This window comes from Ranitomeya variabilis, chromosome 7 (assembly GCF_051348905.1).
Source record: "Ranitomeya variabilis isolate aRanVar5 chromosome 7, aRanVar5.hap1, whole genome shotgun sequence".
Classification (NCBI taxonomy): Eukaryota; Metazoa; Chordata; class Amphibia; order Anura; family Dendrobatidae; genus Ranitomeya; species Ranitomeya variabilis.
In genome coordinates, this window is record NC_135238.1 from 52,480,095 (window position 1) to 52,552,183 (window position 72,089).

The 72,089-nt window shown below is 43.8% G+C and overlaps 2 protein-coding genes across 4 annotated transcripts in view; both read left to right on the forward strand.

The window, feature by feature from the left end:
* The first annotated feature begins 5,632 nt into the window (after window positions 1-5,632).
* Window positions 5,633-31,597, forward strand: LOC143785942 (palmitoleoyl-protein carboxylesterase notum2-like). Of its 3 annotated transcripts, XM_077275086.1 has the most exons (12): window positions 5,633-5,735; window positions 11,465-11,820; window positions 11,894-11,946; window positions 12,095-12,190; window positions 13,975-14,035; window positions 15,618-15,676; window positions 17,420-17,519; window positions 25,145-25,333; window positions 25,793-25,893; window positions 27,366-27,513; window positions 28,337-28,384; window positions 29,340-31,597. In XM_077275086.1, the coding sequence occupies exons 2-12, from the start codon at window positions 11,513-11,515 to the stop codon at window positions 29,641-29,643; spliced, it is 1,467 nt and encodes a 488-aa protein (XP_077131201.1). In that variant the 5' UTR covers window positions 5,633-5,735; window positions 11,465-11,512; the 3' UTR covers window positions 29,644-31,597. The 3 variants fall into 3 exon arrangements, with proteins under 3 accessions (XP_077131201.1, XP_077131200.1, XP_077131202.1); XM_077275085.1 differs by lacking the exon at window positions 5,633-5,735 and having other exon boundaries at window positions 11,251-11,820; XM_077275087.1 differs by lacking the exons at window positions 5,633-5,735; window positions 29,340-31,597 and adding an exon at window positions 29,055-29,242 and having other exon boundaries at window positions 11,375-11,820.
* A 39,001-nt stretch (window positions 31,598-70,598) lies between these two features.
* ITPRIPL2 (ITPRIP like 2) overlaps window positions 70,599-72,089 on the forward strand; it is a 4,944-nt gene continuing 3,453 nt past the window's right edge. Inside the window, exon 1 of the mRNA XM_077275088.1 lies at window positions 70,599-72,089. This exon is cut by the window's right edge and continues 3,453 nt beyond it. Coding sequence (XP_077131203.1) covers window positions 70,952-72,089 — 1,138 coding nt within the window. The 5' untranslated portion in view covers window positions 70,599-70,951.

Below are 72,089 nucleotides of genomic sequence, written 5' to 3' on the forward strand. Positions count from 1 at the left end.
GGCAATAGACCAATACTATGGATTTATGATCCACGGGTCGTCCATACAAAGGACGAAATGAGCTTTCTTTTTCGTAGACCCTACCCTCTTCTTCACGAGATAAGTGCTGTGTTGCCTCACCGTGTCTCCGATCTATGGGTTTCACACCGTGGCGATACTACGTCTGGATTCTGGCGCTGTTTATGTTTTGTGACTTGACCTTTATCGTTATGCGGGGAGGGAACGGTATGATCTAATGATTTTGGCAAGTCACCCGAGCTCGGTGATTGAGGCTGGAGCTTTCACTTCATTTGTCACTTTTAAGAACTCCTAGTAAATACCAACAGCTGCATTCTGTCTGGATCTCGTAGGCCAAGGAAGAATTAATGGCTTTGAAGCAGTCACGCAGATGCTGGTGGTAAAATACAAGCGGCATTGACATTATTACAGGTTGATGAGTGTTCGTTTTCAACACGAAAGAAATATAAAACTGACTTGTATAAAAGAGCGCTCCGGCATTTTTTCGATTTTTCTGTCTGTTAACAATCATGAGTTTGTGTGTAACGAGTTTATTAACATACCAGTTGTCGTCTTTCGCCGTCTCCAATGCTGAGTGCTCCTTAAAAAAGGGGTTATCCAAGACTATTTTTTTTTTGTTCTATGGGCACAAAATGTAATATAAAGGTAGTTGCTAACTATCTGCTTGTTCTACCCGATGGTAGTCCACTCCTGCCGGTGATTCAGCTTGCCATTGTCATCAGAGCAGCTCTGACTGCCGATGTCATTCTGATTGACAGTTGGCTCCCCGCAGTTAGGCAGCGGGGAGCTGGCTATTAATCAACATGACGTCGGAATTCACACCCCGGCGTCAACAGTGTAGTGTAGAAGAAAACCGCTGCTTTGTCAACCTGATGTCAGCAGAAGCCACGGAATTGCTGGCATGGGCTGTCTGTGACCGTTCTGTGTCAGGCACAACAGGCAGGTAGGTTAGCAACTACCTCCACAGTAAAAAAAAAAAGATGAAAAAGTCCTGGATCACCCCATTTAAGTATTCAGTGGCCAAAGCAGAATATACAAAAGCATAACTTGAAGCTCTTGGGCTTTAATGCAAAATCTGGAACAGTGCCCCCACGTACCAGGTGCCATTACTAACACTGGTTAATTCCTACAGCACATATATTCAGTACTGGCTGTATGAATCCATAGGCATTTAGCTCCCCCTAGTGGTGGCCGTATGCAAGCAAATTTCAGTTCCAGTAAAGATGTTATGACTATACTACAGTTACGAGAGAACTTTGGACCTAAAATGGTGGGAACGTCTCTGTGTTTGTCTCTGTAATTAAATTTTACATTTATTAAGGTCTAATCAAGGTAATATATGCAAAAATATTAAAACTAAAGTACAGCATTATGTGGTTGCTGAGCAAGTGGCAACCCTGCGGGAATGGCATCAGCACAGGAGGTGAGTATAAGCTTTTATATTTTATCAGGGCCAAGTGTGGAGTATGATAAGAAGTCCACTTTGCTATCTTCTTATAGTCTTCTCATGCTTTGAGGGCCTCCACCAGTTTCATTTTCAGAGTGCTAGGCAGCTGTTTAGAAGAACCCATGGCTGCTGTTTTTTGGCACAAGGTGAGAGGAGGCTGGGTTTTTATAAAGCTGGAAAATTTGCATCACCTGGCCTTTCCTAACGAGGATAGGGAACAAGCCATAACCCTGACAGGCTAAGGTCTAAAACCTTGGTCAAAGTTATCTGAGCACACAAATCTCCAAGGGAGCCCAATATTTTGCGTCTGCACTTTTTCCTTTTTGTAATTTTTAAAATGTAAAAAATAACAATATATATATTTTTTGCCTAAAATACAAAGGAAATATGTCATCTGTAACATTAGGCCCTTTTATGAAATCATTTTATCTTCAACATACTTATCTGTTCACAATAACAGCAATTTTGACCACGGGTGCCCAAACTTTTCATGCCACTGTACAGCGGGAACGTTTCATAGAGTACATTTTCCAAAGCCCCCTTAAGCTTCTGTTGGCTTTCCTAAGCTTCATACATGTTGACCTATGTGTTTTAAATCCTGCCAAAAATGACATTCTTCCAATGTCTCTGTGATCAGATATGCAATTCCTGTGATAAAACATCAACCGGGCCGTTTGCTCATGTCGGACGGTTCTTTGTGCAGCTGTTCTCGAGCTAATACTCTTGACTTCAGTCACTGCCTTGAAGTCTTGATTTCCAAACTCACAGCTTTATCATTCAAATCAAATCTCACATTTATAAAACAAATGTATTATTGGAGTGATACATATATAAGCTAGCCAAAAATATGATGATTCACTGGAGAAGGTCTTCATGGTCGGAAGAATAGAAGGAACAAGGCGAAGAGGATGACCGGCAACCCAATGGCTTGATACTATCATGATAATGGCGGAGAAGACCAGCAACCGAAGGCTTGATACTACAGTGCCTTGCGAAAGTATTCGGCCCCCTGGAACTTTTCAACCTTTTCCCACATATCATGCTTCAAACATAAAGATACCAAATGTAAATTTTTGGTGAAGAATCAACAACAAGTGGAACACAATTGTGAAGTTGAAATTTATTGGCTATTTTACATTTTTGTGGAAATTCAAAAACTGAAAAGTGGGGTGTGCAATATTATTCGGCCCCTGTAACTTTAATACTTTGTTGCGTCACCTTTTGCTCTGATTACAGCTGCAAGTCGAACCTGAGACTATCACAGAGCAGGTGCATTTATATGGAGACTTGATTACACACAGGTGGATTATATTTATCATCATTAGGCATTTAAGACAACATTGGATCATTCAGAGATCCACAATGAACTTCTGAAGTGAATTTGCTGCACTGAAAGTAAAGGGGCCAAATAATATTGCACGTCCCACTTTTCAGTTTTTGAATTTCCTCAAAAATTTAAAATAACCAATAAATTTGTTCAACTTTACAATTGTGTTCCACTTGTTCTTGATTCATCACCATTTACATTTGGTATCTCTATGTTTGAAGCATGATATGTGGAAAAGGTTGAAAAGTTCCAGGGAGCCGAATAGTTTCGCAAGGCACTGTATCATGATAATGGTGGAGAAGGCCCTGGTGGACCTATCTAGGCTTGCGCAAGATCAATCTTCCTACAGAGCATTCATCTATCAGGTTGCCATGGCTCGAGATCAAGCTGAAGGCCATTAAATAATAGTATCCGTATTATGATTGCCTGTACATGTAGCTGTTAGGCTGCGGTATTTCCCGCACGAGCCAAGTGCCATCCTGTAATTGTCACAGTTTTACCATAAGAATAGGCGATGCCAAAGAGGGAAATTTGTCATTTCACTACACCAAATTAATAGCATCAAAGACTTGCAAAATTTGCTCAAAAATTGTACGACTTTTGTCTCTGTGTACCAGCATGACTACTTACATAGGATTTCTGGTTTCAGTAAGCCCCTCTCCCCTGGCTGTGGTCTATGCACCCTCCCCGGTCCAGTGCCGAGTCTCTGCCTCTGCTCTTGGGGGTTCGTCATGTCGACAGCACTGCAGTCAATCATTGCGCTCAGCAGTTCAACATGAGTTAACGGCATAAATGGCTTAGAGCTTCTGAGCTCATTTATTAGCTTTGGTGCTGTCAAAGATACATCAGCAATGGAGACAATGACAGACGCCAAGTAGCAGTGGTGAATATTTAACACTGGATCTACGGCGGGTGAGCGAAGAACATTTTTTTTCCTTTATATCAAACTTCACCTAGACATAAAGGTGTTCTGAAACTGGAAAACTCCCTTTCAGTAGATCTGCTCACCACAGCTATGCTCCATGGGATATAATAGTATGCGAATATCCAGCAGTTGCAAAATTTTTTGCTCAAAGATACTCCAGGCCTGGAAAGATTTTACAGTATGTATGTCTGGAATAGTTGCGCAAATTTGGCGACATTTTAGTGGAACATGTGACTTTTTGAGTCAAAGTAGTTGGAAAAAAAAGGTTAAAGACAGACATAAAAAGGATTTTTAATTTTGCTCAGATTTCATGAATTGCTTGGGCCATTCTAAAGAGTTTGGCACAAAAACAGCAGGAAATATCCCTAGACTAAATAAAAAAAGAAAAGACTTGAAAAAAAGCAGCAAATGACGAATCGGGGAGCTAAATGTATCAGCATCATTGTTAGCAGCAGTATGCTATAATGTACCGTTCTGGAGGGCAGATTGTCTCATAAAGCATCGCCTTGGCTTGTGGGCCCCTAATCTGTGGCTCGTGGCTATCTCCTAGCTCTGTGCATTAGTATCGGGTCTAACTAGACAAAAAAGGACCGTAATGCAATAACGTATAGGGCCCGTTGTCTCGCTTCTCAGTGGTTAAAAGAACTAGCAATGCACCAGTGCAGCCTGTCAATCTAAACAAAATTATCAACTGGAATGGTGAAAAATGGAAGCACAAATTAAATGAGACCATTGTAGAACTTTTCAATATTTAGTATTTATTATTTATTTAGTATTCGGATGCAGTGACACAGACGCACAGAGCAGGGGTTAACAATTACTTATTTTATCAAAACAAATATGACCTCCTCACAGGAAGCAACAGGAAATAAATGAACAAAGGATGAGGGGAAGAACAAGGGGAAATTTCACTCAAAATGGTAGTTTATATATCAATTTCACTTAGCGTGAATCCGCTGTCCGTTTCTGCTCCTGGTTCAGATGGTTGGTCGATTGCGGACTGAGGCCGGTCTTCAGGCTTGCCCGCCTAACAAGCTGTCCTCACTTCTGGCAACAGCGGGCGGTTACCGGTCTTACCCGCTGAGCCCCTAATCCGTTATATCGTAGCTCCACCAAGGGATGCGCATCACACTCCTCCACTTGGCCTGCGCCCGCCGAAACCCAGGAGCCCGCACTCTTCCTGGTCTCGATTGCTACCACACGGCCTATCTTTCCCCATAGTTCAGCGCCGGTCCACTCTGACTCCTCTCTCTGGCGGGAAGCCCCTTTCCTTTCCCACCTAAACCCTTTTATGTCAACCTGGCTCACTACGCCGCTTCCTCCCAAGTTCAAGGTTTGTTCCATCCCAAATCTCCTTCCCACCGGCAACGGCAGGCCCGGCCCCAGCAGTTCTGGACCCAGTGCCCTGTCAGCACCCACAGCCCGGTCTTCTCTCCTACACTGGAATAAGGTGTTATCCAAGCACGCGGCTGTTCAACAGATGCATGGATTCCCTGTATGTATCCGAACAGCCCTGAGACATGCAGCTGCAGGGACTCGAACATATATTTCGAGCACGCCGAAGACACTCGGTCAGCACCCGAGCATGCTCGGATAACACCTTATCACTACTCCAGACCCTAATCCCTTCCTTGCGCTGCACTATTGTATAGTAACCTGCCCGATAATACATCTGAAAGGTCGAAGAATGAGAATAACCTTGTCGGTATGTAAATATCACTTCCCGTTAAATGAAATAAAATGCTTTGGGTCTTTGTGGGGAACTGTTCTGCATTCCTTGTTCCCCAGCAATGACGGTGTTAAGCAGTTTAACCTTGGCCAGGCATGTCCCTTTGATGTCTATTGATGTCCTGCATTTCAGGGATGTGAGGGGACTAGGCTTGTAATCCCCTTTACAGATCAATGAGTCATCCAGCTGCCATCCAAAATACAGTATATGTGCACCACATAGGAGGATGAAGTGTTTTCTTCCCGAGAGGGGCTCGTGTCTGGTGGTCGGATCCTCTGTGCTCCCAGAGGTAAGCTAAGTGTATGGCTTTATTACCTCTGTAGGCTGTCCTTTCTTCATGCTGCCAGCGATGCCTCCTATTAATGTATTTTCTACAGTATATGATATGTTCACCCTTCTGTATGGAGATGATTTTATCACTAGCATGTTGCAAAGGTCAGAAAAATGTGCACTTTTCATCCTTTTTCTGCATGTATTTGGCTACTGGCTAGTTTGTGACTTATTTTACCATGTAGATATTTTACGTTGGTTAATGACATTTATTGGAAAATGTTCCTTCTTCTAGAATGCAGCATGGATTGGATGGAAACAGAAACCTATTTATATATAGACACATGCAAATATGTATCAGTCCTTCTTCAGGTCATGTCCATTCTTCGATATAGCAAAGCCGAAGGTGCTTTTTTTGTGATCTTACAAAGGACTGCACATGATTAGATTGCCTTAGGCTATTTTGCCATGATGTGTATTTGGTGAATTTTAGGTGTCTTTTAGGCTATGTTCACAGGTTGCATTTTTGATGCAAAACCTGCTCTCTTGGCTATAAGAAACTTGCTTCGAAAAAGCAGGTTTTGCTAAGTTTTTTTATTGTGTTTTTTGCTTCATTTTTGTCATGGTACATTTGTCTCTTGTACATGCTGATAAAGTTTAGCGCATAAAAAATAACCGATTCTACGTCATCAGGCTTTGACACCAAAAACTGATACCTGCATTTTTTCAGCAGTTTTTTCATTGCTTTCAATGGGTGAAAAATGCAGCATTTTCCAAATATCAAGGTATTGCACAAAATACTGAGGACAAAAAAACACAAGCTGTGTGCATGTGATTTCTGAAATCATCGATTTTGATGGTACTGTAAAACACAGCTGACAAATTACATAAAAAATGCTTAAAAAATGCTAAAAAAACAAAGTGTAAACATAGCTTTATTGGGGATATTAGGTTACTTTCGTGTTTAAAACACGTTTCAAAATGCATCTTAAAAAAACACAAAAAAAAATAAAGAAAAAAATCATTTTTATTTTTTACCTGCATTTTTATGGTGTTTTTGTTCCTCAGGTTTTTGACTTTTTGGTATCTGCTTTATTTTCGATGCTTTATGGTATTTGGCTCTGACAAAACTTTATTGATAGTCATGTGCGAATTACATACATTTTATTACCTGTGGATTTTCCGCATCTTAACAAAATTCTATGGGGAAAATTCGCACGTAAAAAACAGCGTACCCACAAGGAAAAATTTACATTTTGCAGACTTAAAACATGCACTGTGTAAAAAATGAAGCCCAGTAGGCAGGAGATTTCTATAAATCCCATCCACTTTCCTGGAACTGTCAGACGCTGCATTTTTTGTGCAGTGACAATACGGAGTGTCAAAAACTCATCGTGGGAACTTAAACCCTACAATAACTCAGTTATCATGAGGCATCATATCATAGCTATTCATGGGATTTTCCATGTTTCAATAATTTTTTATTTCCTGTACGATGAGATTTTGGTGCGTATTTTTGCTGCTTCAAAAAAATGCAGCATCAATGTTAATTTCTCTTGCGGGTACACTGAGTTTTCTGGGCAGAGTCTCCATATAGACTTGCATTTGATGTGGAAATTCCGCAGGTAAAAAACGAACATGCACTTTAAGTACGTTTCTACTTCGGAAACGCATCGAAAACATGTAATCCGCGCATGACTGTATCAATAAAGTTTTGTTAACGGCAAATACCAGGAAGTTTCAAAAACAAGGCAGATTTATTTAAAGAATGAAACACCAACAAGAGACAAAAACCATAATGTCAAATGTTAAAAAAAGTCAATAAAAAAACGTAAGTATCCTTAGTTACATAATAGGAGCAGAAATTCTGTAACATCAAAAACTCACCAAAAGCTCAGTGTGAAAACTAAACAATACTAACAATTTTCTACCATGGATTTTGTACAAGCAAAGCGAGTGAGATTTTAGGGAATTTCATTCCCATCAGCAGAAATAGACCTACATTGCAGAATTTAAATTCACAAAAATTACAATTTCTGCTGTGGATTTATTCCACAGATTTCACTATTTGCCATTTGTATTCTATTCAATAAAATACAATACTAAAAAATAAATTCTCCATGAGAAAGCCACTGTCAAACTCCTTTGGCAGCAGCTTTTTCAAAGAAAAAAAAAAAAGGACAGGCAGTACAACACTGGACATGCTGGATACTTCTCTCTCCTGACATAATTTGTCAAGAAGCCAGAAGACATGTTATACTGTTGGTCAATGCCGCCGATATTGACAGGTTCATTCGACATTAGTCTTATGTGTATGAGGGGCTTAACTCTGTATTTTGCTGCAAGTTTTCGTGCTTACATATGACCTCAGACCACATCACAGGTGAGTAGTGATGGGCGAACGTGCTGGGATAAGGTGTTATCTGAGCATGCTCAGGTGCTAACCGAGTGTCTTCAGTGTGCTTGAAGAATATGTTCGAGTCCCCGCGGCTGCATGTCGACAGCCACAACACATGCAAGGATTACCTCATAAACAGCCTCTAGACATGCATGTGGTGCCTCTGTCTAACAGCCGCAAGACATATGAGATTAGAGACATACAGAGGGACAGTAGAGGCGCCATGAGCCTCCACGGAAGTCCTGTTCGAGCTCCTGACAAGGCAGGACAGTATAACGTGTGCACAAGGCCTGAGGCACCGGAGCGTGTTTAGGATCAGTCTCACACATCCAGAATATGTTAGATAGTAAGAAGCCATATAAACTGATCCTTCTACTCAGGAGCCAAGTGGAGAGAGATCAAAGAATTCTGCTTGCCCGATATATTCGCACAGGGCTTTCGTAGATTGGCACAGTTTCACAGAGCCGATGGGAATCTGGGTGTTGGAACGAATACAGACCCGAAGATACAGAACCGAGGTATTCTCAAATATGGTAGAATGGAGATCTGCTAACAACCCCGGACTTCATAATTAAAAAAGCAGAGCAACTAGAGGCAGATAAAATGCCAGCGGTGATCCTTGGGTCACTCTAGTCCAAGGTCATCTGCACACTATTGTTTCTTGAAGGCCACATTCACACATTCAGTATTTGGTCAGTATTTTACCTCAGTATTTGTAGGCAAAACCAGGAGTTGAACAATCAGAGGAAAAGTATAATAAACATGTCACCACATTTTTCGCCCATTTCTGGATTTGGCTTACAAATACTGATGTAAAATACTGACCAAACACTGAACGTGTGAACTTAGCCTAAGGGAATCAGTGGCAAGTCTCTATCCGAGGGCATCATAAAGTAATGACAGACACCCTGATTATATTGCTGGGTGGCTTAAAGAGAAGCTATCATTTTTATTGCATTAATTAATCGTACACCTGAAAATGAGAAACCTTATTATATATTATTAGAGAAGTCTACTTTTTTTTCTCCTCTTTCACTGGCCATTCACGCTCAAATCATAGAGAAAAATGTATATTCAGTTAAGACAGGCTTTCACATTATTGAGATATGCAATGAAAGTTGGTGCTTGTAAGATTCTATGGAGGAAGGAGAAGTTACAGGCAGACAGACATTCTACTGCGGTCAGACTTGAAGATCGCTGTTCACCAGAGGTGAGAGTATAGGTAGGAAGCAACAAGGTGCGTTCGCAGCCCGGAGTCCACCATGCAGAGATATCTGCTGCAAAGTAATGGCGGATAAACTCTGAGCTCACACGTGGGTTAAGCTTCATCCCGTGTGAACTGGAAGTGATCTCTGTTGACTCACAGAGTCGCGCTGTACACAAAAACTATTGCCCTAACTAGGGTTGTGCTTGCAAGCAAGCCAACAGCTAACTGCCTGCCTAAGTGTACAGTCCCACAACACATGTATAAAGAGTGGTATAGTATCCACTGGCCTAAGCCATACACATTTGATACTAGCACATGGCCGTGTGGCCATGCGAACGTTTTATAGTTGCAGCTCTTCAGGACCTTCCTGGAGAACCAATAGGAGCTGCTACAGGGCCTGAGCGTGTGATCCCCGACCTCCAATGAGAGGTCCTCCCGTGGGCATGCTCAGTGTGTGCAAAGCAGGACTTAGTCCCAGAAAAGCCTGCTGCTGACCGGTGCTGGCTACAAAAGCAGAGCCTGGAAAGGCAGCAGTAACCCTTTGCACAGTATCAGGCTGAGCCAGATGCTGGGACCGACATCTCTGCTGAGCAGGCTCCACTGTGGCTGATGTAGAATGGGAGACCGCAGCAGACATGGTTTGAGATTCCCCCTGTGCAGCGGTGGGAACTCGACACCTAACAAGGAGTTCAGCCGTTTTGCTTTGAGAAATAGGCAAAATCTCATTGACAAGATGTAGAAAGCTGATAGAGACTTATCCAAGGCAATTTGCAGCTGTAATTGCTGAAGCTCTACTATGTACTGACTTTAGGGGGATGAATAGTTTGCACACTAAAGTTTTCAGTTATTTTCTCTTATTTCACATAGCTTAATAACGATGGCTTGTGTTTTCCACAAGCAAACAATTCAAATAAATGTTGCTCTGCAAAGTTCCAAGCTTGAAATATCTCCAGGCATAAGGCTTTACTCAGAATGCCATTTTCCAACTAGGTTTTCCATAGATAAAACATGTACCTAAGTCCTCAAGCGGATATTTGTGAGCCTTGTACATGTTCTGTCGGTATTTTTCATGGGTAGAACATGTATCCATTAAAGTCTATGGTGTTATTCATATGTCCTTTTTTTAGAAAAAAAAAAAAAAAACATGTCTGTGTTAGATCGGAGTCGTAAATCAATATTACCCACACAGATCAAAATCATGGATAGCACATGGATGACATCCTTGCATTGTCAGTGATTAACATTGCAATAAATAAGAGAAGGTTTCTAATTTATTTTTTCGTACTTGAAAAACATTGATGGTAAAAGCTGACACAATGTCCAAACACTGATGAAAATTAGATTGAAAACAAAAAAAAAACCCACACTGATGACACTCAATGGTTTTTAATGTATGCAAAAAATCAGTCTGACGTCTGAATTAGGCCTAATTTGGGCCAGTTCACATGTCCATGTTTTTTCAGACAGGGTGTATGCAAAAAAAACTAAAACCCAAACATGTCGTTTTTTTCTGCTTTTTTTAAATCACAGCCACAAATCAAACTTGCTCTTTTCAATCAATGAGTCCATAGGAAAAAAAAAAGACAGCACACACTTTGTAACTTTTTTTTTTTTTTTTTTTTTTAATGTTAATGGGTAGGAATTTTTTATTTATTTTTTTTTTAACATGAGAAAAACAGGCAAATAACGCAAAAAACATTTGAAAATGACAGTCCATTTTTCTCACAAGCACTAAAAAACCCCACCCTAAAGTAAACATCTGAATGAGGGCTAAGGGTTTCTCAGAGGACTCAAAATGCCCTCAGAATTGCAGTACTGTACATTTCTCACCCCATTTTCCAGGCTGATCACCAGTGACCTGCTCCAAACAGACATTGAGCTCTCCTACCACAACTCTCATATACAGGGCTCCAGGTGCAGCTCTTAATCACTGTGCTAGTCCTAATATCTGAGATGGACTATGGTTTGAGGAACCTTCACTAATCTTCTCCATTCAGACCCCAGGCCATATTCCAGCTTTTCAAAAAAACTGGTTTAGGGAATCTGGCATTTTCTCCGTTCACAAACATAAGACAGGGTTCTGGGTGGCCCAACTGTCTTTCCTGCAGTATTGTTTCCATCTCATGCTAAGCTTTTGTTTTAGGTCTGTAATTTGAAGTAACTGGACGGAGTGAGAACAAAGGCGCACAATATGCTGCTGATAGCAGTCATCCTGGTTATGTTTACTGTGGATGAGGTGATACCACAATCCAGACGTGGAAATAAAGGCAGTTCAAGAAATTCACTTCAGGGTAGAGAAGTTGTCCAACTGGGTTTTGAGGAGCAATCTATTTCTGTTCCTGGGATGTCTTCAGTGAATGTTTCCTTACTCGAACAGACTTTGATTCCAACAAGAAGCTCCATGTTGGCTTCATGGACTGAGCAGAAAGTCTCAGATGATATGAGGCTGTATCTACTGAAGAACACCCAGGTGACCTGCAATGATGGAACCACAGCAGGGTAAGCACATTGACAGACCATCAGACCAAGTAGATGTTCGAGATAACTTCTCTTCTGCCTTTTGCACTCACAGGTATTACATACGAGAAACCAAAACCAGCAAGCGATGGATAATATTTCTTGAAGGTACAGATTCTGTTTTACTGCCCAACCTATCACCTTCTTATTTTCTCTATTAATGGTTAAGCCAGAAAAATGGCTGGGGTCTTCTCTTCTAAGTAGCTGCAAGAAGTAATCATATGTTAGATATAAGATTTTCTTTTTTTCTTTCCAGGAGGGTGGTGTTGTTACAGCAAGGAGACTTGTGATGTTAGATACAGGAATACTAAGCGCCTAATGAGCTCCTCCAACTGGCCAAAAAGCAGAAGAGGTAACCTTGAAGTTTTTTTTATTTTTTATTCCTTCTTGAACATACCTTTTTATAATCTTTTTACAGGATTGGGGCAGTTTCACAAGTCCTAACATGCACGGATGGCAATATTTGGACTGGCCATGGATCTAGCTCAACTCAACAGCTGTTGACTTTGGGTCAGGAGACTCCTGGCCAGTCTGAATTTTGGCCATGAATTTCAGGAAAAATGGCTGATCGCTAGGACCCTCATGAGTACTAGATGTCTCAAGACCCTGTACATCTGCTGTGCGGAATTATTTAAATGGAGCCTGTGCGATGCCACTCTATCCAAGTGTATGGGACTGCTTGAGACAACTAGATACCACGATGCCTGTTTCTTTTGGACCCGTAGACCTTCAGTGCAGTGGCAGGGTACCTACTTGATTGTATGGAGTGGGGGAGGCTTGTTATCCTGCTTCTGATTAGAGTAAGGGGCAATGATTAGTGATGAGCGAATATACTCGTTGTTCGAGATTTCCCGAGCACGCTCGGGTGATCTCCGAGTATTTTTTAGTGCTCAGAGATTTAGTTTTCCTCAACTGAATGATTTACATCTCTTAGCCAGCTTGATTACATGTGGGGATTCCCTAGCAACCAGGCAACCCCCTCATGTACTTATGCTGGCTAACAGATGTAAATCATTCAGCTGCGGCGATGAAAACGAAATCTCTGAGTACTAAAAAATACTCGGAGGTCACCCGACCGTGCTCGGGAAACCTCGAATAACGAGTATATTCGCTCATCACCAGCAATGATCAGACACTTGTCATCTATTCAATACCTACCACAGTCTATGGGGCTGTTCACATGTCCAGTATTTTAACTTTATTTTTTTCTCATGTGTGAAAATACGATGAAACTGATAATCAATGATGAAATGGTGTGGATTTTTTTTTTTTTTGGCATATGAAAAAAAAAATTACATCTGAATGAGGCCTGAACGGGACATTGTCAATATATCTAAACCAGGTTTCTGCTATAAAAAAAAAAAAAATCACAAGATCTGAGCCAATTTTTGTGACTCTGCAATGAATGAATTACTGTCAGGAGGGTCAACACCAAATTTACTGTAATGTTCCTCAGAAAACTGGTTCTACTAGCTTTTATTTTTTGGTAAAGAACCGCTATGAGCGAACATGCTTGGATAAGGTGTTATTGGAGCATGCTCGGGAGCTAACTGAGTGTCTTCGGCATGCACTCAAGCGTGTTCGGGTAAGGCCTTATCCAAGCACATTCGCTCATCACAAGTGAACAGATAATCAAAAAATTCACCATATTTATTTAGGTGTGTGCCTCTTAGTAAATTTTGTGCCCCTTAGTCCAGCAGACCTTTCCTTCAAGACTGGTGTGTGATATACTAGTCTTAATAAAATGTCCTCCTGTCTCTCTATACCTTTGTACCATGTAGAAGTAGATAATCCATATGCTACCATGACACGGTGCCTCCATAAGGCATCCAATTTTGGAAATCTATCTTAGAAACAATTAAATACAGCATCTTCAAAACCAGTATATGAAATTTGGTTACTATGCGCGGTAGAATAACCATGGTTATAGAGGATGGGGTGGGGGGTGTCTGTCAATGAAGTGCCAAAGTCTTTTAGGATAAAAATAGTTGTTGTGTATGTAAAATGCATATTTGACAGGTTTTCTCTAAACCATGTCTTTATCTGAAGCATGTATCTGACTTGCTAATGTAACCAATACCATGTAGGTTTTGCAGCAGGATACATACTTGGCTCACGTCCTCTTATTTTTGGCAGGTATAGGAATTTTATCTCCCCGACAGGATGAGAATCCGCATTGGTGGAATCTAAATGCCGTGTAAGTTTTCTAATAGACCACAACATTATACAAGACCGTGCCCAATTATACATGAGATTGGTGGAAGATTTGCCCATAGAAACCTGCCAGGTCCCATTGAGGGTTGATTTGCAATTTATCAACTTTGTGTTTTTTTGTTTTGTGTTTTTACTTCTTTGCACTTGTTTTATTATTCTAACATTGGTAAAATGAGTCTAAAATCATTTTGAGACCAGTCATAAGACATTCTACTATCATATTGAGTAATCTCAGAAAAGTACCAAAAGTGCCGGCGTCTTTTACACCACAAGTGCTCCTCTAGACCTGTTAGGCCACGTTGAGTATTTGGTGAATTTTTTACCTCAGTATTTGTAAGCCAAATCCAGGAGTGGAGTAGGTGATGAATACTGAAATGGTGATGGTGACATGTTTCTATTATACTTTTCCTCTGATTGTTCCTCTCCTGGTTTTGGCTTACAAATACTGAGGTAAAATACTGACCAAATACTCAACGTGTGAACATGGCCTTAATGACTTTGGGGCATCATACTCCAACAAGCGCTTCAGTGCATTGACAACACCAGTATTGCTTAATCTGTCCCAAAGCTGTTTGTTTGTTTGTTTGTTTTTGTGTGGGTTTTTGTTTTGTTTTCCTGAGGCAGTAAAAATTGTGGGTTCTTATTCATGTGCTGTTCAGCGCCATATGTCGCTGCGCCTATGGAGAGTCCAGAGGTTATGACTATCATTAATCCCATTCATGTTTCTGGAACTGTTAGACCTAAGGTGTTCAATATTAGACTGGTACAAGAGACTCCGTCCATGGGTTAGGGTGCACAAAATATTAATGACCCATGATATGCCACTCAAGACAGGTAAAATCGCAGTTGTGTTTTAAGTACAGACTTGGTGTTTTGGGGCTAAAAAGTCGAAGTAAAAAGAGAAACTTGCATCTTTAAAAAAATAAATAAATAAATCAGCAGAAACACAGGGCAGATTGCTATTGACTAGTTTAGTGCCAAGACCCGTTGAGACCATTCACGAAAAAGGCTTGGTCGCATGCAGCGTTTTCCATCCATAATTTATTTAAAAAGGCACATAAAAAAAACCTTCATAAAACACAAACTTAAATGGGACTTGCCACTGCGATAGCAATTTTTCCATGTTTTCTTCAGGAATAATACTATTTCTAAACATAACGTTGGGTAACACACACGCTAAAAAACACTCATCTCAAATCAAGATAATCGGTGTAATGACTTATCCAAAGATTTGGGTCCTGAGGTCCAAACATCATAGAACCCACCCCCTTCCAAAAAAAAAAAAGTGTAGGTAAACCAACATTTGCACATGGGTAATATTGCTCATGGTATGAAGCCTATGGCAGCCGTACTGGCTCTGCTCTTGTATGAAGCTATTGTCTATTGGAGCAGGTTGCAATTATTTTTTTTTATTTTTTTTTGTGTAGGATTCGTACTGAACCCTGCAACAACAAAAAAACATTAACACTAGTGTGCATGGGGACTTAGAAGGCTAATAAACGTTACAAATTAGTTTTATAGCGTTCAGTACAGTCAAACTAATTGTTTTATTCTCTCTTCCACAGCTTTGTGCCATATTGCTCCAGTGATGTCTGGAGTGGAAACATCTCCAGATCCCGGACCGGTACTTTTTTTTTTAATTTTTTTATTTTAAGATGTTCTCGCTTTAAAAATATCCTGTCCTTAAAACATCATAATAATTAGACAACTTAAGATCTTGTACAGAGTCTTATATTAATGCAACTACCATGGGTTAAAGTTTGAGTGGCCCATGTACTAACCCCACATTCTCTCTCTCACACACACACACACACACACACACACACACACACACACACACACACACACACACACACACACACACACACACACACACACACACACACACACACGTCTCTCCCTGCTTCCTGAACAGGGACATGTTTAGGTTTTAGTACACATGTGCTTTTAACATGTCTATAATTTTCTCGTTCAGATATTTAAATTAATTTTTCCCTTTTTTTTTTTTTTTTTTCACAGCACATGGGGCTTAATTTTTGTCATTTCTATATTCCTTTTTTTCTTATATCAGAAGAAAAAGTACAGAAAAATATGAAATGCATGTGTGTATGCACTATTATTTTGATATAGATTGCATTGTGCCTCCAGAAAGTCTTAAAATGCTGTCCCACCTCTCCTCGCCCTACCTCAAAGATGTTTTAACATCCCTTGTAATTTAGGGCTGGTATATTGGTCTCACCTACAAGGGAATTTCAGCCTCCTGACTGCGTAGCTGTGCTTGCTGTGTTTCCTAGGTTTGGAGGAAGAGGCACTGTCAGTGCTTTCTAATTTGTGTAGACATGGCTTTAGTTCAGTGCTGTGCATACAAAGATCGAGAAGGTAAACATGGTAATAAACCATGTTTATTTTCTCTCTGGGTAGTCTGACTGTGTCTAAGGGTACCGTCACACAGTGGCATTTTCATCGCTACGACGGCACGATTCGTGACGTTCTAGCGATATCGTTACGATATCGCTGTCTGACACGCTACTGCGATCCGGAACCCCGCTGAGAATCGTACGTCGTAGCAGATCGTTTGAAACTTTCTTTCGTCGTCTAGTGTCCCGCTGTGGCGGCATGATTGCATTGTGTGACATAGGTTGTATACGATGTGCGCACAGTAACCAACGGCTTCTACATCGCAAATACGTCATGAAATTATCGCTCCAGCGCCGTGTATTGCAACGTGTGACCGCAGTCTACGACGCTGGAGCGATAATCATACGACGCTGCAACGTCACGAATCGTGCGGTCGTAGCGATGAAAATGCCACTGTGTGACGGTACCCTTACGGACTTCCCTCCCCCACAGTTTAAATAATTTTTGCAAGGCTGCTTAGACTGCACTGGCTCTGGTTTTTTCTATTTTTTTTATTTTGTTACCCCCAAGAACGTCAGTGCAGAGATCAGAGTGGACTGCCTCCACGTTTATAGTCTGTGGGTGGTCCAGATGTATTTAATGCAATTACCTTATGTGCAATTCCTTTTACATAGTATTGATATAGAGAATTTCTCCCTTTTTTTTCGATTTAAAAAAAAAAAATTAGTTCAGAACTCCTGAGAATATATTCTGTGCATATAATGTTGGTGGAGGTTCCTTCTGTCAGGTTTGGCAGAAAAAATAGGGTTGCATACAACAATGTTCTCGCTATATTTAAGGGAAAAAAAAACAAAAACATTTTGGTGGAACTCGACGGACCTAAACTGTCAATTGGGTTTTGCTGGACACCACTGATCCATGCCTGCTAGAACTCCTTTCTTCTGTGTCTGAAAAGGAAAACAGAAATCACAACTCTGATCTGAACCTAAAGTTTCTTTGTTTCCTACAGACTATGCATTTATGGGCTCAGCGATTATACTGGAGGTGATTCGCGAGTTGGTGCCGAAGGGCATTAAACAGGCAAAAAGTGTCATTCTGGCAGGTTCCAGGTATATTCCTCATTATTTACGTTTTGTATTGTCCTATTCATATTTACAATGCGTCTGCATCTGTTGATCAAAGTCCATAGATAACATCTATCTGCGTGTGATCACCTAAATGTGTATAGTCTGGATAAAAAGATCTGAATTTAGGCTTAAATCGGACATCCATGAATTGAGTACATGGTCTATCTGTGTTTTCAGAGATAGAACATGTACCCATTCTAGCAGGGGCGGACATACCGCCGGTTCAACCGGTGCAACCGCACCGGGGCCCAGAGCGGGGAGGGGGCCCGACCCGACGGACATGCACGGCACGTCGGCAATTGTTGTGACTCGTGACTGTGCTGCTGCACTGCAGCCTGCCTGCCGCTGCGACGCGTGGATCATCATTCCTGAATTTCCTGCTGTAATAAGCGCCGGGCCGGCGAGTGACATGACCGCTGGAGCAGCCTCAGAAGCTGCCGTGCCCGGCGCCCGCCACTGCCCGGAGTCTGCGGAGACCATGATCTGTCCACAGTCCGGGTCTGGGAGAAGGAGCCAGGAGCAGGAGGTGAGTATATTTACCTGTCCACGATCCACGCGCCGCTCCATCTTCTGGTCCCGTCTCTGCGCTCTGACTGTTCAGGTCAGAGGGCACGCGGTGACGCGGATGACGTATAGTGTGCGCGCCGCCCTCTGCCTGATCAGTCAGTGCGGAGAGACGGGACGGTGAGGACCAGCGGGCGGGCAGAGACGAGAGTCGAGCCGAGGTGAGTATATGCATTTATATGTGGTGGCACAGGCGTTATATATGGACGGAGCAGCATCACTCAGCATCTATCTATGGGGCCCTGGGGGCCGGGCCCGGGGCCATAATGAATTGGAGCGGCACAGGCGTTATATATGGACGGAGCATCAGACACTCAGCATCTATCTATGGGGGCCATAATGAATTGGAGCATTTATTATATCTGGCGGCACAGCTTTATAGGGAGGGAGTCCATATAAAGCTGTGCCGCCACATATAATGCTCCATTACTCATTATGGCCCCATAGATGCTCCATATTATGGATGGAGCATCTATGGGGTAATAATGAATTGTATGGAGCATTATATGTGGCGGCACAGCATTATGTGGAGCATCTGGGCCATAATGAATTGTATGGACTATGGAGCATTATATGTGGCGGCACAGCGTTATATGGAGCATCTATGGGGCCATAATGAATTGTATGGAGCATTATATGTGGCGGCACAGGCACAGCATTATATGGAGCATCTATGGGGCCATAATGAATTGTATGGAGCATTATATGTGGCGGCACAGGCACAGCGTTATATGGAGCATCTATGGGGCCATAATGAATTGTATGGAGCATTATATGTGGCGGCACAGCATTATATGGAGCATCTGGGCCATAATGAATTGTATGGAGCATTATATGTGGCGGCACAGCTTTATAGATGACTGCTTTGTGTTATATTCAGTTGTGTAATATTGAACGTGAGTTTATTATTTAGATTTGATAGTTGTGTTCTAAACAGATAATAAATATTACAACCTATATGTTTACATAACTTTGTTGCAGTATGGGGGGGGGGGGCCCAGGAAAATTTCTTGCACAGGGGCCCTCTGCAGTCTGTGTCCGCCCCTGCATTCTAGCCTATGACTGTCCACTGGTCTGTGATAAATAGATAGATATATATTTTTTTATGGGAACATTAGGGTATGTGCACATGTTTAATACTTGGTGGAGAATTTTTTTCATCTCTTGGGATGAAAAACTTTGCGTAAATTAAGTGGTGTGTGTGTGTTTTTTTTTTGTTTTTTTTGTTTGTTTTATTTTTAACATGCATTTTTTTGTTGTAGATTTTCCCCACGTGGGCACACGTCGCATCAGTTGTGCGACGGATGCGTAATGTTTTGGCGGACGTGACGCACAAAAAAATTTTCAATGTAACGTTTTTGTGTCTGCCATTTCCAACCGCGCATGCGCGGCTGGAACTCCGCCCCCACCTCCCCACTCATCACACTGGGCAGTGGATGCGTTGTAAAACTGCATCCGCTGCCCACGTTGTGCTAAATTTAGCACAACGTCCGTCGGTACGTCGGGCCGACTGTTTGCGACGGCCCCGTACTGACGGAAGTGTGAAAGTAGCCTAAATTGGCCATAGACATTATAGTTTATTCTTCGATCAGGCCAACGCACTGACAGGTTCGTGGTGTGAGTATTAAGGATGATGTCCTGACCGACAGTCTCAAACCCGTGAGGCTGCGAAGCTCAGGTCAGAGACCAATGGCTGCTCAGGACATCCCTGTTTGTACGGACACTGAATATTGGACTGTGACACCTATAAATTGGTGAAATCTAGCTCTTGGCGCCTCCAATCAGAGGCTGAGGCTGGCTGCAGAACCCTGCACAGCTGAAAAACTGCAGAAGTTGCAGGGTTAATCAGGCTCTACGGTAGCTTCATTTTTTGGATCAGTTGAAACACCTGAAGATGGCCCATACCCATCAGAGCACTGTGCCACCACTTTATAAGATATAAGATGTCAATACCACTTCAAAGATGAGAATTTTTCTTTGTCCATCAAAATGTTTAAATTTGGATGGTGTAATAAAAGGAAAAGAGGTGGCTGTGAGCTGGGGTCCCTTTTGCCTTCCTCGTCTATGCTAAAACAAGTGCGTTTCACATATTTTTTTTTTCAAAGTGGTTGTCTTTTTCCTAAACTGTTAAAATTGCAAGGTGCTCTTTAAAACCAACAACTTCGCAATTTACTTATTAAAAATCCACTCCGTTCTTAAAGGAGTTGTCCCCGGACATAGTTTATGAAAACAAACAAGCCTTACTTGCCCTTCCTGGGTCCAACTTTGTCCCCAATGCTGCTTCCTGCATAGCCATCACTGCTCAGTGTCTCTCAGCGGGACGCTCTGGCTACTTGGGCAGATCCACTGAGCTCACTGCCCTAGTAGCACTGTTGGCACTGCAGCCAATACCAGAGAATGTGAACAACTCTGGCGACGGCTGTGCCGGAGCACCAAAATTTACTAAAGGGGCAACCCATTTTAAACATCACTCTTATTCTATTGTGTGCAGCTTTTTTTTGCTATTTTGATTAGCTGAAGTTACCAGCCATCTCTGTACTGGCAGGTTTCCTTGGTAAAAAGTGCGCACTTCCACTCTGTGCTATACAGCTTGCATGTGATGCTCTGAGACTAGGTGGTCCCGACCAGCCTTAATGCCCATGTGCACCTCCGATGCTGCACTGCCAAAACTGGCTCTGCTAGCCGCATCACCAGAGCGCACTTTTTGGGCCGGTTGTTCAGCCAATTGCCCAAACTCATTCAGAAGTGCACCTTCTTGGGGCAACGAACTTTAAGAAAAAACATGAGTGACCTCACACTCTCCACACTTTAGTGGATGCCATTTTTTTAAAATAGACCTCAGTTATGCAAGGAAAAAAAAAATCCTGGAAATAGTAGTAAAATAGCGGAAACCTTGAGGTGTGCCTACAGAACTGTGGCCAAAAGTTTTCTCTTGCCCTTTGTCCGATAAATAGGGGGACCTATGACCCAACAGTCTATATTGCACACCATGAACCTACACTGCAGACAGTTTGAAAAGACCCTCCAGAAGTTTTGTGACTTTAGTTGAACTTTCTTTTATTAAATGTAAAAAGGAAAAAAAATGTGCAGCCTGATGGCAGGTTTTCTGTTTACCGCCTACACCGCTAGTTATCCATTAAGCAGAAAGTGATGACTCTCTCAGGTCAGCCTTGGCATCCAGATATTGTGCCTTCAATGCATCCATCTCCTTGTGTGACAAAGCGAAGCGGATGTATATGTTAGATGGTTTTGATTATACCCAGCAGCTGTGTTATTGACATAAAGGGACAAACCTTCCACCGCTCTGCGTAAGCCTACTTTGAAAAGCTTCAAGGAACATGAGGGAACAAAGTGGGTTGCAATTCCCTCAAGTAATATATTTGTTCCCATTGGGTAAAAAATGTTTATTTTAATTCTATGTGGGAAATTGTCAGCAAATTTCATTAATTGTGCTGTGATTGTATGTAAACCCTTGCAATGCAAAGGTCCAAATGTGCAGAGGATTCGTACTTTGCCGCAACAAAATCCACAGCGTTTACCAAAAATATCCAATGGGGGTGAACAATAAAGATCTTCGAGCTGCGGAAGCAAGCAGTGGTATCGCTATAAGGACAAAGTCAAACTGCTATATAAATTGGAGTGAAATCGGAATGCAGTGCTTTGACTGGCCGGTGGCTCTCCTGACCCAAGTGTGACCACTTCATGTATTTCTATGCAGCTGTCACGCTTGGGTCGGGATAGCTGCCGACCAGTCCGAGCGTTAGGCCGGGGTCACACTAGACCGTAATACGGACGAGTGCTATGCGATAAAAAATCGCATAGCACTCGGCCCAATGTTAATCTATGGTGCAGCTCCCATCATCCGATATTTTCTCCACCGTATTCAGGATCCGAGTGAAATCGCAGCATGCTGCGATTGTCAGCGTATCTCAGCCGAGACTCGCCAATGCAAGTCTATGGGTGCGAGAAAAAATCGGATTATACACGGACCAAGCGTGTGCATTGCGAGAAATACGCAGCGGTGTTAGAGAAAAGCCGGTAATTCAATTGCCGTCTTTTCATTTCTCCTGCCTAAACCCAACATGATATGAGACATGGTTTACATACAGTAAACCATCTCATATCCCCCTTTTTTTTGCATATTCCACACTACTAATGTTAGTAGTGTGTATGTGCAAAATTTGGGCGCTGTAGCTTGTAAAATAAAGGGTTAAATTGCGGAAAAAATTGGCGTGGGCTCCCGCGCAATTTTCTCCGCCAGAGTGGTAAAGCCAGTGACTGAGGGCAGATATTAATAGCCTAGAGAGGGTCCATGGTTATTGGGCCCCCCCCTGGCTACAAACATCTGCCCCCAGCCACCCCAGAAAAGGCACATCTGGAAGATGCGCCTATTCTGGCACTTGGCCACTCTCTTCCCACTCCCGTGTAGCGGTGGGATATGGGGTAATGAAGGGTTAATGCCACCTTGCTATTGTAAGGTGACATTAAGCCAGATTAATAATGGAGAGGCGTCAATTATGTCACCTATCCATTATTAATCCAATTGTCTGAAAGGGTTAAAAAAACACGCGCACACACACACACGATTAAAAAGTAGTTTAATGAAATAAACACACAGGTTGTTTTAGTATTTTATTGCTCTCTCAATCCATCCGGAAGACCTTCGCTTGGCAAAATAATAAACCCACAATATACATACCCTCTCTGATGAACTGTCACGTCCCACGAGGTAATCCATCTGAAGGGGTTAAAATATTTTACAGGCAGGAGCCCTGCTAATGCAGCTGTGCTCGTGTCTGTAAGCCCCAGCGAATGAAGGAAATGTAGGTCAATGACCTATAGTTACCTTCAGTCGCGGTGATGCGCCCCCTGGTGGATGTCCTCATATGACCTGGAGCGTGGGAAAAAGTTCCCAGGCTGCAGTACATGAGGACATCCACAAGGGGGCGCATCACCGCGACTGAAGGTAACTATAGGTCATTGACCTACATTTCCTTCATTCGCTGGGGCTTACAGACACGAGCACAGCTGCATTAGCAGGGCTCCTGCCTGTAAAATATTTTAACCCCTTCAGATGGATTACCTCGTGGGACGTGACAGTTCATCAGAGAGGGTATGTATATTGTGGGTTTATTATTTTGCCAAGCGAGGGTCTTCCGGATGGATTGAGAGAGCAATAAAATACTAAAACAACCTGTGTGTTTATTTCATTAAACTACTTTTTAATCGTGTGTGTTTTTTAACCCTTTCAGACAATTGGATTAATAATGGATAGGTGACATAATTGACGCCTCTCCATTATTAATCTGGCTTAATGTCACCTTACAATAGCAAGGTGGCATTAACCCTTCATTACCCCATATCCCACCGCTACACGGGAGTGGGAAGAGAGTGGCCAAGTGCCAGAATAGGCGAATCTTCCAGAGTGACTTTTCTGGGGTGGCTGGGGGCAGATGTTTGTAGCCACGGGGGGGCCAATAACCATGGACCCTCTCCTGGCTATTAATATCTGCCGTCAGTCACTGGCTTTACCGCTCTGGTGGAGAAAATTGTGCGGGAGCCCACGCCAATTTTTCCCGCGATTTAACCCTTTATTTGACACGCTACAGCGCCCTCATTTTGCACATACACACTACTAACATTAGTAGTGTGGAATATGCAAAAAAAAGGGGATATGAGATGGTTTACCATGTCTCATATCATGTCGGGTTTGGGAAGGAGAAATGAAAAGCCGGCAATTGAATTACCGGCTTTTCACAGATATCGCGCTGAATTAAATATAAATACAGAATATATATATATATATATATCTCTCAATGAGATATACTGTATATATGTTTTAACGAACATTTGAGCACATAAATCCATTAGATGTCGGTTTTGCAAGCCTGCGAGAAAATCTCAGCATACGGATGCCATACGGATGTCAAAAGGATCATTTGATGCGAGGAAATCGCATCCTCGCACTGCACACGGATCACTGTTTTGGAAACATTTGTGCGATTCTCGTCCGTGAAAAACGGACCTTTTTTTATACGTTGTGTGTGTCCCCGGCCTTACGTTGTCTACTTTATACAGCTGTCTGACTGCGCCCTAAGTGGTGCAAAGGTAACTGTTCACCTGCAATTGAGACGCCAGAATCCCCCTCTGCTACTGGACAAGATGAGCAGTATTCTTAATGACACATAGTAGGTGGAGCAGGCTTTGTATAGATGTTACATTTGGACCATCTGGTATACCACCTGGCTCCGATTGGCAATATGGCCCCTTAACAAGCCTGGTTTCAAAATACCTTACGGTAAGTGCAGATGTTCAGTATTTTCACAAAAATCTTCTGCAAATACTGATGGGTTTGCAGGAAAACTCAGCATAAAATACATGTGTTTTTCCCATTCATTAGCATGGGTGAAAAAATTGCAACAAAAATGCTGAAAGAATTCACATGGTGCAGATATAAATCTGCAAGGAAAAAATAATCAGTGTGGATGAGACTTCAGGAATCTCACTTTGCTATTACTAGGAAATCCTACAGGCTTTATGCTGAAACGGTGCAGAAAAACACAAAAAAAGTGTGCATAGACCCTTATTCTCCGCTCCCATTTTTGTTGTTTTGTTCAAAGACCAATTGATTTGAATGGGTGAGTTTTGATGTGCTCTAAAAATACATGTTAACATGTTAGGAGAGGTCTTTATGCCAATAAAGTCCAGAGGAAAGGCATGGATAAACCATGTGAATCACGGACATCTGAATGAGGCCTAATGGTGTATTCACACGATCATATAGTGGCATTATTTAATGGTCCGTGTTATCACTGAGATTTCCAGGCCTACTGTGTGTCTTCTGACCCAAATTAAGTCTGATACATACCAATGAAGCTTATGTGTCAAGCTCTGGCTGGGAGTTGCTACCTTAGCGTGGAGCATAAAATAAGGCCCCTGTATGGTTGAGTGCTTGTCCCCTGTAACACATGATTTTATGTCGTTGCAATTAAGGTAATAGATTTCTGAGCTTGTCACGTTATGTCTTCCTTCATGTGTTTTAGCGCTGGAGGTACTGGAGTCTTGATCAACATAGACCGGGTGGCTTCCTTAGTAGAAGAGTTGACTGCTGATACTGTGCAGGTCCGAGGCCTGGTGGATTCTGGATGGTTCCTCGAAAGTAAACATGGAAAATCTGATTGTATGGATGGAGCTTCCTGTGCACTGACTGACGCCATTAAAAAAGGCTTGAAGTAAGTGACAAAGAAAATCAAGAACCCACCTAATTGTTTCTGACACCATGCATTAGCTGACCACATATACTACCAGGTCCACCACTAAAAGCCTTGATAGACTAACCTCAAAATTTGTTTTAAATGATCGTTGGGGTCTGACTGGTGGGACATCCATTTTTTTGAGACTACAGGTGTTGGCGTAGTGGTGGCATGCATGACCACCTTTCCATTCTCTGCTGGTTTGGGCAGAGCAAGATGAATTGACAATTTCCTAGAAGTGAACGGAGAGTAGTCAAAATGCTACATGTGACAAGGGACTTTGGGGCCCCCAATTTTTGTGATGCTTAATGTCCTAAGTGTTGGACCACCTCCTATACTTTGGGTTACACAGAGGCCCTTTTTCTGTCTGCACCTGTACTAGTGTTATATACATATAATGAATTTGTAGAAGACGTTTCCCATACTTTGTCTTTGCAGACTTTGGAACGGAGCGCTCCCGGAGAGATGCAGGCAGCAATATAAAAAGGAAGATGAGTGGCAGTGCTTCTATGGCCCCAAGTCATACACCTCAATGAAAAGTAAGCGTCATGGAATATTCTCGATATGAGCATACAGAAGGTTCCTGTTATTCCATCATCTCCCTTATGCCAATAATGAGGGTTAGTTGGTAAATGTCCACATGTCAAATAAAGGGTATGTCAGAACCACTATTTTGATAAGAGTCAGATGGATATGCAGGGCAGTGGGAATGTCAAGTTCTTTGTTCTAGACCTGGTGATACGACTGCCATAAACAGCAGTAAGTCTGAAGAGGACAAAGATTGTTGTAAGACGGGCAATAAAGTGATAACTGGGACCTAAGTGTTGTCCTTTTTCTGGAGAAACTGAATCTAAAAAAGGCAATATCTCCAAGTTAAATGTAATTACTAAATTTTGTCTTCTGCTTCAGATTTAATGGTGTGTATATACGACCATCTGTATGTTTTGGGTGGAGAATTTAATGGCATTGTGGTGGAGCATTTCCAGCTTTTTTCCAATATAATTTTCACTTATTTCTGGCCAGCACGGAGTGAACTGTCATTATGTAGTCTACAAGGTACTAATTGTGGAGAAGGCATATAGGCGACGCTTTCACCGGTGTGTACCCGGAGTATATGAAGTCACTTTTCCCACACAGTGGACACCTCCCCTGTACGTTTTACAGGAGCTTGTATGACCACCCATAAATCCATAAGCTTTAATATGGAGCTGGCTCCCCATCTCCACCACCCTTTTTGCAGATATAGAAAGTCTTCCCAGAAGAGTCGAAACTAATATGATTTTGGAGGTCCCTCCTGGAATTTTGGCCCCTTCATCTAGAAGAGCATTTGCTAGGTCAGACACTGTTAGATGAGAGGGTCTGACTCTCAATCTCCATTCTAATTAATCCTAAAGGTGTACATTGATGTCAGGGCTTTATGGGGGTTCTTCAATCATGTTCACAAGTCAACCAACTATGACTTTTTGGACCTTGCTTTGTGCATTTGGCACACATTCAGGAACAGGGCTAGTTCTTCCCCAATCTGTTCACACAAAGTTGGAAGCTACAGTACATCCAGTTAAGGGAAATCTTGATGCTTTACCATAAAGAGATGTCAAAAGTCAACTGAGGCCAGCATCTGAAAATGTGACTATCTCCTGGGATTCGCCCAACCCAACATGTCAATCAGATGCCAGATAAATGTCTGACCCTTGGCAATATGCTTGTAAGTAGCTGCTCGGCCAAAGAAACCCATGTCATGAAGCTCTTGTTGCCGTTTTTGTACTGATGTTAATACCAGAGGAGGTTTCGACTCTACAGTTATGGGGTCATTGGTGACGTTTCTGCCTTCTGCTCCTCAGCACTTGGTGACCCATACTATGGTTGACTTGCTTCAGTGGCGAGGAGCTGGACTTTTCACCATATATTGTATAGAAAGTCATCAACAACTTTTTATTCATCCCTATAAATTTATTATTCTGTTTCCGTGTTCTTATCTTTGTTTCAGTCTTCGTTGCTTTTGTTTTTTCAGCCCCTATCTTTGTGGTTCAATGGCTCTATGATGTTGAACAGCTAAGAATAGAAAATATCCAGACGGACTTCCAGTTCATGACGGCAAATCAGTGGAACAGCATACAGGGCGTTGGAAGAGAGCTTAAGAAATCCCTGCGTGAAGTCCCGTAAGAGATAAACCTGTTTCCAGATCAAAGAACTGGAAGAGGCTTCATTGGCATTTAGCCGTAGTGACACATGTCACCGGTCTATGCCGGGAGACAGATCTATTACATATCAAGAGGGACCAGACCCAAAATACTAAATGCAATCCATCCATCGCTCTGTAGCAGACCTACCGCTACTAAAATTATAAAGTTGCCACTAGGGGGCGCTATGTGTGTGTTTTTCTGCAGCTTGCATGAAGTCTATGCTACAGTATGATCTGTGGGCCATTTTAATTGTACAATGTTATTAATTTATGACACAAGTTTAAAGGGGTTAAAGACCCTGAGGAGAAGGACTTATGTAGACCTAATGTCAGCTGAGCGAACACAGAACTGTCTCTATGCTTTTAAGAGACAACGATGAAGCTTCATGGTGGAGCTGATGGATCTTGGCAGACCAAGGTCAGTTTAGTCAGTGATGCTCGAATGGAGGCACCTTTAAGGCTATGTTCACACGTTGCCTTTTTGCAGTGTTTTTTTTTTTTCTGACGGATTTGGTCAACGGCTGCATTTTTGGAAACTGTAGCATGTCACTACTGTCAGCATTTTCTTTTCACCCATAGAAAACAATTGGGTAAGTGCAAAAACGCAGGTATCCGCTTCTTCACTGTTTTTGGCGCAAAAACTTTAAGGAAGTTGCATCATGATTTTTTTTTTTTGGGGGGGGGGCACTAAACTTTCAGTCTGCACAAGAGAAAAACGCAGGATAAAAGCAATTTTATTTGTTGTATTGCATGATAATGGAGAGTATTCTGTTTTAAACACTTTATCTTGTATATTACAGGGCAGTGTTTGCTCCGGCCTGTTTCTCCCACACACTTATCACAACAAGGTAAAGAGGAATTGATTTCAAAATCTATACGTTGTTTTAAAAAAAAAAAAAAAAAAAAAATGAAAATTTGGACTAATTTCTAATCCACAGTCGTGGGTAAAAGTTTTAAGACCGACACTAATTTTGGTTTTCACAAAGTTTTAGTTTTAAAATCTTCAGTTTTTAAATGTTTGGCAAGTCTGTACATCAAGTTTATGTAAAAAGTCAATATTTCCAATGTAGATCCTTATTTTTCAACACTTCTGCTCTTCACCCTGGCACATGCTGGATATCGGCGTCTGGGCCAAATCCTGACTGACAGCCAATGCCAAGCAATGGTTAGGCAAGAATGGGGTATCACAGTTTCTGTTTTTGTTTTGTTTTTTCTCCACCTGCTTTTTGAGCATTGACCACAGGTTCTCAATCGTGTTGAGACCCGGTGAGCTTCCTGGCCATGGACCCAGAATTTCACTTTTTTTTTTTTTTTGCTCTTAGTCACTTAGTTATCACACTTCCCCAGTAATTTGGTGCTCCATCATGCTATAAAAAGCAGTATTAACCACCAAATTACTTCTGGATCCGTTGGGAGAAGTTGCTCTTGGAAAATGTTTAGATCCTCTTTTTTTTTTTTTTTTTTTAAATCTATGGTCTGTTTTCTTAACCCTCCTCATGATGCTTTCCCCCTCTCCAGTTCAGATCTGTGTACTACCTCCTCCAATCTTCCTCCTGTTATCCTCCAGAGATGTCAGAATGATCATGGACAGATTTCTGATATTTCTTCCAAACACTTGTCTAGATAAAGGACTCGAACAATCTGCAGTAGCAAAATGGTGGAACATTTTTAATGACGACCATCTTGAAAATTGCTTTGACTTGGCATTTAGGAAGCAACTGAACAATAAAAAAAAAAAAAAAAAAAACTTTGAAGGTGTACATAGATTTTTTTTCTAAGTAGGTTTTCTTTTCCTTTTCTTAGCAACTGGCTGAACTTCCAGGTGAAAGGAGTCACCTTATCACGAGCTCTACAGTGCTGGATAAAAAGCTTTCAAGAGCGGAAGGGGCCAAAGACTTCTGTCCGTGGATGCCCCTTCCATTTAATCGATAACTGTCAGTGGCCACACTGTAACCCCACATGCCCAGCCCTTCATGATCCGATAACTGGCCAAGAAGTGACCCTATTACAGCTCTTTCTCAGACTGAGCATTGAAAATCAAAGGCGAGGACAAGAGCCCAAAGGAGACATGACTCAACTATTGGCGATGCTGAGGAATGGTGGTTAGCTGGGACATTGACTCTTTTCCTATTATTTATAAAATCCAGGAGATAATCAAAAAAATCCCATACAGAATTTGTGCTCTATTTCTAATAGGCTATATGGGACAATAGGTTTTTATTTTTTATTATTTTTAATATAGTTCTGATTTGTCAAAGTTTTGGGCCGCATTTCTCAAAACTGAAAGAAAAACTGGCGTAGTTGCCCATAGAAACCTGGGAAATCAGAGTTCAGCTTTCATTTTTTATACTGTATTGGCAAGATGAAAGCCGTGCTATGATTGGTTGCATGGGAACAAACTTTGTGAGGGTTTTTTTTTTTTTTTTTTTTTTTAATTCTGACTTTTAGCGTTTATCATATGAAATTTTATGTTGGAAATGATAACATTTGTATATTGGGTTGTTTTATTCATCTCGTGTTCATTTTATTTACTGGTAAACAAAAGATCGATATCAATAGGATGAAGACCACCGATTCGTCCATGAGTCAAAATACGAGTGATGACCTGGACTAAAAATTTTTTTTTTTTTCATTTTATAAAACTGGACACATGAAATGTTTTTCCATATTTAATGCTCTGGCCATGTTCACATGTCAAACATTCATGGTCTGAGTTTGAACCCCAACATCTGGACTGACCTTGCGTCTCCAAACCCAAACTCAACTATGTCTATGAAGCTGTTGAGTTTGGGCCTGGAGACACGTGGCCTATCCAGACATTGCGGTACAAACTGGGACTGTGAATGTTGGATGTGTGAAAGTGGCCTAACTATTAGGAAGGAAGCACTGAAGGAATACAACTATGGGCTATTTTAGAGGTGAGATATAAAAACAAGGAATATTCTATAAAGGTTCTCCTGGCGAACTTCTCATTGTCTGCAAATACTTCTACGAAGAGCCTGGTTGGCTACAAAAACAAGTTCCACCTCTACTGGAAATTAGAGTCCTGTAGAGGAACTATTTCTTTATAACCAGGTGGTCCATGGCACTACTTTAGGTAGACCCTGAGGTTGTTGCGATGTGTACATGGCAGTCCAGAAGAACCCCAAGTTCTTGGCAATGGGTGAACTTGGGTATCGAAGATTTTGTTGGTCAGAAACTGAAGTTTTTGACCATGAATCAACCGAGAGCTTATACCCAATGAAACCATAGAAGTGTCTGAAAGGCATAGTAGTTGGCCTATGGCAGACTGACATGCTGGGTTGTCATTAGAGAAATGGAGTTATGTTTTTGACAAAAGCTGAAATATGCCCAATTTTAATTATTACTTGTTAAAGGGAACTTGTCATGTTGAACATGATATCTGACTTGCAGGCAGGATGTTATAGAGTAGGAGATGCTAAACAGATTGATTTTACTTTTTTTTCCTTTAATTTTTTTTCAGTGACACTTGTATTGTACCCATTGCAGTCCCTGGTGTTTTGCATGCAGGAGTCCAGTGGGCGGTCCTACTCATCATGTACAGGGAAGAATGTCAGTCACTGGTAGGACTGCCCACTGGACTTGTATGTATATAAACAGGGATTTCAATGAACTGCAGGTTTTACTGAATCTTTTTCAGCAAACCGATATATCCTTATGCTGGGCTTCACCTTCTCTATACAGTGTTGTCTACAGATCAGACTGAATGTAAAATGGACCACATCTCTTTTAGAAGGTTATTTTGTACCAATGTCCTTACGGTACATTTTGCAATGCAAGATTTGTGTAAGAGTGAAACAGAACATAAAAAGCTTCACTTAACTAACGTCTTTGTATTATTAGTTAGTATAGCCTTGGTGCTTCTTTTCTGACATTTTTTGCTGGGTAGTACATTTCAGTATAATGTGGACTGTGCTTATCGCTCCATGATTTTATTATTGCATATTCCTGTATCATTTTATTATTTGGAATATTTTAATCTGATGGATCACGCTCTATGTAACTGACAAACTAAACCAGATCAAAGATAAAGAATGAAATGAAGGCTGTATATTGATGGTTGTCACTGGGGTGTTTGCCTCTTGTATTAGCGAGTTCAAAGCTAATGAATGTGGAAGGAAGGTCGATGGGCGGGTACTGGAAGTGTCTCAGAGGTCCTGTTACCTTGTCAGAAGTGGACAGTTTTTGCTCTTATTCTGTTCCTACTGCTGCCCCTGAATATTGCGTGGTTTTTTTTCCCCTTTAGTTAGCCCCAGAGGATCCTGTGAGTCATGTCCCTTGCTAAATACCTTAAAAGTTAGCACCAAATAAGAACAAGTCTCATATCGTGGATTTCCAGCAAAAAAACCAAAACATTCTGTATCCTAATTTTATTCCTGCTAATCAATGTGGCCACGTTAGACTTGTTGTCAGGTCCTCTTTAAACTAAACTGCAACAAATATGAATACCTCAAAGAACAGAAAGGTGAATGAACTATTTTGATGACACATTAGGCACAATTAACATCATTTTTTTTTTTTTCTCTGAGATATCAGTGTGTAATACTTGTGCCAACCGTGTGTCGCATCAGTATCGCACATATTGGAATCTGAAAAGCAGGGGTACTGTTAGCGCTGTTCCCCGGTGCTGAAGACCGCTCTCATGATTCTCCCCTGCTCGCACTGTGATCAGCACTAGCAAGGGTGAATGTTGAGAGTTGTATTCAACTGATACAGCGAGAGCAGGCAGCGGCTGTAATATAAATAAACTAAAAAAAAAAAACTAAAAAAAAAAAAAAAAAAGGGGTTTCCCCTGTATTTTTGATAACCAGCCAGGAAAAACTGACAGCTGCAGACTGCAACCCTCAGCTACCAGCTTAAGCAACGCTAGTTATCAAGAATAGAGGGGTCCCCACGCTGTATTTGTAATTATTTAAATAAAATTGTGGTGTCCGCCCTGTTTTGACATCCAGCCTAGCTAAACCAGCAGTTAGAGACTGGTATTCTCAGCCCCCCACCCAGCTTAAAAATAGCAGCCCGCAGCCACCCAGAAAAGGCACATCTATTAGACTTGCGTTAGATGCAGGTTAAAATAATGCACATGCATTTCTGTATCAAACGCATCAAAAACGCCTGTCATCTGCACATGACTATCAGTAAAACTTTGTAAAAACAAAATACCAATAAAAATTGCAGTGATCAAAATGCATGTTAAAAAAAAAAAACTGCAAGCAATCTAACTTGCATAATGGGTGCACAAAATCTGAAACATCCAAAAGCTCCTCGTGGGAACGTGGCCTAAAGGGAAGCACTTCTGTTATACACTGAAAAGTCCCTTCATTAGATATTTTATCAGTTCTAACACTGTATGAGGGGATCACACTGTCCCATCTGACTCTGCACTGGGTGGGACACGTTGCTTTCCTTTTGCTACAAGTATTCCTTTACAATATTTAAGTGCAGGACAAACACCAGAGATGTAACATTACTCCTCAAAGGCATTTTATTTACCCTAATCAAGTGTATCATGTCTAAAGTGATGGTTAAAGTGTCTATGACCTTTAAAGGGACCTTGTCAGTAAAATATCACATGCTGTAATTGTGGAGCGCCCCCACACCGCCACAGGGCCGAGGGGTACCCGGAGCCGGGCCTCTGGGATCTCAGTCCTGGGGTTGTCACGGTGGCTAGACCCGGTCCGTGGCCCTGTCTGTCAGTGGGGGACGTCCGTTGCAAATAGGTGCTGTTAACGGTGGTGTAGCGGTGCAGTTGTGGGGTGCAGGTCGCGGTAAATAACGAGGACACCAGGTTGCAGTCTCTTTACCTCTTTACTGGAGATCTCTCGGTCCTCAGTCCGGAATCCGGTCCACCAGGCTGCGCAAGTCCGGCCGGTCCAATGGCACCTCCAGAGTTCTCCTCACAGGTGGAAATCAGTGCCTTCCTTCTTAGCGCTTTGTGTTGTAGTCCTTCCCTGCTGTGCTTACGGAAAGTACCCCACAACTGTTGTGTCTGTTTCTTAAGTTCCCTCACAACTCGATTAACTGATCTTCTGCTAATCTTCCGTCCCTTCCTGATGTTACAGTAAGAACGGCACCCGTTTGTCAGGTAGGCCTGGAGTTCTTCCGGGACCCTAGAGACGCCCCTCTCCCGCAATTGCCCCCCAAGACTTCATAGGTGATATGTGGTAGACAGCCCGCCTGAGACTGACTGTCCTGCCGCTGTTTGGAGTATGGCTTAAAGCTGTATATTATTCCACTCCCTCGGCGTTCCGGCCACCGGTAATGCGCCTCAGCAAGGTGCTGCCTCTTTCAACAAAACCCCTGCTGGTATTCTCCTTCTGCTTGATTTCGTTTCTCACTCAGCACAATCTATCTCGCTTCTAATCCTTTCTTAGGGCACCGCCGCTATTCTGAGCAGGCACGGTCCCGTTACGTTCTTTCAATGCCAAGCCTCTGCCAGGATCCCACCCCTGGCAGAGACCCTTCTGTCTCTTCCTCCACAACACCCTCTCTCACTAGGTGTTGCTTCGTTCGATCCAGTCAGCTTTTTCTCCTAACTTCCTGCCTGACCCCAGTTTACCCACTATGGTGGGGAGTGGCCTAATGAATAGCACCCTTAGCTCCCCCCGGAGGCCCAGCTGTGAAACATATTGGTGTCTGTGATACCTGATTGGAGGAACTCCTTCAGTGCCATCGAACGCACCATGGCTCCCCTTAGTGGCGGAGCCACAGTACTGCAACGACCAGGACTCTGGGGCGCTGCACTCCCCCCTGGTTAAACACAGTACTCCGGGACTGGGAAGAAAACAACAATACAGGTTAGCAAAAAGACATACAAATTTGTTGAGTGCAAAACAATAAGCATACTTGAACAGGCTTCCCTTTATGGGAGGTGAGGACACTTTAACGTTACAAAACATAATCAAATATCATAGCAACAGGCTACAATTAACTCTCATTACCCAACCGGGTATTCTACTAAGTGCAAATGCTGGAACAATAAATTAACATTGCCTTTAAGAAACATACACTCTTAGTTTATCAAAGGCCTTCCTATAATCACATTACAGGGCAAGGTAACTTCACATTCTCCTACTTTGAACCTGCAGGACCGCCTGTCCCTATGGCACCAGACCTACTGCCTCTCCTTTCTTTTACAGGACCGCCCCGTTCAGCCAGGGCCTACTGCCTTTCTCTACTATACATAGTATAGACATAGCATTCCTTTCAATTTGAGAGCATGGAGCACACTCTGCTTGGCTCCTATAAGGACTCACTCACTAACCCCTACGGGTTCACTTTCTGTCCTTAGTAACGAACTAACTTTCTATGGGGACGCAGGGTTTACCTTCTATCCTCACCTTCGTTATTACTTCTTTACTTTCAGTTGAACGGAACTCTACATCTACCCCTACGGGCTTTCTGCATCTTTCTCTTCAAAGAACATTATCTAGGTTTCACATTTTAAACAAATTGAACACACATAACTTTTCCATGAAAAACAGTTACATTTCCTTCAAAGCATTATCTCGACATTACTGTTCTAAAACAGTATCACTTTCAAGTTCAATTCTAACCTCCCCTTTAAGAGGAGATCAAGTCTTTCTGAGGTAGCTTTTCTTCTCAGCCTACCAGTCCATGCAAAGGCTCCGGAATGGTATCTTCGCAAAATGTCTTTAAACAAAACCAGTAGGAAGCACCTTTAAGAAGGTGCAAACTATTTACAAGAAAGTTCAAATCATGCACAGTCCATGATTTCGCAGTTTGTGTAACTTTGTGCAAAACTTCAAGAAAACAACAATAGTGACCCCGGGTCAACAAAGGGGTCACCTTTTTAAAGTTTACCCTGGACGGGTTTAGCAGCAACTTAAAGAACAAACAGTAACTATTTACATTTTCATAAAAGAGCATTCAATTCAGAATCCCCCACGAGGCGCCACCTGGCGGGGGAACCCCTGCAATACAGGCAGGTCAGGTTCCAGATTCACTCCCGCGGCCAGGTACACCCCATGGGTGCGGGTCTGTTGCACAACCAGATCGTGTGCGGTGATGAGGGTCTGCGTTCCCACGTCTTTCTGCGCTGGTACATCAGGAACATCGGTCACTTGGAAAGGCACTTCCTTGGCCACTACGGTGGTTGCGGGGGTCATGCGGCAGATCGCAGGTTCTGTGATCAGACAGGTGGGGGCGACCGGGGTGGTTACGGATCGATCACACGGTGGCACCTTGGCTACAGGGGCTGGTTTCTCTTTCTTGTAGACGTTCAGAGCAAACCACCCCTTTTCCCCAAAATGCCGGGTGTAAGTAACGCTATCCCCCGGGTAGAGGTCCTGATCGGGGTGGCCCTCTCTAAGGTGTGACTCAACATCCCGTCGGTTGACAAAGATCTCCGCATATAGCCCCGGTTCCTTAATAAAGCCCCAGCCTCCTCGGAGCTTAAAGGTGGTGACGATGCCCTGCCTGCGTGGGGCCTGGTGAGTGGTGGGGTCCTTGCGGGCCCGATCCTTGACCGCCAAATCCTTTTGATGGTGAGCCTCCCGCCCAGCCTGATGTACTTTCTCCTCCTCTCGCCACCGATGTTCTAGCTGGATTTGGTATTCCTCCCAGCTTAGGGCCTGTACCATCTCCCCCTTCTGGGTCTCCACCCCGGGGAACCCCATAAGATTGGATCCGGGGTTCACCCAGCGGCACACCGTGCGCTCCGCGTGGACCTCACACAGCAAGGGAGTAGGGGTGATTGGGGCTCGCATACGGTGTTCCATGCCCGTGGCTTCCTCCCATGGTAGCAGGCGTTGGAGTCTATGGGTTCCCGGGAGAGGTGGTGCCGCTACAGGACCCACTAACACACCCTCGGCTGGCGGGGCAGGATCGGCGGACTCACCAACTGGTACGAGTTCACTTTCCGTAGCAGGTCCCGCTGGTTCTTCCGGTGAGAACTCCGATGTCCGGGAACCCTCTACCGGCTCCACCGGGTGCGGAGCCTGGACTCTCACATTCAGTTGGAGGAGCTGGTTATATAAGTCCTCCATCTCAGCTCTCAGGAATCTGGTGTTATCCACGGAGGACGGGCTACTGGGCTCATCCGGGTAGTCGGGGGAGACTTCCACTTCAACCCCACTGTCGGGTTCGGAGCTGCTGGCCATAGCGTCCTCCACGCGGGTCACTTCCTGGTCTTTTTCTCGCTCTCTCCTTCGTGGGCGGTTTCGTTTTCTCTGTCTCTGCCCACCATTGAGGATCAGGAGGCGGATCTCGGCTGCTGACGGACACGTCCTCAAGGGGCCGAGATATTTAGACTGGGCGGCCATTGTCTTTCGCGCTCTTCAGCTTGTTCACGCCCACTTCCACGCCCTTCTTCTTCTCCTGCGCTCTCCTTAGCGCTGTAATGGCGGCGGTTTTGGCGGGAACTTCTGGCGGCAAGTGGCAACACACAGTCCTTGTAATAAAGCACAGTCCAAGCACGATAAATCACAGTTCCAAGGCACACATGACCTGATTCTTCAGGCTTAAGTAGATCCTGTTCGTGACGCCAAGTTGTGGAGCGCCCCCACACCACCGCAGGGCCGAGGGGTACCCGGAGCCGGGCCTCTGGGATCTCAGTCCTGGGGTTGTCACGGTGGCTAGACCCGGTCCGTGGCCCTGTCTGTCAGTGGGGGACGTCCGTTGCAAATAGGTGCTGTTAACGGTGGTGTAGCGGTGCAGTTGTGGGGTGCAGGTCGCGGTAAATAACGAGGACACCAGGTTGCAGTCTCTTTACCTCTTTACTGGAGATCTCTCGGTCCTCAGTCCGGAATCCGGTCCACCAGGCTGCGCAAGTCCGGCCGGTCCAATGGCACCTCCAGAGTTCTCCTCACAGGTGGAAATCAGTGCCTTCCTTCTTAGCGCTTTGTGCTGTAGTCCTTCCCTGCTGTGCTTACGGAAAGTACCCCACAACTGTTGTGTCTGTTTCTTAAGTTCCCTCACAACTCGATTAACTGATCTTCTGCTAATCTTCCGTCCCTTCCTGATGTTACAGTAAGAACGGCACCCGTTTGTCAGGTAGGCCTGGAGTTCTTCCGGGACCCTAGAGACGCCCCTCTCCCGCAATTGCCCCCCAAGACTTCATAGGTGATATGTGGTAGACAGCCTGCCTGAGACTGACCGTCCTGCCGCTGTTTGGAGTATGGCTTAAAGCTGTATATTATTCCACTCCCTCGGCGTTCCGGCCACCGGTAATGCGCCTCAGCAAGGTGCTGCCTCTTTCAACAAAACCCCTGCTGGTATTCTCCTTCTGCTTGATTTCGTTTCTCACTCAGCACAATCTATCTCGCTTCTAATCCTTTCTTAGGGCACCGCCGCTATTCTGAGCAGGCACGGTCCCGTTACGTTCTTTCAATGCCAAGCCTCTGCCAGGATCCCACCCCTGGCAGAGACCCTTCTGTCTCTTCCTCCACAACACCCTCTCTCACTAGGTGTTGCTTCGTTCGATCCAGTCAGCTTTTTCTCCTAACTTCCTGCCTGACCCCCAGTTTACCCACTATGGTGGGGAGTGGCCTAATGAATAGCACCCTTAGCTCCCCCCGGAGGCCCAGCTGTGAAACATATTGGTGTCTGTGATACCTGATTGGAGGAACTCCTTCAGTGCCATCGAACGCACCATGGCTCCCCTTAGTGGCGGAGCCACAGTACTGCAACGACCAGGACTCTGGGGCGCTGCATAATCCCACCTCCCAGGTCCTTGACTGACATTCTGCACTGATGCTGCAGGATGTTGGTCATGGAGCTGGACCAGCGACTTACCGCTCGCTGATTGTTCACAGTTCACTTCACAATGACAAAGCGGCTGCAGGGAGAATTTAACTTTGTTTCCTCCTTGCAGCCACTCTTCCTATTAGGCTGCCATCACACTAGCAGTATTTGGTCAGTATTTTACATCAGTATTTGTAAGCCAAAACCAGGAATGGAACAATTAGAGGAAAAGTATAATAGGAACACGTCACCACTTCTGCATTTATCACCCACTCCTGGTTTTCGCTTACAAATACTGAGGTAAAATACTGACCAAATACTGATGCAATCCTGAACGTGGACACATACCCTTAGGCCGGAGACACACTGGTGCGTGATACGGCCGAGTCTCGCTGGGTAAAAGCAAGCTGTGGCACCTGCACTCCGGAGTGGAGCGTGCGGCTCCATGTATTGCTATGCAGCTGCACGCTCCGCTCCGGAGTGCCGGTGCCACAGCTTGCTTTTAACCAGCGAGACTCGGCCGTATCACGCACCAGTGTGTCTCCGGCCTTAGACTGTTAGTCCAGTTTATTCTTGGTTTGCCATCTAGGAAAAAACCTCTTAATAGGCTGTCTTTTCCAAATATGTACTGGAAGTGTTGCTCTCAGCCACGCTCCAAAAACTGACACCAACCTCCATTTACAAAGGAAAAAAAAAAAACACAAACTGTTGAATGCTATATGCATTTGTTCTAAAGAAGATTATTGTGCACTATGTGGTGGCACAATGAACTTCAAATCTGTAAGCCTACATTCCCACGATGAGCTTTTGGTGATTGTTTGATGGTGAAAATTTTTGCAATTATCTAAATAGGGTTAGTTGTGTTTTGTTTTTTGTTTTCTCCCCCCCCACTATTTTTGTGTGCATCTTCTTCACGTGTTTTTTACACTTTTTTTTTTTTTTTTTTTCCCCTTTGGTATCTTGCCTTTAATAAAATGGCTTTTTTTTTCATACTTTCTGGTATTTGGTTTTGATAAAAACTTTATTGTGATATACTTGGGTTCGGATTATATGCATTTCTGATCATTTCTGCAGTGGAAACTCGCTGAACACACTTGCGTTTTTTTAACCTGTGGATTTTCCACATCTTATGGAAGTCTATGGGAGAAAACCCACACCGAAAACTCAGCGTACCTGCAAGAGAAATTGACATGTTCCAGATTTTAAAGCACCGCAGGTCAGTTTCCGCATAGTAAAATAAAATTACAGTGGGCAGGAGATTTCTAGAAATCCCATCCACTTTGCTGAAACTGTAAGACACTGGGTAAAAAAAGGCACTTTAAGCTCATTCAGAGACTTGCAGCAATTCGGTGTGTCCATCATTGACTCCCTTCCATGCAAACGTTCCTACTCGGTGGAAAATTAGAGTTGGGTTAGGCAGGGGTCACATTTGCGAGTTCAATGCGAGAAACTCGACTCAATACCCTGCACTGCCGCGTTCACTCGGGACAGGAGTATGCAGCTGCATGTATTTCTATACAGCCGCACACTCCAGTCCCGAGTGTCAGTGCTGGGTATTGAGTCGAGTTTCTCGAACTGAACTCGCAAGTGTGACCCGGGCCTTAATCTACAGAGCAGCACAGGCTATAGATCCACGGCCTCCAAACAATATCTGCTCTAACTGCTATAGATGTCTTCATGCAACAGATTGAGTAGAGATCTAGAGCAGCTTGTTGGCATGTCTGGAATGTGAGCGCTCAGCAGCCCCTGAATAATACTTGTGTATCGGGCTTACTGACTTGGTGCAGTATATGGTGGAACATTTTCCCATGTTTCTCTGATGAGATCACTGCATGTGGAAAATTCTTGTTTCTAGGAACATGTGTCTGTGCAACATCTGCTTCACATCTGTCAGTTCAAGATATGGAGACGAGAAGTGTGCGCCCACTGGGGTTGCTGGCATGAAAATTAATTCTGTTGTCCCTAAATACATGTATTAAAAGGTTAGGTTAGAAATATGATTGCTGGTAATCTAACCAATAGGTTCAGCACTCCCGAAAACATGGGTCACAAACTCCATCGGAGTAGTGGTGGGCACATGTGACCCCTGCTTTTATAGACTGAGCATTGGTCTCGCACAGTTGTGTAACTTGAAGCTAAGGGGCCCAAATGTAAAAGCTCCAACAGGGCCCCCAATTATTACAAGCCTTTAATAGTATTAGTCTTTTCATATAGGCCAAAGGGACTAATTGGGCCAATTAGGCTTCAAGGGCCGAGTGTAATTGCAATTTGCTGTATGTCCGCTACTCAGTATATGAAGGCAGGGCAAAGGAACATGAATTCTTTGGAATCTGAAGGGATTTTACTAAAGGCGACCATTAACCAGAATCTTTCACAGTCCTGTGAGATAACAGCTTCCAGGCAGAGGTTGATTATAAGGTTTTAATCAAGCTTCTTCTCATCACACAGAAACACTTCTCTTAATGAAATGCTTCCCATAAACACATATGAAAGTTTCTTTACACAAAGTGTCTTTAGGCCGGTTTCACACGTCAGTGGCTCCGGTACGTGTGGTGACAGTTTTCTCACGTACCGGAGACACTGACTCACGTAGACACATTAAAATCAATGTTTCTCTGCACATGTCAGCAAGTTTTTGTGGACCGTGTCTGTTTGAAAAACACGGAGACATGTCAGTGTTTGTGGGAGCGCACGTATCACACGGACCCATTAAAGTCAATGGGTCCGTGTAAAACACGCACCGCACACGGATGCTGTCCGTGTGCCGTGCAGGAGACAGCGCTACAGTAAGCGCTGTCCCCACAGCTTGTGGTGCTGAAGCCGCAATTCATTTCTTCTCTCCAGCAGCGTTCGCTGGAGAGAAGGAATGAAAAATCATTGTTTTTTTTTTTTTGGCAGTTGAAATAAAGTTCCCGGTAACCAACCCCCTCCCACTCCCTGTGCGCCCGCCCGCTGGAAATAAAATACTCACCCAGCTCCCTCGATGCTTCCTCTCAGCGTCGCAGCTTGTCCTGTATGAGCGGTCACGTGGTGCCGCTCATTACAGTGATGAATATGCGGCTCCACCTCCCATAGGGGTGGAACCGCATATTCATCACTGTAATGAGCGGTACCATGTGACCGCTCATACAGGAAGAAGCTGCGGCACTGAGAGGAAGCATCGAGGGAGCTGGGTGAGTATTTTATTTCCAGCGGGCGGGCGCACAGGGGGTGGGAGGTGACAATGATCTTTATTTTAAAGACAAAAATAATAAAAAAAAAACATTGATTTTTCATTCCTTCGCTCCAGCGAACGCTGCTGGGAAGAAGGAATGAATTCCGGCTTCAGCACTAGATGCAGGGGACAGTGCTTATCTTTAGCGCTGTCTCCTGCATGGTCTGTGTGGTACCCAGTCGGCACACGGCTGCCGCACGTGTGCCACGTGAGCTCACGGACACGGATAACTCCGGTACCGATTTTTCCGGTACCGGAATTATCTGGACGTGTGGGACAGGCCTTACACGGAGTAGCACTATGCCTTCATCATGCAGTGAGGTAGAGGGGGGATAAGCCCAGTGTTGGCTCTCTCACTATTATCTTGAGGCAGCAATGATCACACCTGGCTGTCCCAATTTTTTGCTCCTCTTTATAAATCACGCCTTATATGTCTAATAACAAGTATCTGTGACACATGAAATTTGTTCAACCAATCCCTGTACAATCTACTGTAATTGTCCACCCATTATGTACTGAGTCTATGTGCAACTGCACTGGATGCACATATGGTATGGCTGACTCTATCTAACCGTGCATGTTTAGGACATTTTCATGCATGTGCTTGCCATTTCATACCTCCTTCAAGGCACCTCATTCCAGGGCTGAGTCATGGTATTTTGCTGCCCTGGGCAGATGAAGCTGATGGTGCTCTCCCCACCCACACACAATGAACCTTCATCCTGAAGTAAAGGATTGGGTCGAGATTATAGTATAAGGAGCTCTAACGTACCCCCTCCACTCCAACCCCCCCCCCCCTCCCTCTGATGGGTCAGGTAACAAGCTCTGACGACCTCTTCCTCTAGAATTACCTTTTCACCAAATTATACCATCATAAGTAAAAAATAAAAAAAAAGTGATGGTCTTTAAGCGAGAGGCTCAACAGAGAGTGCGTTTTCAAAATTGGATATAGAATAATTGTTTGGGGACCATTTACACAATACCAGTGACAAATAATGATGATCATCCCTGGCATCCTGTATTTAAATGTCAGACTTAAGGATGGGGGTCTTAGGGTATGTGTCCACGTTCAGGATTGCATCAGGATTTGGTCAGGATTTTACCTCAGTATTTGTAAGCCAAAACCAGGAGTGGGTGATAAATACAGAAGTGGTGCATATGTTTCTATTATACTTTTCCTCTAATTGTTCCACTCCTGGTTTTGGCTTACAAAAACTGATGAAAAATCCAGACCAAATCCTGATGCAATCCTGAAAGTGGACACATACCCTAAGGGGTAACGTTTCTCCTTATGGAGAGTGCCATACCAGCTGGCTTGTCAAGGTAAGGAGGCTTATTCGCCGTGCAATGCTCCTCTGGGAAATATAATATGCAAATTGCCTCTTCTGAGAAAAAGAGGACCTAAACTCTATTGCGCCACCTTTTGGAAGTAGTGATCCTACAAGTCACAATCAACCCCTTTCACGAGTCGTGCAATATGACTTAGGATAAAAGCCAAATCAGTATCTCAATACCTAAGACATATTGCACATCCACAGCTCTTTTCTCCAGATTCCCTCTTCTCCAGTCTTCTGCAGCACATTCCGATACGGCCTTAAAGATAAGCGTGTAATTATTATGCCCTCTACATAAAAATATCTCTCCATTCTAGGCCCTAAATAAGCCTTCAATGGTATATGGCCTCCGCACAGTCCATCTTAATGGTCTTTTACCACCACTCAACTGTCACACTATTCCCCGTTATGAACTATGGACTATACCATGGCTGTCCCCTCTCCACCATTTTCCATTATACTATCTAGATCTCCACACTGTCTCCCCACTATGCAGTATAATGTCCACCACAGCTTCCAATATACAGTATGATGTCCACCACAGCAATTTATAAAATATGATCACCACAGCCCCTATACAGTTTGATGTCTTCACAGCCTTCAATATAATGTTCCCCACAATCCCCTATACATCATAAATGATGTCCCCCACAGCCACCTATGTAGTATGATGCCCCCCATAGCCCTCTATATAGTATATCTCCCACACCCTCCTATACAATATTACAATATGATGCCCTCCACATATTATATATAGTATGATGCTCCTCACAGCTCCCAGTATAATGTTCCCCACAATCTCCCATATAATATGATGTCCCCATAGCCAGCCCCTCTCGTAATGTCCCCTGAGCTAGACCCACGTATATATCTGCCTACAGTCAGCCCCATTTACATATGTCCCCAGCGCCAGCCCCATGTATATACGGCCCCCACAGTCATCCCCTCGTATTTATGTCCCCACAGCCAGCTCCATGTACATATGTCCCCACATCCAGCTCCACGTATATATGTCCCCACAGCCAGCTCCACGTATATATGTCCCCACAGCCAGCTCCACGTATATATGTCCCCACAGCCAGCTCCACGTACATATGTCCCCACAGCCAGCTCCACGTATATATGTCCCCACAGCCAGCTGCACGTACATATGTCCCCACAGCCAGCTGCACGTACATATGTCCCCACAGCCAGCTCCACGTATATATGTCCCCACAGACAGCCCCACGTACATATGTCCCCACAGCCAGCCCCACTTACATATGTCCCCACAGCCAGCCCCACCTACATATGTCCCCACGGCCAGCCCCACGTACATATGTCCCCACGGCCAGCCCCACGTACATATGTCCCCACGGCCAGCCCCACTTACATATGTCCCCACAGCCAGCCCCACATACATATGTCCCCACAGCCAGCCCCACTTACATATGTCCCCACAGCCAGCCCCACTTACATATGTTTGCACAGCCAGCCCCTTTGGATACACTAAACATGAACAGGAAGTCCAGGCTGCAGCTGATCCCTGGCTTCCTTCATGTTCAGTTTGTGTGAACAGTGATACCAAAACTGATTGAGCACGAGAGGTGAGTATAGCCTTTATTATTTTATCATGGCCGAAAAATTAGTTTAAGAAAGGGTTGTCCTTTTAGTGGACATCCCCTTTAAGCAATTTGAAAAAGCAAGAAGTACCAGTTTTTACCTAGTTCAGGGAAGAAGTGTGTCACGTATGACCATTTTTAGTGTAACCATGCCACCAGAATCCATTGAAGGCATCTAGGAAAAAATACAGTTATCTGGTAAGAGTTGTACATGATTAATATTTAAAAATGGACTTCAGAAATATTGGAGTCATTACTATAATTCCCCAAATATATAGAGCCAAACATACAGCACTCCTAAACAGACTGTGGATAGGTAAGTGCCAACCAGTGCCCTATGGTGACTATACAGCCAGTGTGCCAGCCATTGCTCCATATTGTGCTCCTGATGGTAAGTGTACAACACAGAAAATATCAGCACTTGTGCCACACCCAGCATTAACGCCTTAGTGTCCCAAAACAGTAGCAGTGCTGATCTTGCTGCCCCACGTAATAATTTCCACCACTGCACCCTTTTTAAAGTAATAATGCCCCCTTTGTGCCCTCTAAGTAGTAAAATGGCCTAGATAATAGTAGTGTCCTGTGTGGAACCTAGAATATAATCGTACCCCTTATTTGCACCCTGTGTATACCTTTTGCATTTTACAATTCCCCAAGAGTCCCCTTATAAAATAATAATGCCCTGAGTGCCCTCCATAAAGAATGCTAGCCCCCCCCCGCCAAAAATGAAATAAAGGGGGGGTCTCATGGCATTACAGATCTTAGGAATATTGTTGTTATCAGATATGCACATTGGTCTTTAATTTAGGGTTCAATCTCAGGTCAGTTTAAATGTCCATGGTGAGCTATTTTTAGAAGCTCTGGTTTTAACTGGTGTTTTTGGCGCCCATTTCAAAGGATTTTTATTGGTGGTTATGGTTGTTGGGCAGATTTATTCTGCTATATATTTGCCAGCTTTTACCAGGGAACATCATTCCGCTGGAGAAGTGAAGAAAAGAAGAGACCCCTTTCCAGGTTGGAAGAATTGCTGCAGCAGCTGATCTCCAGAGCCGGCGCTGAGGGCGGGGTTGACTGGCTAAGGAGCTGCCTCGCTATAGAACCTTATGCGGTAGCATCCGAAGCCGTCTCCCCCCCTCCCTTACCGGCATCCCAGGCTGAGTCCCCGTGTCAAGACGCTGCAGAGCCACCATTGGTCATCAGAGCTCCAGGCTCTCCGGCCCTGCCGTTACCTCAGGATGGACCGGGCCCGTCGCAGAGGACCAGACGCCGCTCTCAAGCGCCATCCAGGAAGCCTCGCGGTGCTGCATCCAGGAGATCTCGCAGCCCAGCGCGAGAGCTCACACAGCGTCCTCAGCCGTCGCCAGCCGCGTCATCAGTGAGCGCTGGCAGATCAGGGGTAAGATGCAGCCGTACAAGCGCTGCGGGAACCCCTCTGTCAGGCGCCCTGTCGGCGATGGCTGCGGCCTCCTCCAGCATCCCAGCTCCCGCACCGGATCGCGTGCTCCCGCAGCGTGAGGACTCCATCGGGTCAGGATCAGCTGGCTCGCACCGGCGCTCGCCCAACATGGAGGGCTGGAGTGCTGGCAACTCTTCTGGACGCAGCAGCGACGCCATCAGTAGGGGTGAGAACATTCATGTGCCCCTGTCTGTCTCGCACTCTGATTTTAAAAACATGATCAAGGATGTGGTTTCAGAGACACTGGGGGAGGTTTTTAAATCTCCTTCTCCCACAGTTGTCAGTTTTGACAACAGTCCTGGAATTTCCACATCCTCTACGCTAATTCCTCAAAATCACTTTAAAGAAGCTCTGACTTGTGAGCTTTCTCCCCTTGGTTTTCATCTCAGCTCAGCAACAAAGGAGCTGATTTGGAGTAACCAATACATTGATTTATTTTCTCTGCTTCCTCGCAGGGATCAGCCGGGTAGGTTGGAGAGGCGCGATGAAAAATCTGATTCGGATGACGTTAAACGTGGTCACATCAGATCTTTCAACAATTGGATACAGGCCTTTTCAATTTACTCGGCGGTCCTGGGCGAGAAATCACCCAATTTATGTAGTAAATTGTTTCAACACATTGACATAATTTTGGAGGCATACCGCAACTTTGGCGGTTTTGCCTGGATTAATTATGATGAATCTTTTAGGCAAAAGTTAGCTGTTCATCCTGACCTCTCCTGGGGTACGAAGGATGTGGGGCTTTGGATTAATCTGATGCTGCCTCAGAGACAGTCTTCAACTAAACAGGTGTCATCAGCCCTCCCTAAGAAGGGCGTCTGTTTTGCTTTTAATGACTCTGTCTGTAAGTGGAATACTAACTGCAGATTTCGACATGAGTGTTCATTTTGCGGAAATGCGCACTCTATGTCACGATGCTTTAAAAAGCAGTCCGCTCAGCAAACACTTTCCAGGGACAGCAATGCAAAAAGCCTCGACCCCAGTGAAGCTGGAAAGACTGGTGTACTGGCTAAACAAGTACCCAGATCTTCTGAGCAGTAAATTAATTTTTAACGGGTTTTCTAAAGGTTTTTTTGTGCCTTCTTTTAAAGGGATCGGCTGTAAGTTGTTAAGGAATCTTCCCTCTCTGGCGTTTAATCCCGAAATAGCTAGAGAAAAAATTTTTAGCGAGCTGGAACTTGGTAGGGTCGCAGGTCCTTTTACCTCCCCTCCTTTCCCAAATTTTCGTATTTCTCCGTTAGGTTTAGTACCCAAAAAAGATACGGGATCTTTCCGCCTGATTCACCACCTTTCGTACCCCACCGGTTCATCTTTAAATGATGAGGTAGATAAAGACGTCTGTTCTGTTAGCTACTCATCATTTGATTTGGCCATAGACATGCTTAGGACTATGGGTAAGAACGCTCTTATGTCCAAATCGGACATTAAGTCGGCGTTTCGGTTATTACCTATAGATCCTAACGGTTTTAATTCATTAGGCTTTTATTTTGAAAACCAGTTTTTCTTTGACACATGCCTCCCTATGGGTTTTTCCCTGTCTTGTTTTTACTTCGAGAGCTTCTCATCATTTTTGCATTGGATACTGGAATCTAATTCCCCCAACGTCAATATTTTGCATTATCTAGACGATTTTTTGTTTGTAGGCCCCCCTGAATCCTCAATTTGTTTAGATACACTTAATAGTTTTATTAAAATGTGCGAGTATTTTGGCGTTCCCATTGCCCATGAGAAAACCGTTTTTCCTTGTAATTGTATCGAGTTTTTAGGCGTTACGTTAGACTCGGTTAAAATGGAATCCAGACTCCCGCCGGACAAAATTGTAAAATTATCCACTGCACTAAATAATTGTCTTACCAAAAAGAAGGTGATCTTAAAGGATCTTCAATCTTTACTCGGCCTACTAAATTTTGCTTTGCGTATTATTCCAATCGGTCGAGTCTTTTCTAGACGGCTTTATGATGCTACCAAAGGATTAACGTCTCCTACTTCTCATATCAGAATTTCTTCTGAGATGAAGGAGGATGTAAAAATTTGGTTAGAATTTCTTTCAGATTTTAACGGAAAGTCTTGCTGGCAAACTGCTTTTATTTCTGCTGACTCAATCCCCTTCTCTGTTTCAGTGAATTCCACTTCCGGCTGTGGTGTTCTTTTGTCACATCATTGGTGTCATGTTCAGTGGCCATCTCATTGGTTGGATTCTCATATCACAAATAATGAGATGGTGCTGGAACTCTTTGCAATTTTTTTGGGGCTCTATTTATGGGGCTCTTTGATTCAAAACTCCAGGATTAGCATCTTTTCATTGAATCAAGGAGTACTTCTCTCCATAAACACCCTGTCCTCTAAAAATAAATGTGCTTCTTTGATTATAAGACAGTTGGTTTTAACATGCCTAAAATTTAATATTTGGATCAAAGCGAAACAAGGTGTGAGTGCATGGGCTTCAGTGGCGGGTTCACTGTGCAAACATGAGCGGTCAATTTTTTGCTTACAGGTACCCAACGCAGATTTGGAGCCAACTCCTTGCCCGCAGTCAATTTGGGAGCTGATTTCGATTTGATTCCTCAGTGTATTAGGAATTCCCTCTCTGCTAGATCATGGGCCGATTATTCGGCCGCGTGGCTTAGATGGGTGAATTTTTGCGCCCTTCATAACTTAAATTGTAATGTATCCAATGCCTTATCCGGCCTGCAGTTTGCAGTATCTCTGTCTGAATCAGGCCTCTCCCACTCAGCTATAGCTAAATCCATTGCAGGGGTATCGTTTTTTCTAAAATTAAGGGGTAACCCCCCGCTAACTAGTTTTTTTTCCCTTAAAACAATTTTTGAAGGGCTTGAAGAGATCTAACTTTAAACCAGATTCAAGACGCCCGATCTCTTTCCAGCTTTTGAAGGAATTATGCTTAGCGCTCCCTGATGTTTGTAGTTCTAGAGAGGAGAGCCTTTTATTTTATTCAATATTCACACTCACATTTTTCGGTGCCTTGCGGGTTGGCGAGGTAGTCTCAACTAAAAAATCGGAACCTTCTGGTCTGTTCAGGTCTGATGTCAGAGTTGATAATTCTCAAGTAGTTTTATTTATTAGAAAATCAAAAACAGACCAGATGGGCAGAGGATCTAGGTTGATTATTAACGCTTTCCCTGAGCCGTTAATCTGCCCAGTATCTAGTTTAAGGCGTTGGCTTACTATTAGGCCAGATATTTCAGGCCCGTTATTTATTCATTTGGATGGTTTACCTGTAACTATATTTCAATTCAATGCGGTTCTAAAAAAATGCTTATGTTCTTTGAATTACCAACACCTTAGGATCACTTCCCATTCTTTCCGTATAGGAGCTGCTACCGAAGCAGCCAGATCAGGCTTAGAGGATGCTTCAATACAGAAATTGGGTAGATGGGAATCTAATAGATTCAAATTGTATGTTCGCCACGAACTTTACGATTACTAATTATCTATTTATTTTTCAGGTCCATTCATAGTGTGGATTATTGGACACTCGTATATTTTTTGGGCAGAGAAGAGGGCCAGGCAGAGAGTTTATACTGAGAATTTATCATTTAATTCTTCTCAAGTTCAGATCTTCTGGCACAGTGTTCGGGGCATGAAATGGTCAAATTTTTGTTTTGAGTTTAGAAAATGTATTAACATGTTTCCTTTTCCAGATTTAGTGATTTTTCATCTGTCCGGTAACGATCTGGGCAAAATGAGAACTTTAGATTTATTAGCTTTTATGAGGTCTGATATTTGCAGCATTAGACAGTCTTTTCCGTCTGTTGGTCTTGTTTTTTCTGAAATTGTCCCCAGAATTTTATGGTCTGATTCTAAGTTTTTATTTTTGGATAAGATTCGTAAAAGAATTAATAGGAGTATGAGTAAATTTTTACCATTAATTGGCGGTTTTTCTTTTCGTCATGAGGATTTAGAAGGGTTTTTACCAGGACTTTTTCGGAATGATTTGGTCCATTTATCAGTTATTGGATTGGATATTTTTAACTTAAATTTACAATCAATGGTTGAAAAGTGGCTGTGTGGTTATGGGGGGGCCTCGCCTCTTTGAGGCTTGGCTCTTGGGAAAATCGCCCATTGGTATGGGCGGATTGGATTTGGTATTTTTATGGAAATATGGAAGTTGTGATTACATTATTTATTTTGTTTGTAACTGGTTTAACCCTAAATAAACATCACGGCCATTTTTCTTCCACTCAATAAATTCTGTGTTGTGTTTTTATTTATTATTTAAGGAATAGATCTTGTAATGCCATGCTAGCCCCCCCCCGCCAAAAAATGAAATAAAGGGGGGGTCTCATGGCATTACAGATCTTAGGAATATTGTTGTTATCAGATATGCACATTGGTCTTTAATTTAGGGTTCAATCTCAGGTCAGTTTAAATGTCCATGGTGAGCTATTTTTAGAAGCTCTGGTTTTAACTGGTGTTTTTGGCGCCCATTTCAAAGGATTTTTATTGGTGGTTATGGTTGTTGGGCAGATTTATTCTGCTATATATTTGCCAGCTTTTACCAGGGAACATCATTCCGCTGGAGAAGTGAAGAAAAGAAGAGCCCACCCTCCCTCCCCTTTTCTTTGTTAAGTCCCCGTCGTGATGTTCTTGTTTGTGGGAAAATCGCCCATTGGTATGGGCGGATTGGATTTGGTATTTTTATGGAAATATGGAAGTTGTGATTACATTATTTATTTTGTTTGTAACTGGTTTAACCCTAAATAAACATCACGGCCATTTTTCTTCCACTCAATAAATTCTGTGTTGTGTTTTTATTTATTATTTAAGGAATAGATCTTGTAATGCCATGATGCCTCCTGAGCACCCATCAAAAAGTAAAAGTGGCCCAAGCACCCCACACAAAGTAATAATGACTTTTTAAAATGGATAATGGCTCAAAAATAAATATACTTGCCCATCTTGCAAGGTTGGAGGACTACAAGATGGAGAGTGGTGGAGCAGGGAGCCACAGGACTCCTTATACACTGGAGAGATTTGCCCTTGGATCCAGGTGGGCCCCGCCATATATGTGGGCCTTGGGCCATTGTTAGCCAGGCCTCTGAGTGCTGTATATATAATGTAATATGATATAGGATGGAGCCGCCGGTAATCTAGTAAAACAGTTATATATAGACATGTACTTTTCATTAAACAATCATTTTCCACCGTGATCTCACAGCAGGAGCAAGTAAACAATAACTTCTTCCTTTAGGGCCAGATAGGAAAACAGCTGCTGTGCTAGTCCCATTTGATGAGTGAGCGTAGTGTAAGCACAGTCTTTGGAAATACTGATTAATCACTTGCTCCAGCACCGTATTCCTCCTTTTTATTTTTATGAAAATGGTGCGTCACGTAAAATCGCAAACATAATATATTGTTGTGCAGCGGTAGCACCCCGAGCAGTGATGAGGCAGTGGCCTGGCAAAGTTCAAAGCAAAACGTCTCTTTAATGTCCAACTCAAAAAACACAGCACACAATATCCTCCGGATCCGCAGCCGGGAACCATATTTTCCAGTTTGCAGCCAATAAACACGCCAGTCCACCTCCTGAGACCAGTTGCTGTGGGTGCCAGACCTCTCAGCTACCTTGACTGTTTGGCTCCGCTGGCCTGTGTTGCCTCACACATTTAGAGCACTGCAGAGCCTTTCGCTCTGTACTCCTCCAAACACCAGACTGACACTGACTCTGAACCTGACACACCCACACCCTATACTGCAGGGCTTTTAACTTGAATCCAAGGCCTTCAGCCACATGGATATCCCGGCCCAGAATGAAACAGACTGTATGACTACCATCCTGCAGCCTGTTTCAAACACAAAAGCCCAGAGCAGGTTTTCCCTAAATCTGCCCTGGACACATAGCATGCCCAGGACCAATACTTTTTTTATTCCACATTGCAATCACAGCTACGCCTGTGACTGCAATGCACTCCCATGGCCTCAATACGCCTCTATGCGCATCCTGGGGGGAACATATAGTGACCCTCACATTTAACACCAGTCACTGCCTCACAATATACTAGTACTACTCATAAGGTATTCTACAAATACTTATACAGGCAATGTGCTACATAGTCAATATAAGGAATACTGCATATAATACCGTACATTAGGAATCAGAGATCGTGTTTGGTGATACTCGGATATTGCTCGAGTATCAGGGAGCTCGGATGTGCTCGGCACTCGAGGAGCATTGGCTGGTGCTTGGATTTGAAGCTCGAATACCTGCCCTTATGTTTTGCCCCTATTACACAGCCAATAAGCATGCGGGTATTGCCTGCCAGTCACTGTAATGCCATACCTAGCTGCGTAGTGGTGGCATTACCTCATCAGAGGTTATAAAAGGACAGGCGCCACAACGGTGGTATATAGAACTCCAAAAAAGCATTCCAAATTTTTCTGGATTTAATTTGTTATCCACAGAGTATTATGTATTTTGTGTTACATTTTGGTGGTATGTAACACTCCAAAAAAAGCATTCAAAAATTTTCCTGGATTGAATTTGTTATTCATAGAGTATTACATGCTGTGTGTTACATTTTGGTGGTATATAACACTCCAAAAAAGAATTCAAACATTTTTCTGTATTAAACTCCAAAAAAACACTTTGTCTGCTGCAGGTAACCATTTTTTTAAAATTAAAAATAACCTTGGTTTCCAGAGACCTAGCAATTAAAAAATGCATAAAGCGTGTACCGTATTTTTCGGACTATAAGACGCACTTTTGTTCCCCAAAATTTTGGGGTAAAGTGGGGGGTGCGTCTCATAATCTGAATCTGTGTGCTGTGCTGTAGAGGAGGGGGGGCGGCTCTGGAGTGGTGTCAGGGGGCTGGGGTGGGCTGCCTGCGGGCTGCTGAGACAGCAGGAGGTTCTGTGCCTCCTGCTCATTAGCCTCATGTAATATTCACTGCACCTGCTATCCATCATCTTGGTGCTGAACCTGTGCTGAGTTGATTCACAGGGGAGCAGCGAATATTACATGTGCCTGCATCTCCCTCCCACTCCCATCATGGATATGGCCCCCCGGTTACTCTTATATGCCCCCCCTGTGCTGCCGGCAGGCACATGCTCCCCCCTCCCTGTGTTGCTGGCAGGCACATGATAAAATAACAAACACTTAACTCACCTTTCCCTGACGGCTCCGTGCTCACAGCTCCTCGGTTGCTTTTTGTGTCTGTGCTGACATCCGATCATGTGATCGGCACAGCACAGTGATGACATCACTGTGTGCCCAGGTCACATGATCCAATGCCTGGGAAACAGGAAATGCAACCGAGGAGCTGTGAGCACGGAGCCATCAGGGAAAGGTGAGTTAAGTGTTTGTTATTTTATCATGTGTCTGCCAGCAGCACAGGGGGGATGTGTCTGCCAGCAGCACAGGGAGGGGGCATGTGTCTGCCAGCAGCACAGGGAGGGGGCATGTGTCTGCCAGCAGCACAGGGAGGGGGCATGTGTCTGCCAGCAGCACAGGAGGGGGCATGTGTCTGCCAGCAGCACAGGAGGGGGCATGTGTCTGCCAGCAGCACAGGGGGGGGCATGTGTCTGCCAGCAGCACAGGGGGGGGCATGTGTCTGCCAGCAGCACAGGGGGGGCATGTGTCTGCCAGCAGCACTGGGGCATATAGTGACCGGGGGGCCTGTACCTGCCAGCAGCACTGGGGGGCATATAGTGACTGGGGGGGGCTGTACCTGTCAGCAGCACAGGGGGGCATGTGCCTGCCAGCAGCACAGGGGGGTATGTCCCTGCCAGCACAAGGGGGCATATTGTGACCGGGGGGGCATGTGCCTGCCAGCACAGGGGGGCATATAGTGACCCAGGGGGGCATGTGCCTGCCAGCAGCACAGGGGGGCATATAGTGACCCAGGGGGGCATGTGTCTGCCAGCAGTACAGGGGGGCATATAGTGACCGGGGGGACATGTGCCTGACAGCAGCACAGGGGGGCATGTGCCAGCACAAGGATGGGGGTGATATAGATATCAGGATGAGGGACATATGATTTGTAAGATGGACACTGGCATTATAAGACAGACCCCCATTTAACATAAATTATTTTTTTCTCTTTTTCTTCATCAAATTTGGGGGTGCGTCTTATAATCAGATGTGTCTTATAGTCTGAAAAATACGGTAGTTAGGGACAGGAAAGTGGAAGTGCAGATCATGGTGCACACAGATACCGAGGACGTGGGGCAGGTGCGACTACACCTTTTGCTGGAGACATGGAAACATGCTCATCCATGAAACATAGCTTCCTGCCCCACTTTGCAGGAGGGCACATTACACCACTTCTGAAGCCACACCAGTGGGAACAGGTGGTCAGTTGGATAGCAGATAATACTTTCAGCAGGATTCCCAGCACCACCGAGTCTTTCACATGGTCCAGTCTCACCAGCCAACAGTTTAGATAACTTAAACCTCACCTTGATCCTCCTTCCTCTCACCATGTTGAGTCCCAGGAGCCCAGTGATCCCACACTAGGACACTCCAAGGAGCTATTTACAACATAATTTCATGATCGCAGCCTCGCAGCCTCACACCCTGCATGTTCCAAGAGGGACAGAAGGAGATACTGTTTAGTGATGCACAAAACTTAGTGCAGCCATGGCCACAAGAAGATGATGGTGGAGAATGGCAAATTTTGTCTAAAGAGGCAGATAATGATGAGACACAGTTGCCAATGAGTCTGGTTGTTGTTAAGTCACCAAGTCAGGAGGACCAGGGTGCAGCAGCGAAAGACGAGATGGTGGATGACAAAGTCAGCAACCCAACTTGGCAAGCTGCTCTACAGAGCGAAGCCAGCAGTGCTGAGGGGGAGGGATCAGCAGCACTAAAACAGGCAAGAAGAAGCTCTGGGTCACCAAAGGGAACAGGCAGGCAACTGTTAAGCAGGGCACCGACACTCGTGAATTTCTCTGTCAAAGAGTTAGGTGTTCCCCCGTCTAGGACTTTTTAAAAGAGGGTTCAGAGACAAAAAAAATGGTCATTTGCAACATGTTCCTTGCCAAGATCAGCTAACTAAGAGCCTCATCACCACCAGCATGATTGGGCACATGTCATCTAAGTACGAGACTCGGTGTGCCGAATGCCTGGGTCCACGATTGGTGCCAGCGAGTGATACCACTGTCTTTTCCTCTGTGCTGGGTGCTTTCTAATCCTGTCCATAACACTGGCACAGATGCCTCCTGCTCTGCACCTGCCCTTGCACATTCTGAAACACCATCATCAGGCAATGACAAAAACTTGTCCCAGCACAGCATTCATCTGGCCCTATGCCAGGCCTTGGAACAAAAAAGAAAGTTCCCATCCACCCATCCACAGGCCCAAACGCTAAATGGACACATTTCCAGGCTGCTTGCTGTGGAAATGTTGCCGTTTAGGCTTATAGACATGGAGGATTTTCATAGAATCATGGCAACAGCCGTCCTTTGGTACTCAGTCCCCAGCCACTACTTTTTCTTCTGGTGTGGCATCCCCGCCTTGTACCAGCACGTTTCCAGGAACATCACCCGTGCCCTTACCAACACACTTACTGGGATTGTACACGCATAATGACCAACACAGTGTTTGTGGCCAGGGATGCTACATTTCCCTGACAGCATACTGGGTGAACATTGCGGAGGCTGCTGGGGCCAAGTCCCACCCTGGCACAGGAAAATGAGGAGGAAGAGATGGAAGAGATGGAGGGTAGTTATCATGGTGGAGACAGTGTAAGTATTGAATATAGGGAGCTTGGCACATATGGCCGCCTTTATGTACCGCTGCCTTTCCCGTGACTCGCGTTACATTTAACCTTGCATCTCGCCTTCCTGAGGTGGAGAGGTCTATTAAAATTATTAAAATGGTGCTATACCGGAAAGCCATTGTGGAAAATATGTTGAAAAAATTCCTAGCTGATAACACTAGCAGTAGGGGGCAAGCTTCCTTGCCCAACCAAGGAGGAAAGGTGAGGGAGACACACACCCCAGGTACAGCAGAGGCAGGGGTACACTGTCAAAGGCCTTGGCCAATTTCATGAAACCATACCAGCGTCCAGGCCCTTATGATCAGGTATTTTTTACAAGGAGAGAAAAGTGTTTAAAGATGGTCAAGCAATGCCTGGCCAACAATAGCAGCACACTCCCTAATTCATTTGTGACCTTCAACTATTGGGTCTCATAACTGGACATCTGGCATGAGTTGTCCCTCTAAGCCTTGGAGGTGTTGTGCTGCCCTGTCCTTGGCATCTTGTCTGAGTGGGTTGTTAGTGCCGCCAGGGGGTTCATAACAGACAGGCGTTTTCAGCTGTCAACAGAAAATCCTAACAGGCTCACTAAATGAAATAAATAAATAAAATGAAATAAATAAAAATGAACAAAGCATGGATTATCCCTGACTTTTCCACACCGACAGATGACAGCAGCACATAAAGTGTTTTTAAACTTCAATATTTGAATAAATAAGGCCCACCAGTTGTTGCCTTTAAGGGTCTATGGATGACTGGATGACCCTCCTTATAATGTTTCCTGGTTTTGCACTTTGTGCAAAGCTTTTATGAGTGTAGGAGTACATCAGCTACACTTTGTTCATTTTTTTATGAGGCACTCCCCTTGGTGCCTTTAAGGATATATGGATAAACCTCCTTATAATTTTTTACTGGCTTTGCACTGTGTGAAAAGCCTTTATGAGTGTAGAAGTATCACAGATATACTTTGTTAATTTTTTTTTAATAAGGCACTACACTTGGTGCCTTCATGGGTGTATGGATGACCCTAATAATATTTTTTTTTTCTGGCTTTCCACTGTGTGCAAATTTTGGTTTACTTAAATATTTTTTTTATATCATTTTTCAATTTTGCCTTATATACAAGTTACTATACAGGAAAGAATGATTCTTAACATTTTTTTCCTGTAATCTCCAATTTCTTGTTGTTTTTGAATGTTTTATTGTCAGTCCTTAAAGTGGAGTGAAAGTTTGACACCATTGTTCTCAGCAGCAATCTGGGAGTCAGAGATGTTTCCAGGGGTCTTCCCCATGCTGCTCTCCTTCCATTCAGCATCTTTTCGATCCATATCAATATTTTCACTGCCCCCCAGACCTCCTTGTAGGGTCTGCCGGAAAAATGCTTGGATTTCCCATTGGCTCCCATTATACCCGTTACTCGAAATGAGCATCCGAGCATTACAAATTGCTTGGTTGGAGTAACGAGCATCTGAGCATTTTAGTGATCGCTCATCCCTACCGTACATCAATAAATATGAGAGAAGGCTTGAGAGGCATAAGTTCATTGATCATATTGCAATTCTGCACTTTGTGGCCATTTTTTTTCTAATCTCACAACACCCTTATATGTTATACAAAACTGAATTTAATTTAACCCCTTAACGACCGCCGATACGCCTTCTAACGGCGGCCGCTAAGGGTACTTAAACCACAGCGCCGTTAATTAACGGCGCTGTGGAAAAAGTGAATAGCGCCCCCCAGAGTCGGATTTTCTCTGGGGTCTCGGTTGCCGAGGGTAGCCGAGACCCCAGAGAACATGATTCGGGGGGTTTTTACCGACCCCCGAGTTGCGATCGCCGGTAATTAACCGTTTACCGGCAGTCGCAACAAAAAACAAACAAACCGCGATTTGCCTTTTAATTTCTCTGTCCTCCGATGTGATCGCACATCGGAGGACAGAGAAATAGTGTCCCCGATGGCCCCCAATAGCCCCCCAATACTCACCTATCTCCCCCGGTGCTCCTCGTGGCTCCCGATGGGCGCCTCCATGTTTTTTCCGGGAAAAAATGGCGGGCGCACGCGCAGTGCGCCCGCCGCCCGGCACCCGGAAGATCTTTGGGGTCTCAGCTGCCGGGGGTAGCCGAGACCCCAAAGAACATGATCGGGGTCAGTTTGCACCGACCCCTGTTTTGCCATCGCCGGTAATTAACAGTTTACCGGCGACCGCAAAAAAAAAAAAAAGCGATCTGTAATTCTCTGTCCTCTGATGTGATCGCACATCAGAGGACAGAGAAATAGGGGGATTCGGGGACCCTAACATACTCACCCGGTGTCCCTGGGTCCTCTTCTGTCTTCTCCTGCCGGCCGGCTTTTTCCTCATGGCGGGCGCATGCGCAGTGCGCCCGCCATCTGCTGCCATCTGCCGGCCGGCAGGAGAAACGAGTTGGGGCTAAAATTAGGGTTAGGGTTAGGGTTAGGGTTGGGGCTAAATTTAGGGTTAGGGTTGGGGCTAAATTTAGGGTTAGGGTTAGGGCTAGGGTTAGGGTTAGGGTTGGGGCTAAATTTAGGGTTAGGGCTAGGGTTAGGGTTAGGCTACTTTCACACTAGCGTTTTTTGGCTTCCGTCGCAATTAGTGTTGAGCGATACCGTCCGATACTTGAAAGTATCGGTATCGGAAAGTATCGTCCGATACCGGCAAAGTATCGGATCCAATCCGATACCGATACCCGATACCAATACAAGTCAATGGGACTCAAGTATCGGACGGTATCCCTGATGGTTCCCAGGGTCTGAAGGAGAGGAAACTCTCCTTCAGGCCCTGGGATCCATATTAATGTGTAAAAGAAAGAATTAAAATAAAAAATATTGCTATACTCACCTCTCCGACGCAGCCTGGACCTCACCGAGGGAACCGGCAGCGTTGTTTGCTTAAAATTCGCGCGTTTACTTCCTTACGTGAAGTCCCGGCTTGTGACTGGTCGCGTGCCGCCCATGTGGCCGCGATGCGACCAATCACAGCAAGCCGTGACGTAATTTTAGGTCCTTCAGGATTTTAAAATTACGTTCTGGCTTGTGATTGGTCGCGTCGCGGTCACATGGGCGACGCGACCAATCACAAGCCGTGACGTCACGGGAGGCTGGACACGCACGCATTTTAAAATGCGCGCGTGTCCAGCCTCCCGTGACGTCACGGCTTGTGATTGGTCGCGTCGCCCATGTGACCGCGACGCGACCAATCACAAGCCAGAACGTAATTTTAAAATCCTGAAGGACCTAAAATTACGTCAAATGCGCGCGTGTCCAGCCTCCCGTGACGTCACGGCTTGTGATTGGTCGCGTCGCCCATGTGACCGCGACGCGACCAATCACAAGCCAGAACGTAATTTTAAAATCCTGAAGGACCTAAAATTACGTCACGGCTTGCTGTGATTGGTCGCGTCGCGGCCACATGGGCGACGCGACCAATCACAAAGCCGGAACGTAATTTTAAAATACTGAATGCCTAGAAGGACCTGAAAATTACCTCACGGCTTGCTGTGATTGGTCGCGTCGCGGCCACATGGGCGGTACGCGACCAATCAGAAGCCGTGACGTCACGGAAGGAAGGAAAAGCGCGCATTTTAAGCAAAGAACGCTGCCGGTTCCCTCGGTGAGGTCCAGGCTGCGTCGGAGAGGTGAGTATAGCAATATTTTTTATTTTAATTCTTTATTTTACACATTAATGTTGTTTCGATACCGATACCCGATACCACAAAAGTATCGGATCTCGGTATCGGAATTCTGATACAGCAAATATCGGCCGATACCCGATACTTGCGGTATCGGAATGCTCAACACTAGTCGCAATGCGTCGTTGGAGAAAAAACGCATCCTGCAAAAGTGCTTGCTGGATGCGTTTTTTCTCCATTGGCTTGCATTAGCGACGCATTGCGACGGATTGCCACACGTTGCATCCGTCGTGCGATGGATGCGTCGTGCTTTGGCGGACCGTCGGCACAAAAATAGCTACATGTAACTTTTTTGTGGGACGTGTCCGCCATTTCCGACCGCGCATGCGCGGCCGGAACTCCGCCCCTGCCTCCCCGCACCTCACAATGGGGCAGCGGATGCGTTGAAAAAACAGCATCCGCTGCACCCGTTGTGCGGCGCTTACAACGCTAGCGTCGGTACGTCGGCCCGACACACTGCGATGGGCCGAGTACGACGCTAGTGTGAAAGTAGCCTTAGGCTTCTTTCACACTTGCGTCGGTACGGGGGCGGTCGCAATGCGTCGGCCCGACGTACCGACGCACGTTGTGAAAATTGTGCACAACGTGGGCAGCGGATGCAGTTTTTCAACGCATCCGCTGCCCAGTCTATGTCCTGGGGAGGAGGGGGCAGAGTTACGGCCACGCATGCGCGGAAATGGCGGACGCGACGTACAAAAAAAAGGTTACATTGAACTTTTTTGTGACGACGGGGGCTAAAGTTATGGTTAGGGTTGGGGCTAAAGTTAGGGTTAGGGTTGGGGCTAAAGTTAGGGTTAGAGTTGGGATTAGGGTTAGGGTTTGGATTAGGGTTGGGATTAGGGTTACGTTTGGGATTAGGGTTGGGATTAGGGTTACGTTTGGGATTAGGGTTTGGATTAGGGTTAGGGTTGGGATTAGGGTTAGGGGTGTGTTGGATTTAGGGTTTTGATTAGGGTTATGGTTAGGGTTGAGATTAGGGCTGTTTTGGGGTTAGGGTTGTGATTATCGTTAGGGTTGTGATTAGGATTATGGATCAGGTTGAGATTAGGGTTAGGGGTGTGTTGGAGTTAGGGTTGGAGTTATAATTTGGGGGTTTCCACTGTTTAGGTACATCAGGGGGTCTCCAAACACGACAGCCAATTTTGCGCTAAAAAAGTCAAATGGTGCTCCCTCCCTTCTGAGCTCTGCCGTGCGCCCAAACAGTGGTTTACCCCCACATATGGGGCATCAGCGTACTCGGGATAAATTGGACAACAACTTTTGGGGTCCAATTTCTCCTGTTACCCTTGTGAAAATAAAAACTTGGGGGCTAAAAATCTTTTTTGTGGGAAAAAAAAATATTTTTTTATTTTCACTACTCTGCATTATAAACTTCCAGTGAAGCACTTGAGCATTCAAAGTTCTCACCACATATCTAGATAAGTTCCTTAGGGGGTCTAGTTTCCAAAATTTGGTCACTTGTGGGGGTTTCTACTGTTTAGGTATATCAGGAGCTCTGCAAACGCAACATAACACCCACAGACAATTCTATCAAAGTCTGAATTCCAAAATGGCGCTTCTTCTCTTCCGAGCTCTGCCGTGTGCCAAAACAGTGGTTTACCCCCACATATGGGGTACCAGAATACTCAGGACAAATTGGAGAACAAATATTGGCATCCAATTTCTCTTGTTACCCTTGTGAAAATAAAAACTTGGGGGCTAAAAAATCTTTTTTGTGGAAAAAATTTTTTTTTTTCTATTTTCACTACTCTGCATTATAAACTTCTGTGAAGCACTTGGGCATTCAAAGTTCTCACCACATATCTAGATAAGTTCCGTGGGGGGTCTATTTTCCAAAATGGGGTCACTTGTTGGGGGTTTCTACTGTTTAGGTACATTAGGGGTCTGCAAACGCAACATAACGCCCGCAGACAATTCTATCAAAGTCTGCATTCCAAAATAGCGCTCCTTCCCTTCCGAGCTCTGCCGTGCGCCCAAACAGTGGTTTGCCCCCACATATGGGGTACCAGCATACTCAGGACAAATTGGACAACAACTTTTGGGGTCCAATTTCTCTTGTTACCCTTGTGAAAATAAAAACTTGGGGGCTAAAAAATCTTTATTGTTAAAAAATATATATTTTTTATTTTCACGACTCTGCATTATAAACTTCTGTGATGCACTTGGGCATTCAAAATTCTCACTACACATCTAGATAAGTTCCATGGGGGGTCTAGTTTCCAAAATGGGGTCACTTTTGTGGGGTTTCTACTGTTTAGGCACATCAGGGGCTCTCCAAAGGCGACATGGCGTCCGATCTCAATTCCAGTCAATTTTGCATTGAAAAGTCAAATGGCGCTCCTTTGCTTCCGAGCTCAGCCATGCGCCCAAACAGTGGTTTACCCCCACATATGGGGTGTCGGCGTACTCAAGACAAATTGTACAACAACTTATGGGGTCCATTTTCTCCTGTTACCCTTGGTAAAATAAAAATTTGGAGGCAAAAAGATCATTTTTGTAGAAAAAATGCGATTTTTTTATTTTCACGGCTCTACGTTATAAACTTCTGTGAAGCACCTGGGGGTTTAAAGTGCTCACCACACATCTAGATAAGTTCCTTAAGGGGTCTAGTTTCCAAAATGGTGTCATATGTGGGGGGTCTCCACTGTTTAGGCACATCAGCGGCTCTCCAAACGTGACATGGCGTCCGATCCCAATTCCATCCAATTCTACATTGAAAAAGTAAAACGACACTCCTTCTCTTCCAAGCTCTGCGGTGCGCCCAAACAGTGGTTTACCCCCACATATGGGGTATCGACGTACTCAGGAGAAATTGCACAACAACTTTTGTGGTCTAATTTCTCCTGTTACCCTTGTGAAAATAAAAATGTGTGGGCGAAAAAATCATTTTTGTGAAAACAAATGCGATTTTTTATTTTCACGGCTCTACGTTATAAACTTCTGTGAAGCACTTGGGGGTTCAAAGTGCTCACCACACATCTAGATAAGTTCCTTAAGGGGTCTAGTTTCCAAAATGGTGTCACTTGTGGGGGGTTTCCACTGTTTAGGCACATTAGGGGCTCTCCAAATGCGACATGGCGTCCGATCTCAATTCCAGCCAATTCTGCATTGAAACAGTCAAACGGTGCTCCTTCACTTCCAAGCTCTGCGGTGCGCCCAAACAGTGGTTTACCTCCACATATAGGGTATCGGCGTATTCAGGAGAAATTGCACAACAAAATTTGTGGTTAAATTTCTGTTTTTACACTTGTGAAAATTAAAAAAAATGGTTCTGAAGTATAATGTTTGCAAAAAAAAGTTAAATGTTCATTTTTTCTTCCACATTGTTTTAGTTCCTGTGAAGTACGTAAAGGGTTAATAAACTTCTTGAATGTGGTTTTGAGCAGCTTGAGGGGTGCAGTTTTTAGAATGGTGTCACACTTGGTTATTTTCTATCACATAGACCCCTCAAAATCACTTCAAAGGTGATGTGGTCCCTAAAAAAAACATGGTGTTGTAAAAATGAGAAATTGCTGGTCAACTTTTAACCCTTATAACTCCCTAACAAAAAAAAAAAATTGTTTCCAAAATTGTGCTGATGTAAAGTAGACATGTGAGAAATGTTATTTATTAACTATTTTTTGTGACATATCTCTCTGATTTAAGGGCATAAAAATACAAAGTTTGAAAATTGCAAAATTTTAAAATTTTTTGCCATATTTCCATTTTTTTCATAAATAATTGCAAGTAATATCGAAGAAATGTTACCACTAACTTGAAGTACAACATGTCACGAAAAACCAATCTCAGAATCAGCGGGATCCGATAAAGCGTTCCAGAGTTATAACCTCTTAAATTGACACTGGTCAGAATTGTAAAAATTGGCTCGGTCATTAAGTACCAAATTGGCTCTGTCACTAAGGGGTTAAAGAATAACACTACGGCCATAACTTATTAGTCTATCTATATCAGGTTTTGGCATATAGTGATGTCATGTGCCATTTTAGTGGCAGGATTTGGAACAAGGTACCTCTCCCTCTTCTTGCTGGCTGATACTAAGATCATATATAATGGTATGTTTAACCCCTTTGAAGTTGCAGCTAATTTTTGTTTTTTGGGGGAGATCTGCTGTGGAGTTGTGTCAAATTTTGCGACTTATAAAAAAGTCACAATTGATGATTCATACTAAACATCTAGAATCGCCAAATTCCGACCTACAAAGATAAATAGGAAAATTATGAAAAATAAAGCCGAGCACATATAAAATAGACGTATACAGACTTATCATGTTTATTTATTAACCTCATATCTGCAGATATCTGGCAGGTTCCATTTAAAGGGTTGTTCCCATCTTCATAGATGGATAGTGTCAGATACTGCTGGTAAAAACATGAACTTTTGCAATTTACTGCTTATTAAAATTTGCAGTCGTTTTTCAGGTATTAATACTTTTTCTTTTGTTTACTTGCTGCCTTGGAGACCGACCATTGCTGCTGTCTAGCTTGTAAGAACTACTTCGAAACTGGTTGGGATTAGGAGGTAACGGTACGTTCCAGCAATCTCGCTTAGTTTGTAAACAGTACTTACAAGCTCAATAGAAAAGAGCTTGTAAGCACTGGCCAAGTTTTGGTGTTTAGCAGTGGTGGTCGGTCACCAAGGCTACGAGTTGTAAACAGAAAGAGAAGTGTTAATATCTCATAAACGGAAGAAACTTTTAATATGCAGTAAATTGCAAAATTGCTTGAAATTACAAGCACTATCTGACAATATCCATCTGTGGAGATGGGAATAACCCTTTAAGCACATAAAATATCAGATTTATTGAAATCTACTTAGCTGCTACTGTGAATTTTCTGCATTCAAATCTGTGCAGAAAATCTACACCAAATATGCAACGTAAGAGCTTAGCGTAACTGTTCTTCCCTGGTCAGTGGCACTCGGGCAAATTGCTGTACAAGGGACTGCCTTGCCTGTGCTGCAGTTCATTGCACAGTCTCAAACCAGGAAAAAAAGTGGCAATTTTTTTTTATACATTATTCACTCCTCCTATCTGCCTCACGAGGATATGACTTTTTTGTATTATTCTTTCTAACTATGTAAGTGTCCCTAACATAATATGAAACCCCACAGACCAGTACGTCTCTGACAATTGTTCATGCTCACGGACGCGTGGTAACACAATTACACCCAAGTTCTCGGAAATTGGCCGGTTCGATATCCAATTCCCCATGTATGGACCGGACCTCAAGTTATAATATTAAAATTGATTTTTCCTATGTGAAGGTAATGGTTGAAGAGACTGATCATGTCATTGGAAGAGACAATTCCCTAATAGTGATAGAGACTTTCCATTTTTGGAACCTGTGTGCTGGAGATAATTATACACGTCCCCATGGAGCTCGAGTCCTCCTGATAATAACGGTCTATCAAACACAATGTTCCAGGAGTGCCGGTTTTACTGTGACTACAATATATTACGTTATATCAGTCTCAGCATGAAACTCATTGTGTTCTCAGTTGTTATTATACTTGAGCTTCAAAAAACCCAGATTTTACTGCCCTGTCCTTGGATGCTCTGCACAAGCCAGTATGTATTAGATCAATGAATACTTTGGGCAGTGATTGTATTTTACATCATCAAAACTTTCTGTTAAGCTGCTTGAACATTGCAAAATAAACCCCTATCAGACTCCTCTGGCAGCGAGTTACTTCCTTCATGGATGAAGGGTCATCTTCTCTAAATCCATTATGGTTGCCTTTAAGGGAATCTGTGGGTAGGATCAACCCTCTTAAGACATCTATATAGACATGTAGGTCATAGGAAGCTGAATAAAATGACACCTTGATATCCACAATCACATCTCTTATTCTAGAGAAATCCACGTTTTTCTTAATATGTAAATGAGCTGCTAAGATCTATGGGCGGGACATAGATCTCCCTTAGAATCTGCCTCCAGAGATTATTTTAAATGAAAGGGTGAGTTTCCAGTGTGACACATGTGGATCAGGAGAGCAGTCTGTCAGTCATTACATGTCTCACACTGGTGACGCCCCCTTTCATTTATAATAAGCTCTGGAGGCAGATTCTCAGGGAGATCTATGTCCGGCCCATAGATCTTAACAGTTCATTTACATATTAAGAAAAATGTAGATTTCTCTGGATTAACACATTGGATCGTAGATATCAAGGTATCATTTTGTTCAACTTTCCATGACCTGCATGTCGATATAGACGGCTCAGGAGGTTTGATCCTACTGAGAGATTCCTGTTAACATCTGCTGTCCATTGAAGGTTGGGAAATCTTGATATACTGTACATTAACTAGTCACTTAAACTTTAATCTAAGGGTACTGTCACACAATGGCACTTTGATCGCTACGACGGTACGATCCGTGACGTTCCAGCGATATCCATACGATATCGCTGTGTCTGACACGCAGCAGCGATCAGGGACCCTGCTGAGAATCGTACGTCGTAGCAGATCGTTTGGAACTTTCTTTCGTCGCTGGATCTCCCGCTGTCATCGTTGGATCGGTGTGTGTGACACCGATCCAACGATGCGTTCGCTTGTAACCAGGGTAAACATCGGGTTACTAAGCGCAGGGCCGCGCTTAGTAACCCGATGTTTACCCTGGTTACCATCGTAAAAGTAAAAAAAAAAAAAAACGTACATACTCACATTCCGGTGTCCGTCAGGTCCCTTGCAGTCTGCTTCCCGCTCTGACTGACTGCCGGCCGGAATGTAAGAGCAGAGCACAGCGGTGACGTCACCGCTGTGCTTTGCTTTCACTTTACGGCGGCACTCAGTCAGAGCGGGAAGCAGACAGCTAGGGACCTGACGGACACCGGAATGTGAGTATGTACGTTTTTTTTTTTTTTTTACTTTTACGATGGTAACCAGGGTAAACATTGGGTTACTAAGCGCGGCCCTGCGCTTAGTAACCCGATGTTTACCCTGGTTACCCGGGGACCTCGGCATCGTTGGTCACTGGAGAGCGGTCTGTGTGACAGCTCCCCAGCGACCACACAACGACTTACCAACGATCACGGCCAGGTCGTATCGCTGGTCGTGATCGTTGGAAAGTTTCAGAGTGTGACAGTACCCTAAGGTGTATGGGTATCTTACGTCTATTTACTTGCAGATTAAACCCCAGATATAACTTATTATTGTTACTTGGTGACTGGCTAGTTCACCTAAAGGCTCAATGACACAATGCTTTTGCATGTATGCAAAGCTAATGGTCTACTCCAAATATTGAAAGTCAACAGCTATCCACATGATAAGTGATAAATCTTTCATCACCTACCTGCGGTGTACACGGGTAACCTTACTTCTTGTGGACAGTGACAAACCAAGCCTGGATTGTCAGAGTGAGGAGACTTATAAGACATGCTTGCTCCTTTTCACTGATTAGGGACAAGACCCCAAAACACTGTGTCTGCAAATTGAGATTCTGGATTGGCTTTTATCCTAAGTGATATTGCAAGGCTCGTTAAAGAGTCTATTGCATTTTAGGATCGATGCTTCCAATAGGTGGCGCTTGAGATCTAGTCATCTTCCCTTATGAAGAGACAATGTATATCATCTACCTCTGGAACCATTCATTCTGTATGGGATGGCCAGAGAAAGCAAAGTGCTGTACTCTCCTTTGCTCCTGATTAAACGGTCAGGCACTTGCACGGCCACCACTCAACTCTTATGGGGCAGTTCAAACTCGGCATTGGTGAGGGTCCCACTGTTCGGACCCCCATTAATCAGAAAGTTATTGCATATATTGTGGAAACTTTCGATGTTGGGAATAATCCTTTAAATGGGTTGTGAAACAATTTAGGAAATCAATCTGGCAGCCCAAAATGTTATAGAATAAAAATCAAACATTATTTACCTGCTATATATATTCCTCAATCCTCCTGTGCCGATGCTTTGGTGGTAAATGGTCACATGTGCGGCACATCACCGTTGGGACCAGTGATTGGCTGCAGTGGTCACGCGGATGTACAAGAAGTCGTTACTCCATAAACATAATCACTGACCAGTGTGGACCCCTAAATAGCAAGGGATTTACAGGTGACTGAGAGCTGGGTTTTTTAAAAACTATTTAATACCATTTCTTGCTGCCAGGTTTAACTCCTGAACTGTTGGACTGCCCATTTAAGTATTGTTTCCCATGGATGATTGTTGTGAATGCAAGAAACATAAAAGACCAGTTATACTGGTTTATCAAGTCAAGCAGATGAAAAAAAAGCTACCTACATGCTAGACATCCATTAAACAATTGCTGTACATGCAATAAAAGCAGACTTTGTATTTACAGCATACACATGACTTTTGACTTAGTGATTGGCATCATTATCTGGGCGGCCAGCGCAGGAGAGAATTCCATGAGCTGACAGATTGCTGCACGGCTGTCTAGTGTAATTCCTATCATCTCAGTTATGTCTTTATCAGCCCTCTGCAGTTTGGTAAGACTGAGCAGTGACAGGGATATTTCCTGGGGGCCAAGAAATCCACTAATATTTTAAGGCGATGGGCTCTCAACATCAGAATGCACCCAGAATAATGGGCACATAGCCCCAAAAATATATACTAATGTCAACACCATGATTTTTCCAAAAATATGTTCGAGTCCGCTCGGTTGCATGTCTCGCGGTTATTCAACAGCCGCAACACATGCAGGGATTGGCTTACAAACAGCCGCGAGACATGCAGCTGCGGGGACTTGAGCGTATTTTTTGAGCACGCCGAAGACACTCGGTTGGCACCCAAGCATGGTCAGATAACACCTTATCCCAGCTCGTTCGCTCATCACTAGCGCACATCTTATAGTCCTTCAGAGGCCTAATGTTGTAGGAAAAGCCTCAGAGCACATCAGTGAAGAAGAATAAATGTTTGTCCTTGGGATGGTGGACAGCAGCAATTACATACATACCGTAAACACATGTTCGGGGGACGTCACTTTCAAGGGGTTGTCCACTATTTACACCTGGCCAAAGCTGATAATAGCTGATCAATGGTGGCATAGTATCTCAGAACTCCACCTATCTGATATTGATCTTGATGATATATCTTAAGGATAGGTCAACAAGACCAAAGTAGTGGACAACCCTTTCAATTTCAGAAGGTGTGCTATATCTGCATATTAGTATAACCACTGGAGCACCAAACCCTGATTTCTGTGTCTAATCAAAGGAGTCTCCATCGATCCCGGAGAACTGGAGTTTCAAGGTCCTAATGTATGATCACTGGGTGTCTAACCTCTGGAACTTCCACAGATACCAAAGGGGGTCCCAAAATCCCCTGTGGGAATGAAGCATTGGAGCAGATGTGTGACTAGAACTGTATTCACCTTCATGGGACTGAAGGAGATCGGTTCTCAGTCTCCTAGAAATGAATAGCTCCATGGTCGAGTATGCACACCACCGCTTCAGTCTCACAGGTAACTTTGGGACCTCTTTTTCTCGGGCTCTATGCAGGTTCTACTGGTTGGATACCCGGTGACCATACATTAATTGTCTATCCTGTGGATCGGTGATAAATGTGGTTTGTGGGAAACACCCTTTGACCTAAGTTATAGCCTTAGAGCAAGCATGTGCCTGACATCCTAACATATTTCATAATACTTCATGTTACAAAGTGCAAAATAACTAAATTGATAAAGGAATCGAAAATATGAAAGTCCTAAATCAATGCAAAAGATAAAAGAAACACACACCTACACATCCCATTACTATTGTACACACATAAAGATTGCATAAAATTCCCATTTAAATGGATTTTCCCCAAATCTCAGATTATCCCCTAATATTCTTTACTATGCTTATACAGCACCACCATTTTCCACAGCACATTACATACACGATCATCACTGTCGCCATTGGGGCTCACAATGTAAATTCCCTATCAGTAGGTGTTGGAATATGGGAGGAAACTGGAGAACCTGGAGGAAACCCACACAAACCCGGGGAGAACATACAAACTCCTTGCAGAGAAGAGTTAAAGCATGTGCACCTCCACTCCATTCAAGAAAGGACTGCAGAGCCCAATTCTAAGGTTTTCAGAAGATTCCCAGGATCATCCATGACCCTAGCACTTACAGTCCCCAACTATCTGCACTCCTGTGGATAGGGAGTAACTTGCACTTTTGGGAAAATCCCTTTAATGAGTTTAGATGGACCAATAATCAAGAACAAACATTTTTATGAACGTTCATACTCCACTATTGGTTGGTCTAAATGTTAACTTTTAAAATGTAATAATCCTACAAAGCAGCGGCCAGTGAAGTAATATGTCTTATACGGGTTATCCACTTCTTGGACAACCCCTTCTCAATCCCTATGTTTCCATGGCCGCAGTGATTGCGTGACATAAAAATGTCATGTGATCCCTGGGAGAAACAGTGCTGACACAGTTGGAACAGAAAAAGTGAATATAAGGGGTTATTTTACAAAGGGAAGGCATAGGGATTCAGAAGGGGTTTTCCTAGTAGTGGGTAGCCCCTTTAAAGGAGTAACAATAACAGCAAAAAAAGGGAGCGGAATAGATGCCAGACAAAAGAATAAAAAAATATTAACTTTAATACATTAAATATTAAAAAAATCACAATTATCATAAAAAAGGAGACCATAATCTATAAGCGTTATATACATTTTTCCATCAACTCAAATGTACTCTTCCTATGCCTGTTACATTTATGATCTCCTTTTTTATCATAATTGTGATTTTTTTATTTTTAATGTAATAAAGTTTATGTTTTTGTACTCTTTTTGTCTGTCCTCTGTTTGGCTACCTTTAGTTGCTTCCATAATATAAGCTAAACTTACTGAAACTCCAACTTTAGTGCTAAATTAATAATTGTGGTGAATATAACATCCAGAATAAACAATTCCTAAATATTAATCCTAAACATATTATTAACTTTTCCTGCACAGCTTAGTTTCTATACATCTTCTATACAGAACATGTGACAGCCTCCCCATTGCTCCTGTATCTTGAGTTATTCCAAGCAGCTAGGGAGTTATTAGTTGAGCAATTCCCTAATAGAGTCAGATTCATACAGAAAGGTCAAACTGAAAGGAGCAAAGAGTTAACTTTCTGGTAAATACAAGGAAGGTCTCCAGGGCTTAAACTAGAGCAAAGATTGCAACACAAGAAGAGAATATTTACAACACAAATATGAATGAGATGATTCTGCATGGAAAGCAAAACAAATTCCATGGAGTAAGCATGTACATGAGAGCTGCAAGTGAAGTAACAAACGGGCTGCTCCTTTAAGAATATTCAGCAGTGTCCAACCCACACTACACCATAGCAGAGCAGGAAGTGATAAACTGTTAATGAACAGTTAATGTCTCCTGCAGGCAGCTGGATACACAGCTGTAGTGAGTGCAGCGTGGCACTACTGGGAGGAACCGCCATGGGGCTCTGTACTGCCCCAGCTGCGCCCCTCTGGTACCCGCACACACACACTGGCATTTCCTCTGAGCTCATAGAAAATATTATAAGGCAGCCTCCCACTATTCCCTCCTCGGAAGAGGAAGTTTCTTTCTGAATAACGGTCAGAGCTCCGTAAGCCGGGAAAAGACTGCAGGATTGTGGAGCTTCTGGGGATCTGGTACCAGCCTTGCCCTCCTGCCCTTCAGCCTGAGCAGATGATGGGATGACACCTCCACAGCAGCAGCAGGATGACAGTGTACGCACTAAATCTTAAAGTTTTTTGGCTGCTGGTGATTATCTTGTTCACAGGTATCTGGTGCATGTTCCTTGCTTTTGGAAGAAGCAGTCATGAGGAGGATGGGGGCTGTCAGGAGAACTCCCTCAGCAGCTTACAAATTCTCTTCAAGTTGAGCTTGGTAGTCCTGGTGTGTTATGTGGTCTTCAGATACTGCAGCAGCAACCCTCAACACAGAGATCAAAACCTAAATTTCAACCATCAACACCAGCAGCAACTCAGAAAAAATCTGCTGGAATCGTTCTACGAGCAGCACATCAAGCTTTCTCCACATGTTCTTGGCCACAGCAAAGCACATGTCAGCCAGATAGTGGGCGAACTCATCAAAGTGGGAAAAGCCAGGCAACATGATACCGGAGTCATCTTCAGAGGGGACTATCTACAGATCGGAAGTGCCTACGAGCAACATAAAATCAACAGTCCAGACTGCTTTGATATCCTGGTGCCACTTAAAATGCCACAGAGTCTGAAACTGGAGCCTGTTTTTACAGAGGTTAGTAAAAAGTCCATGCCCACACTTCACGGATCTCTAATATGTGGGGTGGCGGCACCCAAAAAGTCAGAGTGGGTTAAAACCTACAAGCATTTTAGTGATTGTTTTTGCACGGAGGTGAACCTTAAGCACCAGCTCTCTGCCACCCTGGTCCTCAAGTGGTTCCATTGGAAGATACAAAGATGTCTCAATGTCATCAGGTATCAGTTTGAGGAGAGATGCCATATTACGCTTACTGTATGGGATGATAAACTCATTCTGAAAATTCTCCCAAGGTCGGATTATGTCTGCTGCCACATATCCATGTCTGTGAGACTTATCCCTGCCTTTCATCTTGGGGACTCAGTGTATGTTACTGCCCAACCTTGGGGCACCACATCAAACCAGGACCATTTAAATCTGGATCCGTATTGGGGACTAAACTTTTCCAAGTATGAGCAGAAGTACTTGGCTTGGTTCAAGGATCAAGCCCCTTCCAACTCTTGTCACTTGAAGTGCCTACAGATTATGAAGAGCTTGAGGGACCTGAGTGCCAAGACCTTCCAGCCTTCCTTCACCTGGCAGTGGAGAACAATCTTCAGCTCCTACAACTTGAAAA

What these genes read in the sequence shown, in the direction of transcription:
- LOC143785942 (XM_077275086.1), top strand. Translation starts at nt 11,513, where the DNA reads ATGCTGCTGATAGCAGTCATCCTGGTTATGTTTACTGTGGATGAGGTG. An exon ending in CTGGCCAAAAAGCAGAAGAG is followed by an intron (nt 12,191 to 13,974) that starts GTAACCTTGAAG and finishes TATTTTTGGCAG; the next exon opens with GTATAGGAATTTTATCTCCC. An exon ending in CACACACTTATCACAACAAG is followed by an intron (nt 28,385 to 29,339) that starts GTAAAGAGGAAT and finishes TCCTTTTCTTAG; the next exon opens with CAACTGGCTGAACTTCCAGG.